This window comes from Schistocerca cancellata, chromosome 7, assembly GCF_023864275.1.
Source record: "Schistocerca cancellata isolate TAMUIC-IGC-003103 chromosome 7, iqSchCanc2.1, whole genome shotgun sequence".
NCBI lineage: Eukaryota > Metazoa > Arthropoda > Insecta > Orthoptera > Acrididae > Schistocerca > Schistocerca cancellata.
This window is the reverse complement of record NC_064632.1, coordinates 534,203,657-534,275,745: the sequence shown is the minus strand read 5'-3', so window position 1 is coordinate 534,275,745 and position 72,089 is coordinate 534,203,657.

Genomic DNA, 72,089 nt, shown 5'->3' with positions numbered 1-72,089 from the left:
GGCCCTCCTCTGTGCCTACGGCCTTCCCGGAGTGGTAACAACAGTTCCCATCAGATTTACAGGGTGACAGTTACTGAACTATTGACATAAAATCGTCACAGTTTCTGAACTGTTTGCGTTAAGACGTTCAAACTGAATGGTTGACCGCGGGGCGTGATGGCAGTCAGTATGCACTGTATGATTTGGTTTTGCGACGGAATACACTTTCATTTGGATGAGTTCGTCAATAACAAAAACTGGCAGAGTTAAGAGTGGTAAGACGTCAAACGGACCGACTTGGAGCAGGAGAGGCACCACAGAACATTTTAATTTCCACTGTCTATACTTTTAAAAATAAATTCATAAAACTTAACCAAAATGAGCAGGAAGGATTCGGGATTCAGACTAGCAGTGGAAGGTCAAGAGCATAACAAAATAATTGGTTTTACATCTGAAATTTCATATTTTTTCACTTACTGTTGGCTGCATTTGGTGCTATAGGTACACTTTTCTTCATACGTAAGAGAGACTCTTCGATGAACATTGTACAACCCACAAATCATACTTACAGGTGTATAAAATTCTTGAATTTATTTCATTTATGAAAAAAAGTGAATGAACTGTTACATTTTAAACTACATTTTTAGAAAAAAACTGAAATTTTATATTTAATTATCTCAATTTTAACCACAGTTGTTAATAGATTTGGAGAATTCCAGAGTTTCTAGACCTGTAAGTATGGCATGTATGCTGTGCAAAATTCATCGAAGAATCTCTCTTACTTATGAAGAAAAGTGTACCTACAGCAACAAATGTAGCCAATAGTAAGTGAAAAAAATGATGAAATTTCATATGTAAAAAAATGTATTTTGTTTTGTTTCTGAACTTCCACTGCTATGGGTGTGAATTCTGAATCCTTCCTGGTTATGCTGACAAAGTTTTATGATTTTATTGGTAAGAGTATAGAAAGTGGAAATTAAAACGTCCTGTGGTGCCTCTCCTGTTCCAAGTCAGCCCTTTTGACGTCCTGCCCTCCTTAAGGGAATGACAATCCGCATTTCGCGATCGAGAAGTCTCTTCACAGTCAACGGGTGACTGTGTGGCCTGCAACGTCCAGTCACGGAATAATCGGTGCGATATTCCTTGACGGAACGGTGACTACCGAACGGTGCGTGAACGTTCTGGAGCATGACTTCATCGACATTATCCAAAGTTCCCTGATTTTGACAAGATGTTGTTCGACTTCATCGAAGCAGGAGATTGTCTGATGTCCTGGAGGAGAACTTTACAGACTAAATTCTGGATCTGGGGCACCCAGAGGAAACTGCCATGGGTCTTGATTGGCTGCCATATTATTCGAATCTGAACACATGCGACTCATTTTTGTGAGTCTATGTTAAAGACGAGGTGTACAGCAATAACGCCAAATCATTTCTGAGCTGAAAACAGCTGTTCAGGGGTTCATAGATAGCATCGATGTTCCGACACTTCAGCGGGGTGATGCAGAATTTCGCTATTCGTCTACGCCGCAAAATCGCCAATGATGTCAGGTATATCGAACATGTCATGACCAGAATCCCAATATCTGTAGTGATATTTTCGCAGTGAATAAAGTGTGAGCACGCATAAAGTGTGTGCACCCCTTAGTTTGTAACTAGTCTACGTTTTTCTTCACGTAGTTCAGTAATTGTCACCCTGTAAGTCAAGCTCCCACGGGCTTGCCTAGCACTTGGGTGAGTGACCGTCTAGGTCTGTGAAGAACTGTTCGCAAAGAGCTACTTGATTCTGAAGTAGTGTCTCTAGTCACGAAAACCGATAACGGGAGAGACAGTAGTGTGCAGACCACATGCCCCTCTACTCTGCGCCAGTGACTCCCCTTGGCTGAGAATGATACGGCATTCCGATGCCTGTTCAGAAGTAGTTCTTTAATTTTTTTTTAGTTTCTTTTGGGTGGCTGACGAAAACATTTCAGAATCGACCAGAAAAGGCATTAGCATGTGGCTTAGTGCGTCACTGAAACCGATCCTTCCTTTGGGGGAGGGGGGGGGGTAGGCTCTTTCCCAGATATGAGCGGCAGTTCGCGGTATAAGAAGCAATAGCCTGATGTACTCGCCAACGTTGGACACTGCTGCTACCCCCTGGGCGTTTCATTCCTATTCCAAGGACATCGTGGGTCTGGAACCCAACTGAATGTGATGTAACCCTTTTGGACTGTAGGGCGATCGCAATTTTTGCGCTGGTATACAGAGTGGAACGAGTAGGGACCGTTTAAAGCCATTCGACGAAATCTGAACGAGATCTGAAGCGGCAAAGAGAGTTTATGCTTTTTCGGACCCCCTCTTTCGAGACTTCCTGTGGCGTGATCTCGGAGAGCGGCAACATTAACATGTGTGTGAATAAAATGGGAAAGTGTCACTCTAAAACCCTGCAGTTTGGCAATGTACCTTTAAGAAACGTCGAAACAAGTTCAGCGTAACGCCATCTCTATCGGTTGCGGGTTTCACAACCCCTTCAACACCCAATATCTGGGGTTTCCCTGGCTTCAGGTGCTAGAGAAGCCGCGAGGCTGAATGTATTTCAAAGTTCCTGGTAGCTGATTTGTAACGGGCTTAACGAAGACTCGTTGGTGGCACCGAGGGTGCTGCTGAACAGGGAGTGTCTTAGAAGGATCATTTCCGATTTTATTCACAGACTTGTTAATGTTGTAGGCTATCGTGATCACACCACAGAAGGGCTCGAAACAGGTGGCTGAAAAAGCGTTAACACCCTCTGCTCTTTCAGGTCATGTTCAAATTTTCTCGAGTGGATCTGAACGGTGCCCACTGGTTCCACTCTGTGTACCGGAGCAGAAATTGTGGTCCTACCTCAATCCGAAGGGGGTAGAACACATTCTGCGGGGATATAGACCCACAATGTTCTAGCAGTAGGGTTGAGATGGCAGCAGTTTCAGATGATGACAAGTACGTTGGCCTGTTCCTCGTCGCATTGCGAACTGTCACTTTCGACCAAGCAATGTCTGGGAATCAACTTCCCGACGCAAGCGCTGGTTTCAATGTTTTCCTTTATGCTACACGATGACGCCTTTTCGTGTCGATTCTGAGCAGTGGTGTGAATGAAATGTTTTCGGTGGCCATCCACAAGAGAATCACGTGATTGCAACGCTGGTTGTCACATTTTCGACCTCCATTCCAGAGGCGTCAAAAGGAGGGGTGAAATTTGGGAAGAGTGGATGTGACGACCTTGCCATCGTTTGACACGTTCCCGGTGGCATTGGGCAGAATTGTCGTGAGCTTTAGTGCAAAGGTTACATAATGAACCCACCTTACAGCACACATGAACTTCTGAACTGTGGGCTTTTTTTCCGCATGTGTCGACATCTTGTCCTTTGAAGCGTCGGCAGGCTGGAGGGTGATGTCGCAGGGCGTCACGCTTTTGCGGCACTACAGAAGAAGACTAGACAAATTTTAAATTTATACGTCGGCATGGGGGCCAATTACGGGGTTTCGAAAAGGTGATCCTTTACTTTTGTTGTGCAGTATATAAAAGGAAGTGAAAGAGGTACAAAGAGAAATGTTGAGACCCGGAATCGAATAATCATGTAAGGCACAAAATACAACATAGAAACAATTAAGAGAGAATAATCAACATTTGTAAGGAATGGAGGCAGAATAATTTACAAAACAAAAATAAATAAATAAATAAATACCAATGATGGAAAGATGAAAAGGAGAACAAGCAGTGACTAGAGTAAGACTTTAAAAGACTAAAAACAACAGAAAGAAATGCAGTTCGAAATACATTTACACTTCCGTAGGTGTCTTGCACTATCAGTACTGAATAATATCAGATACTTCGTAAATCGTGCGAACCATATGGAGAAATAGCTACGGCCACCTTGTTCGGTGCGTTCGTAAAAGGCGTTAGCAACATCGCTAAGACTTTGGAAGCGTGAGTTTTCTAACCCGATAGGAATGAGGTGCCGTGCAGTGGCGCTTTAAAGGAGAGGCGAGACGTAAATTTAGGAGGCTCTCTCTGACAGCCCAGCAGTCCGATCAAAGCCGATTTAGCTCTAACGCGGGAGATATACGCCCTCAAATCCTGAAATAGATCTGAAACTTGAACGGAATTATTTAGCGGTACAACAAATCTCTTAGCGGCGCAGACACTTAAGCCGCGAGATATTGCTGCGTGTCCCGCCCAGATAGCGCTAAACGCCCACAGGTCACGCAGCCATCTCGCCGCTAACATACCCCGGCACGGAAAGAGGAGACCAACAACGCTCGGGTTCCTAACTCAATAAGCGCTGAAGGACTGAGCGGTATTTCTGGCATCAAGCGACTGGTACGTATTAAATGATGCCTGGGTGGCGTCAGGGATGTTGATATATCTGACAATAACGTGTATACCTACCATTCGCGGAGTGCAGTTACGTTATAGGTCAATGAAAAAATAATCACTGGCACTGACATCCCAGTAACCCAAAGCGCCTATTACTTTCTGAATGCTAAAATCAGGTTTAAAGTCCAACGCGTAAGGATCACTCCCTATATTTGGATTAAATAATGATTCTTAACCATTGATCCTTTTTTCTCCTTTTGTTTGAAAGCCATGTGTTAGAAAACGTCTTTCACATCATTTATCATTATGCAAGTTGTAAAGCGCTGGCGATGTGTAAACATATCTAAGCTCTATTTCGTCTGTTAAGGAGTCACAATTTTTGGCTGCGCTGCGAAAGCACATCGCTACGTGACACTTTGTAGCTGAGCCTTAGGCCTATTTGGAAACAGGACAGTTGAGATTTGACTAAGTTGTTCCTTGCGGTCGGAGTGACGAGGCACAAAAAAATGGTTCAAATGGCTCTGAGCACTATGCTACTTAACTTCTGAGGTCATCAGTCGCCTAGAACTTAGAACTAATTAAACCTAACTAACCTAAGGACATCATACGCATCCAAGCCCGAGGCAGGATTCGAACCTGCGACCGTAGCGGTCGCTCGGTTCCAGACTGCAGCGCCTAGAACCGCACGGCCACTCCGGCCGGCTGACGAGGCATATCTGTGGTATCGCGACCACTGGAGCAATTTTCTTTGTTCTGTTTGTCCAAATTCGACGCTTTTGTCCAACGGTTTACGTCGATGGCCTTTTCTCAACTACGATATAGGGAATGTGTGGTGAGAACGATTTGCCGTAATATTCGACTCGCATCGTTTTAAGCTTCATAGATATGCTTTCATTGTAGCCAGGTTAAATACGAGGGGAGTTTTTGTTCCATGCTCAAGGATTAATATCGATCCTAGATTTCGTCATTCGTGAATACAGGTCCTGGTTCACTTTACACTCAGACGTATTTAACATTATTACGGGTGTTACAGATTATAGGGTGTCCCTTTATTTTCCCTTTTCGACTGTTTGTCGTCTTGTATTCCTCATGGTCCGACTTAGACACATGTGATCTCGTATAAATCTCGTAATTTTATCTTGAATAACAATCAAAAGCGATTTAGAATGTTCCTCGGTTTTTTATCGTGCTGAAACCGCTTATCATTTATCATATCTCCATGGCCAACCCCCTTTTGCTTACTGATTCCCTGTTTGCTTCGTAGTTCAGGTGAGTTCGCTTCACTGAATGCGTTGTGTCTTCAGTGGAATCATTATTGAAATAAACGGCCCTCAGCAAATAACATATTTGTTTCTCTGAATGCATATTACTGCAAATGGTAGGTCTGAGCTGCTCAGAATTTCTAGGCACGTGTTGATCCTGAATATATTGACAATGACTATTGCGATCAATGCTTCTTGTAAGTAGGTGTTGCGCTGTACTACGTGGAACCTATATCTTCCCTATACACAAATGCGCTATGCACTTTCTGGTTACGTCAAGGGCGTTAATTGTATTGGTTGTAGTCATGCATTAGTTAAAGTTTAAGATCTGCTATATTTATCGTTGTGCTACAAGAAGTCAACCCTGCTTCCGAATATTTTGAAAGCACAAGTCAGATCGCGTTCCCCTATATTGATGGGTCAAAATTTTGTTTACGAAAATAAATATAGTCAGAACTTTAACATTGTGATCATACTCTTATGTTCTCTGATTAAGTTTAAAAAGGAGGAGTCTTACAAGACTTAGTGTGACACAGGCCTATTGATTCCTCTAGAGCATTAGCGAATAAGTTGAATCAGAAGGTACATGTGTCGTAGTAATAAATTGCTTAAGCGTGTGGGTTCGTTACAAGCGTCCTATAAAACTCTTATTGTTATCTCTGCACATACGTTGTTCTGCATATCCTTAAAAATTATGAGAAGTGTTTGTTGAAGTCAAATTGTTTTAGTTAGACACTGAATTTATTCTTAGTTTAAACAAAACGTCCCTACGAAGCCTACCGTTCATCTACCCCGCAGTAGGTTCCACACATTTTCACAACTCTTCTCGAGTTAGCCATTGGTTTGAGTTCCAGTACGGTCGCCATAAAATATTGTCTGGATTGCCATACACACGTAGATCCTTGATTACCAATCCTCGCGCATATTGTCCGCACCACACCTCACCGCAGACAGGCTCTGACCAACTGCAAATATCGTATTTTGTCCTATGTCAATCGACAGTAATGTGAATACGCAAATGTCATTCTTTTCGCTCATTTTCCAAACTTCGATGCGCTACTGACAAGGGAACCTCCCCCTCGCATCCCCGTCAGATTTAGTTATAACGTGGCACAGTGGATAGGCCTTGAAAAACTAAACACAGATTAATCGAGAAAACAGGAAGAAGTTGTGTGGAACTATGAAAAAAATAAGCAAAATATACAAAAAGGGTAGTTCGTGTAGGATAGGCAACATCTGGGACTTTGTAGGGTCAGCAGCGCCGTGGTCCCGTGGTTAGCGTGAGCAGTTGCGGAACGAGAGGTCCTTGGTTCAAGTCTTCCCTGGAATAAAAATTTTAAATTTTTTATTTTCAGACCCCCCCCCCCCCCGCCCCCCCATGAACCACGGACCTTGCCGTTGGTGGGGAGGCTTGCGTGCCTCAGCGATACAGATAGCCGTACCGTAGGTACAACCACAACGGAGGGGTATCTGTTGAGAGGCCAGACAAACGTGTGGTTCCTGAAGAGGGGCAGCAGTCTTTTCAGCAGTTGCAAGGGCAACAGTCTGGATGATTGACTGATCTGGCCTTGTAACAATAACCAACACGGCCTTGCTGTGCTGGTACTGCGAACGGCTGAAAGCAAGGGGAAACTACGGCCGTAATTTTTCCCGAGGGCATGCAGCTTTACTGTATGATTAAATGATGATGGCGTCCTCTTGGGTAAAATATTCCGGAGGTAAAATAGTCCCCCATTCGGATCTCCGGGCGGGGACTACTCAAGAGGATGTCGTTATCAGGAGAAAGAAAACTGGTGTTCTACGGATCGGAGCGTGGAATGTCAGATCCCTTAATCGGGCAGGTAGGTTAGAAAATTTAAAAAGGGAAATGGATAGATTAAAGTTAGATATAGTGGGAATTAGTGAAGTTCGGTGGCAGGAGGAACAAGACTTTTGGTCAGGTGACTACAGGGTTATAAACACAAAGTCAAATAGGGGTAATGCAGGAGTAGGTTTAATAATGAATAGGAAAATAGGAATGCGGGTAAGCTACTACAAACAGCATAGTGAACGTATTATTGTGGCCAAGATAGATACGAAGCCCACACCTACTACAGTAGTACAAGTTTATATGCCAACTAGCTCTGCAGATGACGAAGAAATTGAAGAAATGTATGATGAAATAAAAGAAATTATTCAGATAGTGAAGGGAGACGAAAATTTAATAGTCGTGGGTGACTGGAACTCGAGTGTAGGAAAAGGGAGAGAAGGAAACGTAGTAGGTGAATATGGATTGGGGCTAAGAAATGAAAGAGGAAGCCGAATGGTAGAATTATGCACAGAGCACAACTTAATCATAGCTAACACTTGGTTTAAGAATCATGATAGAAGGTTGTATACATGGAAGAACCCTGGAGATACTAAAAGGTATCAGATAGATTATATAATGGTAAGACAGAGATTTAGGAACCAGGTTTTAAATTGTAAGACATTTCCAGGGGCAGATGTGGACCCTGACCACAATCTATTGGTAGATTAAAACTGAAGAAACTGCAAAAAGGTGGGAATTTCAGGAGATGGGACCTGGATAAACTGAAAGAACCAGAGGTTGTACAGAGTTTCAGGGAGAGCATAAGGGCACAATTGACAGAAATGGGGGAAAGAAATACAGTAGAAGAAGAATGGGTAGCTTTGAGGGATGAAGTGGTGAAGGCAGCAGAGGATCAAGTAGGTAAAAAGACGAGAGCTAGTAGAAATCCTTGGGTAACAGAAGAAATATTGAATTTAATTGATGAAAGGAGAAAATATAAAAATGCGGTAAATGAAGCAAGCAAAAAGGAATACAAACGTCTCAAAAATGAGATCGACAAGAAGTGTAAAATGGCTAAGCAGACATGGCTAGAGGACAAATGTAAGGATGTAGAGGCTTATCTCACTAGGGGTAAGATAGATACTGCCTACAGGAAAATTAAAGAGACCTTTGGAGATAAGAGAACCACTTGTATGAACATCAAGAGCTCAGATGGAAACCCAGTTCTAAGCAAAGAAGGGAAAGCAGAAAGGTGGAAGGAGTATATAGAGGGTCTATACAGGGGCGATGCACTTGAGGACAATATTATGGAAATGGAAGAGGATGTAGATGAAGATGAAATGGGAGATACGATACTGCGTGAAGAGTTTGACAGAGCACTGAAAGATCTGAGTCGAAACAAGGCCCCCGGAGTAGACAACATTCCATTGGAACTACTGACGGCCTTGGGAGAACCAGTCCTGACAAAACTCTACCATCTGGTGAGCAAGATGTATGAAACAGGCGAAATACCCTCAGACTTCAAGAAGAATATAATAATTCCAATCCCAAAGAAAGCAGGTGTTGACAGAAGTGAAAATTACCGAACAATCAGTTTAATAAGCCAAAGCTGCAAAATACTAACACGAATCCTTTACAGACGAATGGAAAAACTAGTAGAAGCCAACCTCGGGGAAGATCAGTTTGGATTCCGTAGAAATATTGGAACACGTGAGGCAATACTGACCTTACGACTTATCTTAGAAGAAAGATTAAGGAAATGCAAACCTAAGTTTCTAGCATTTGTAGACTTAGAGAAAGCTTTTGACAATGTTGACTGGAATACTCTCTTTCAAATTCTGAAGGTGGCAGGGATAAAATACAGGGAGCGTAAGGCTATTTACAATTTGTACAGAAACCAGATGGCAGTTATAAGAGTCAAGGGACATCAAAGGGAAGCAGTGGTTGGGAAGGGAGTAAGACAGGGTTGTAGCCTCTCCCCGATGTTATTCAATCTGTATATTGAGCAAGCAGTAAAGGAAACAAAAGAAAAATTTGGAGTAGGTATTAAAATCCATGGAGAAGAAATAAAAACATTGAGGTTCGCCGATGACATTGTAATTCTGTCACAGACAGCAAAGGACTTGGAAGAGCAGTTGAACGGAATGGATGGTGTCTTGAAGGGAGGATATAAGATGAACATCAACAAAAGCAAAACGAGGATAATGGAATGTAGTCGAATTAAGTCGGGTGATGTTGAGGGTATTAGATTAGGAAATGAGACACTTAAAGTAGTAAAGGAGTTTTGCGATTTGGGGAGCAAAATAACTGATGATGGTCGAAGTAGAGAGGATATAAAATGTAGACTGGCAATGGCAAGGAAAGCGTTTCTGAAGAAGAGAAATTTGTTTACATCGAGTATAGATATAAGCGTCAGGAAGTCATTTCTGAAAGTATTTGTATGGAGTGTAGCCATGTATGGAAGTGAAACATGGACGATAAATAGTTTGGACAAGAAGAGAATAGAAGCTTTCGAAACGTGGTGCTACAGAAGAATGCTGAAGATTAGATGAGTAGATCACATAACTAATGAGGAAGTATTGAATAGGATTGGGGAGAAGAGAAGTTTGTGGCACAACTTGACCAGAAGAAGGGATCGGTTGGTAGGACATGTTCTGAGGCATCAAGGGATCACCAATTTAGTATTGGAGGGCAACGCGGAGGGTAAAAATCGTAGGGGGAGACCAAGAGATGAATACACTAAGCAGATTCAGAAGGATGTAGGTTGCAGTAGGTACTGGGAGATGAAGAACCTTGCACAGGATAGAGTAGCATGGAGAGCTGCATCAAACCAGTCTCAGGACTGAAGACCGCAACAACAACATTTTCAGACTATTATCTGTTCGTGATCGTGTGTCAATTATCGAAGTTCAGGTCTCACACATAATCAACTTCGCTCTCCTAAATTCCAGGACATGTTCAGATCTTCTTGGACATATGCAGGATTTGACGGTCTACACACGGAAAAATTTGAAAACGTTAAAACATATGTTTTGACAGAGCACAGGGAAAACTGTGCGACTGTGAAACTGTTGCATTCATTTGTTGCAGTTTATGTGACAAACTCTTATGTTTTCATCACTTTTTTGGGACTGATTATCACATCCACAAGGAAACCTAAATCGGGCAAGGTAGAAGAATCTTTCTACCCATTCGCCAAGGTGGGTCGACAACATATTCCTGTCATGTGACGCATATGCCGTCACCAGTGTCGTATAGAATATATCAGACGTGTTTTTCTGTGGAGAAATCGGTTGACCTATGACCTTGCGATCAAATGTTTTCGGTTCCCATTGGAGAGGCACGTCCTTTCGTCTACTAATCGCACGGTTTTGCGGTGCGGTCGCAAGACACTAAACGTATTGCAGTGAACAGAGACGTCAATGAACGAACGGACGGATCATAACTTCGCGAAAATAAAGAAAGTAAAATTTTCACTCGAGGGAAAACTTGAACCAAGGACTTTCTGTTCCGCAGTTGCTCACGCTAACCACGGGACCACGGCGCTCCTGAGGTTGCTCTGTCCTCAGATGTTGCGTATATTGCTATTGGACTACTCAGTTTGTACATTTTGCTTATTGCTTTCATAGTTCCACACAACTTCTTCCCGTTTTCTCGATTGATTTGTGTTCAGTTTTTCAAGGCCTATCCACTGTGCCAACTTATAACTAAATCTGATGGGGGTGCGATGGGGAGGTTCCCTTGTGAGCACATCGCGAACGCTCGCGACCTGGTGGGCAAGATACAGACCAGAATAACTCGTCCCCGCACGCCAGATGGCCTGGCGCATGTGTGGGATGGTGGGACACCTACGCGACACCTGTGCGCTCCAGTCCGGGAGAGATGAGTGAGAGCTAGACCCAGTATGAAACAGCTGTGTAGCTATCTGAAACTTTCCAACGGCACGCTGTCAGAAACTTTTCATTACATCAAGCATTACCGTTGTAGCCAAATTTCGCCTGCGATCATTCTCAGTGAGATGTTTGTTGTTACATTGCACGGAGGCAACTGCATTTGAAAATGGCCACTGGCCACATCTGGACAGTCGTGTAAAACGTAAAGTAACGAAGTTCATATGAATGAAAAGTTTCTGACTGCCTACAGTGGATATAAAAAAACGCGTTTAGCAATAAGATGCTATGTAGCCACACATGAAGTAACTACAGACTTATTGGTTTCGTGCTTGCCAACATATTTAGATAAAGGTTTACCATCAGCTTCCGGAAAACTATGGAAATGACATTTTTTTTCTTTTTTTTGTTGAGACCACTTAAAGGACGTCTCTTGTTTTGATAAAAGAAACCTCTGGCTGAAATGTGGCGTAAGTGATGTTTACTGCGAATTGTGAAAAGAATCAGACATTGTGAAAAGAATTCAGTAAAAACCACCCTCATTAGCAGTCATGGTGAGACATGATTCCTATCTATGGATACTCTTTACATCATTGACGGGGAATCATATTCGAGCTAGGTTTAGGCAAATTCACTGTATAATTGTTATTTTAGATGAGAGCCTTACCTGTTTCACCACACTGAGTGGATTTTAATTATATTCATTTATTACAATTTGAGAATATCTCTTTATTGTCAGACTTAATTTATACAGCAAAGTCGCCCACAGTACGTGCAAGGATCTAGCTGAATATTAAATGAACGAAAAAGTTTAAGCTCTAAAATTTTAGCAGAATAAAAGATAACGCAATGAAATCGCAGTTGATCTGGCACTACAAGACAGGGTCGAATAACGTGAGTGATCTTTTGCTATTTATCTGTTTCCAAACGATTACTCATACAATGCTAGCACGTGAGTTTTGTCTTTTTTCGGAGAGAACTGAAAGGGTTAGCTAAAACCTGTGGAAACAACTGCTTATTACATCAACCTTCACTCAGCACACAAGCCTATTACTTCAGGATCTGGCATAATATTCAGAGTAACTATTGTCTGTAAAAAAAAAAAATAGCAGTGAAACAGAATCAAATGCTGAACCAATAATAGTGCTTCTCAGAAGAATAGGGGATAAAATAATCTGTCACACCGGAAAAAGGAATAGCGCAAGTCGAGCATGACATTTAAAATTTTATTATGTAGCCAAGGATTATACCGGGAAAGGAACAGTGAATCAGCCCGAAAATCGATTAGCGCAACTTGATTGCCGCTTGGGCCTCAACACAACACAATGGGAACAATGAAATTACAGTAAAGGTTAAGTTGTTAGAAAAAGGCAACTTGTCACCCACGCTAGCATTATCATTAAAATATTCACTGAAAGCAATAAAAATAAAGAATATTGAATAACAACCAAGATAACAAAGGACTCACGTGGGGCTGGCAGCTATGAAAGCTTCCAGGTTTACACCGCTGTTAAGCTTTCCTTCCAATCAAGAACTACACTCATTCATTATACTCCTCTAGATGGAACACCGCTGAGTGACTAATGCAAGTCATGCTACGGGAACTTATCACAAGTAAACGTAAAATCACCACATGGACAATTTTTGTTAACGGAAAAAGACTGAACACGAGGGCGGATAATAATCACAAGTTAATCGTGTGTGAAGTCAATTAATCTTCATAAAAAATTTTTGTCAAAAGAGCTGTAATTAACTGATAACAGAACATGAAAGTAGTGATTGTATCATGTTTAGCAATGGCATAGCTCGCTGAACGCATCCTAAGTCGATGTTCCCGAGATACAAGGATGCTCGCCCACAAGGAGCACGACTCCTTTCGCAAATTTGCCTGCCTCTTCCGCTGCTAGGAGCCGCGCTAGACATTTTTATCAGGAGAGGACGCGCCATCGGATCGACTACGCTGTTCGAAGAAAAAGAAAATCTGTGAAGGCCCATTATTTGCTACACGCTTGCTTTTTAGACATGCAAAAAGAACTCCGAAAGCCACTGGTTCGCTGCATGTTATTCTATAAATCATCTTTAAACCTCAAACTGAGAGAAGAGTAGCATGAAACTAAAAGTTGGTTACGCTACTTCAGCGAAAAAAGGAACATCTCTGGCTTCTGCGAGACACACAGACACGCTCAACCTTGCTTTCAAAGAAGGAAATGGAAGTAGCTTGTGTTCGATACAATGAAACACATGACGGCCTTTAGCAGTTACTGCATATACAAATCGTGAAATGAGGGCGAAAAATGTACCCTGTATACAATGTATAAAAAAATTAACACAGCACAAAGCAATATGCTTCTTCCATGTGCTTCCACATGAGTTAACTCTTATTGTTACAAACCGCAGTTTAATTACTCTACGAGGTGCATTCAAGTTCTAAGGCCTCCGATTTTTTTTCTAATTAACTACTCACCCGAAATCGATGAAACTGGCGTTACTTCTCGACGTAATCGCCCTGCAGACGTACACATTTTTCATAACGCTGACGCCATGATTCCATGGCAGCTGCGAAGGCTTCTTTAGGAGTCTGTTTTGACCACTGGAAAATCGCTGAGGTAATAGCAGCACGGCTGGTGTATGTGCGGCCACGGAGAGTGTCTTTCATTGTTGGAAAAAGCCAAAAGTCACTAGGAGCCAGGTCATGTGAGTAGGGAGCATGAGGAATCACTTCAAAGTTGTTATCACGAAGAAACTGTTGCGTAACGTTAGCTCGATGTGCGGGTGCGTTGTCTTGGTGAAACAGCACACGCGCAGCCATTCCCGGACGTTTTTGTTGCAGTGCAGGAAGGAATTTCTTCTTCAAAACATTTTCGTAGGATGCACCTGTTACCGTAGTGCCTTTTGGAACGCAATGGGTAAGGATTACGCCCTCGCTATCCCAGGATATGGACACCATCATTTTTTCAGCACTGGCGGTTAACCGAAATTTTTTTGGTGGCGGTGAATCTGTGTGCTTCCATTGAGGTGACTGGCGCTTTGTTTCTGGATTGAAAAATGGCATCCACGTCTCATCCATTGTCACAACTGACGAAAAGGAAGTCCCATTCATGCTGTCGTTGTACGTCAACATTGCATGGCAACATGCCACACGGGCAGCCGTGTGCTCATCCGTCAGCATTTGTGGCACCCACCTGGATGACACTTTTCGCATTTTCAGGTCGTCATGCAGGATTGTGTGCACAGAACCCACAGAAATGTCACCTCTGGAGGCGATCTGTTCAACAGTCATTCGGCGATCCCCCAAAACAATTCTCTCCACTTTCTCGATCATGTCGTCAGACCAGCTTGTACGAGCCCGAGATTGTTTCGGTTTGTTGTCACACGATGTTCTGCCTTCATTATACTGTCGCACCCATGAACGCACTTTCGACACATCCATAACTCCATCACCACATGTCTCCTTCAACTGTTAATGAATTTCAATTGGTTTCACACCACGCAAATTCAGAAAACAAATGATTGCACGCTGTTCAAGTAAGGAAAACGTCGCCATTTTAAGTATTTAAAACAGTTCTCATTCTCGCCGCTGGCGGTAAAATTCCATCTGCCGTACGGTGCTGCCATGTCTGAGACGTATTGACAATGAACGCGGCCTCATTTTAAAACAATGCGCATGTTTCTATCTCTTTCCAGTCCGGAGAAAAAAATCGGAGGCCTTACAACTTGAATGCACCTCGATATTTGAAACGTTTCTCCTGATGAAGACCGTTTTTATTAAGACAAAATAAGTAACGTGCTTACAGCAGTGGACAACATTAGTCATAAACGAGTACTGCAGATCCGCTTTATTGTTCTACGAAGGTAAGTGAAAGAAGATATCATAAGTTGAGTGGTATGAAGGGTGGAGGGGAAGGGGGGGGGGCTAAAACTTTCCCTAGCAAAGGGTCTCCACTGACGTCAAGTGTTGATATGGAACTGACGAATTAAGTTCTTAAAAGTGCACATCAGAAGGATAGCATCTTAGAAAGTGAAAATTCGCCAGTCAAAAATCCAAGAAAATGAAGCTGGTAGAATTTGAAATGCAGTGCTGTCGAATGGTGTTAAATTAAGTAGACGAAAGAATACGAAATGAATAAATATTCAAAGACGAAGTGTGAAAGGAAATTAAATACATCTGCTGAGTCATCCAGAGAATGGGATCTTAGCAGCGGAAGGAGCTGTACAGGGAACAGATGGTGTAGCACTTTGCTAAAAAGATTACAAAAGAGAGTTCAAAAGAATTATTCAATTCAGCTACACTAAAAATGTTAACGACTTTTAGATGTGACCATCTCCTTGGAGGTCTCAGGTGCCAGGTCCCATTTTATAAATGCGCAGATGTTTAAAACTCATTAAATGGAAATCAGTATACATCGTATCACAAAACGTCGAGAGATTGTACAGGGTGTCTTGATGAACGAATTGAGGATAGGAACACGTGTCTGGAAACGTCATCCAAAGACTAGCAGGGCGTCGAAACTATAGGGGCGTCACTTGCTGCTAGATCAACCCATCGGCAGCAAACATGACTTCATACGCCGATGAACATCAGGGGAAGGTCTCGCAATAGTATTATATTACTAATCAGGTTACCTTCCACTCAGAAAGTTGTTGCACTCAGCGTCTGTTATATTGACTTGTAAATTATAGATTGCAGCGAGCAGTCGTCCTTTTTAAATTTTATTGTGCATATCTAGAGTTCGGCTAGAAACTAGCCACTCTCAGTGCACTATTATTTTGCAAAAACAGACATAGTGTCTCATGGGATACCGCAATCACTGATTATACAATGTTAGTTATAATCCGTGTTGATTGCAAAAATTTTTATTCACATGACCGCTTCAGATCTGAAACGATAATGATACTAATTTACTATTTCACAAATGCAAACCTTTTCCATCCTATTTCGGTTACAGGAGTTACAGGAGTAACGAGTTTTTTTATTTCATCAGATAATACGTTTATCGGTTGCATCTATAACCAATTTTGCACCGCAGCAATGACGTCTTCATCACTTTCAAATCTTCTTCCCTGTAGTGCTTCCGTTAACGGTCGAAACTTGGGAAAATCGCTTGGAGCCAGGTCTGGACTGTATTGTGGATGTTCACCACACCGAACCTGAACTCCTTTATTGCGTCGGCTGTCCTTTTGGCAGAATGTGGGCGAGCGTTATCTTGCTGCAGGATGACACCTCTCCACAGTTTTCCACGACGTTTGGATCTGATTGCAGGTTTTAGTTTCGTACGCAACACATCACATCCACCATACAATACAGACCTGGCTCTAAAGCCTCGTTTCCGCTGGGGCGACGTCTTGCAACATTGTGGCATGCTACGGAAATGTGGCGTGCGTCGTCTTGTCATTTAGTTCTAAATGTTTGAAATGCGTAACTACTACATAACACTTTTTCAAAATTAATAAGCAAACATATTAATAGTATTAATAATAAAGTTTCAGTGTTCGGCTCCACAAATTTAAATTATATGTAAAGTTTTACTCCAGTGCGTGAGAAATAAACATCCCAGGTTAGGATGCATTAACTAAAACCAGAGGAGGGGATGGTCTGATGCAGAGGGGGTGAAATCCCCCCCATCCCCCCCTGCAAATCGCACACTGCCCCAAACGCTGTTTTGTTTTGAGTAGGTGTGCTCCCTGAATCTGGTTATAAAGTTCCAACCAGCCCTATATATTTTTTTACAGCAGACGTCACATTTGATGTTATATACACGTGAATCTTGAAATTTATTCCTACTATTACATATTTTGTGCCGGAGCATCAATTTTAGCGTGTTATTTGTTCGGAAGCCTATTTTAACGTCGAATTTACGAAAGCATCTTTCAGTCTTGTCTGTAATTCTTCCACTGTAAGTGAGGGCCACGTGTTTTTTCTTGTTGTCCCTCCTAACTGCAACTTAACTTCCTTGTATTTGTTTCATTTGCTTCTTCTTTATGTTATTATAAATTTTCATCACCTCATTACACATATATCCGTTCGCTATGGCCACTTGTTTTAAATACTTAGTTCTTTTTCTACTTCATGTTGGCTTAGTGGCAATCCTAGTAGCCAGTATACCATCGAAATGAAATATGCCCATTTGTATTGCAGTGGGTGACAAGGGCGCTCGTTAATAACTAATTCTGTACATGGATGTTTTCTGAATATGCTAAATTCATGTTTCCCATCTTTCTTCATTAGTGTTAAATCTAAGTAATATATACGGTTGTCTTCTTCAAAATCCATAGTGAATCTAGTTTTTGTGTGGAGACCCCACTTTTCTGTTAAGTTTTCGAAATCATTTTTATCTCCTTTGTATAATAAAGTAGAGTCGTCAACATTTATCCTGTTGCGAACAGTCGATGGTCGAACCCGGAACTCCAGATGGCTGAGCTGAAACCGGTACCCACCGTGCCGTATTTCGTCAGGAGGCTTATCAATTTTAATATTATCTGTACTGCAGAGAGATACAGCGGTATTCGGAAGTATTCCTTTATTCAGCCAGTTTACAGAAGCGTTATGTCGGCGCGCCTCCCCCTCACTGTTCCGCGAGTCTGGCCGTCTCAGCACTCCTGGACTGCCGACACCCCTGCTGCGGTCATCGAGGCCGCCCAACGATGGACGTCAGCCGCGCTCGCCCGGTCGCCGCCCGCCGAGGCGTCGCGTCTGGCACCTTGTAGCAGCCCGCGATACCGGAGACTTTTACAGTCCCTGGGCCCCTCTGCCCTCCACCCCATTTGGCCTGCTTTGTCCGACCATGGGACGAAGGTGGGTGTACTGGTCACCCGTGGCCCTCGGCCACTGCTTATCCCGGGCAGGACCGGACTCGAACCCGCACCCTCCTGACAGCCGTGCCGCAACTTGCCGCTAGTGGTGCTTGCCAGATGGCAACGCCCACCGGTTCGCCAGATGGGAAGCGAACGTGGCCCATCGTGGATCAACTGCAGATCGCTGGCAGACCATGCAATCTCCAAGTACCTGGCTGCCGTTCCGTCCCGACCCGGTGTTGTGTCCCCGGAGGCAGAATACAGCCTGAACAAGTACATACAAACGAAGTACAGATTTACAAAGAATATTTACAACGTCGTAGCCAGACTGTACCCTAAAAGTGTAGACCAACACAGGTCCGACCTGACCCTCGACTGACCTGGCACACCCCTCAAGCTAAAACTACCTGACTGTTTATACTGCTTTTCCCGTCACTTCTGACGTAGTGTCAGAGAGAGACAGAAAATATGGCAGGGGTAAATTCCCACACGTCAGCCACTTACACAACGATACTACCGGCTCTGGCTTACTGCCTCGCCTCGTACATCGCAATAACTTAAAGCAACGCTGCAGTTCCCTACCCCGCTGTTGCTCCACTCCAAACAAATCGCACGTGCAATACGCCACTGCAGCTCCGCGCCATGTTTACTCTGCCTGGTATACTGGCTGCCGACTATTACCACACACTGCCAGTGGCCCCAGCCTGCATCGCCCAACCTCGCCTCTACTGAATTTTTAATAAAATTCCCCAATCCTAAGACTAAGACTAATATTAGTGCAGCACTCCCGTAATATATAGTTTCTCAGGGACATCAGGATTTACATCAAAGAATTCGTTTTCCAAATGATTTACAAAAATGTCAGCACAGTCTCACCTAAACTGTTCCCCATTGCCAACCCGTCTCTCTGTTGATAAATTTTGCTATTGAAAGTAAAGTAATTGAAAGGCAAGACTTGTTCCAACATTTCCACTAGTTCCATCACTTCTCCCAATGCCAATTTACCATGAGTGAGGAGATCGTTCTTAATGATCTCAATCGTTTCTTTAACGAGAATGTTTGTGTACAGATTGGTGATATCCAATGAAGCTAGTGACGCATCTTGAGGTATAATTACGTCTTTAATTTCCTCGGCAAATTCGTAGCTGTTCCTAATGTTGAAAGTACGACGATATGTATATGCTGCCTTCAATCTCTTTTTTAGCTCTTTATTTAATTTATAACTTGGGCTACTGGTATTATCGAGGATCGGGCGAATCGATTTTTCAACCTTATGGATCTTTATATGTGACCGTAATTCGTGAATTCGCGGATTCATTACTTTCAATTTAAACCTTTCCTCTTCCGTGAAGTGACGGTTTCTTAACATTTTATAAGTTGAAATATACACCCACAAAAAGAAAGATCCAGATTTAATACTCAACGAGCAAAGCGAGTTCAATCATAACGGCTGTTTTAGTATTTATAACGACTTACTGAGAGATCATTGTTGCGTATAGAAGTGCAAGCCGAAGGATGAGAGGTTGTGCTTGGTGAAGAAGCGGGAAGACGCGTGCAGCGCCTAACGCCGTTGACGGGGCCCTCCTGCACGGCCCTCTTACCCACGGCGATGGACATCAGACGACTGAACGGCTCGCAGCACAACACCGAAATGGCGGGAACCACGGAAGCAGACCATGGAGGAAAACAAGTCTGTACTAGCGCCATGGATATAAAAATCGCCCTTTGTTTTAGATCGTACGAAAATGATAATTTTATTGGGTATTTTAATTTTGACAAGAACAGATTTTAACCTTGACATCTATAGATTTTAATTAAGTACTTTCAGAGATAAAAGTAAATTACAAAAATCTACTTAATACAGTATGTGCATATGTAATGTAACAAATGTACCAGACGCCACCTGTTGGTAATAGTTTTATAATTAATATAAATGACGTGCATTCTGCCAACGAATTTTATGTGACACTGCATGTGCAGATTGCTGTGTGTGGACTAGAGATGGGGGATCCGCTCTTGAACTAATGCATAGAGTTGCATCTTTCAAAGGAGTGAACAATCAGTGATTCAGAAAAAAAGAACGGTAGCTCCAAACGTTTCCCACGGCAGAGAGAGAGAGAGAGAGAGAGAGAGACAGAGCATATCAGCAGCACCTCTGCTGGTCAGAGCACAGTGCACGCCACACAACACAGCCAGCGCCGGCCTCTGCCCTGCTTCTACCATGGCTGACTGCATTGTGCAGTGCCCCATTGGATTTTGTGTTTCACATATGACGTGCCGTCTCTGTGCGTCGTCTGCCGCCTGCAGTGTCTGGCGCAGCGTAACTTCGCATCGCACTCTGTCGGCGATCGTTTCAGTCGCACGTTCTGCCCTCTGGGCAGTTGATGCGAGCAACAGGACAGAGAGCCACCTAGCGGATAACATAGGAACTACTTGCAACAACCTTCTCGCAAGGGAACGGACGATTTGTCTCGGAGCGGGTGAGTTCACCGCTCCCCCCCCACCCTCGGAACTCGTCCGCTCAACGCTCGCCCCACCGTCTCGACTCTAGCCAGAGCGTTGAGAAAAGCGACTCAGGTGTCACTCTGGTCTCTGCGGTCTCAGCTCACGCAGTAATACAGCTCGCGGCTTGACCTGCTCGACTCAGCACCTCTGCATCGGAGTTCGTCTCTACTGGATATTGTTCTTCGTAGTAATACCGCTATGTATATTACATTATTATATTATGTATACATCAATTGTTTTTATTTTATTTTTCTTTGTTTAAACTGATTAGATTAGGTTCCTGACGACTCCTCTTACTATAGGATTTTTATTATGGACACTCGAATTTACGCTTTAATTACGAGCGAACCGATAAACGTATCGCAAAATGTGATACACCAATATTTTCCTTGTTTTATTCTGCGTAAGGCTATATGCAGCACTTTCGGTTTACAGTCAAATTTATATTTTTTTTCTTATTCTGGTACGGATTTTGCGATTTTAGGCGTCTTCGGAAGGAAACGTTCACTTTAAAAATATATGGCTTGCGATTTATTTGTATGAGGTTAATGAAATTTTAATACATTATAGCCAAATATATTGTTAATGTAATTCTCAAGTTACAACATTTTCCGATCACCCAAAAAACCACGATAGTGCAAAATAAATCAATAATCAAAAACTTTGTCATATCGTGGAAATTTCAATAAACAATACAAAATTCTTACTCATTATCTGTGTTACTTCAAAATAGGATCAAATAAGATCAAAATATAGGTATAGTACTGGAATAAACCAAGTTTAAAGGGCAATGTGCCTTCCATTTATTTTCTATTGTAAATGAGTGGTGAGTCATGAAAAAGAGCTAATTCATTTCAGGGAGTGAACAGTTCTGATCCAATCTCTGAAAAGAACAGTTTTGCCCATCTCTAGTGTGGACGGGTTGCTCCTGTAACCAAAACTGCAGGTATGTCCTAGTACATTTGGTCCGCCCTCGTGGTCTCGCGGTAGCGTTCTCGCTTGCCGAGCACCGGGTCCCGGGTTCGATTCCCGGCGGGGTCAGGGATTTTTCCTGCCTCGAGATGACTGGGGGTTGTTGTGTCGTCTTCATCACCATCATTCGTCCCCATTACGGTCGGAGGAAGGCAACGGCAAACCACCTCCATTAGGACTTTGCCTAGTAAGGCGGTGCGGGTCTCCCGCATCGTTCCCCTACGCTCTGTAAAGAAGCATGGGACTTCATTTCCATTTCCATTTCCTAGTACATTTGATGTTGATCGGATAGTATGGAAAAGGTTTGAAGTTGTGAAATAGTAAATTAGTATCATTATCGTTTCAGATATGAAGATGGTTCCAGAGGAACCGAGACCGGTCATGTGAATAAACATTTTTGCAATCAACACCGATTATAAGTAACTTTTATAACCAGTGATTGCGCTATCCCATCACACATTATGTCTGTTTTTGCAGAATAATAGTGCTTTGAGAATGGCTAGTTTCTAGCCGAAATCTAGATCTGCACAATAAAATTTATGAAGGACGACTCATTGCTGCAATCTATAATTTTCAAGCCCACATTGTTTGTTGTAGGTGATCGCGAGTGACTGCCACGATATGTTTCTGCGTAGTCAGACTCTGTCTTGTATGAATGCGATGCTTCGTTGCCTCGGCGGATGGTGATTTAAACGACGGCTTTCATCTGCAGATTATTTTTCTCCTGGAATCCTCTAAATTCTCAAATCTTTCTCGGTATACAGGACGTAAAGGTAAGAAACCGACTGTTTGGAAACTGGAACTAAGGTCTTCCTACGCAGCATCTTCTTCCGTCTTTTCCACTTGGAAATTGCCACAATTAGCTCCGTTGAATGATAGCGGTAGAGTTTTCTAGTATTCGGCGCTTTCAATTAATTTAAAGGAAAGAATGTGAATGCATGGAAAATAGGAGGCAACATAAGAGTACTCACTGTGGCAAATAAGAAATAACTTTTAAGGAGTGAACATTATTCTTTGCGATGTTATGGCAATTCCTTCTTCTTTTTTTTTTTTTTTTTTTTTTTTTTTAAGAAGGTCCCTCAAAATGCTTGCCTCTAATGTTGCAGCATGTCTGACATCTGCGTACCACCGATTGACGTACCCTCTCAAAAAGTACCGGCCATGGTGTCAGCGCGTTCACTCGGTGCATGTGTCATTGCAGCTAAGTCTTCCGCTGACTCCATGGGGTTTCATGCTACACATTCTTCAGACGGTCTCACAAGAAAATGTCCAGCAGATTTATATCAGGCGACCTAGGCGGCCAAATATCCGAGCCACACTGATCGATCTAATAATCTCCAAATATCCGCCCTATCTTGACTCTGGCAGCTAGGTGGCAATGTTTATGTGTCCATCCTGCTGGTACTACATACATCGACGGACTGCTAGTGGCAGTAATACGGGCAGCACTTCTCGAACTAACGTTGCATGGCTACCGAGTGTGAGTCTACGAGGAAGCATGTAGGGGCCAAGCAAGTAATCGTGTACCAAGCCAGCCCATAAACTCATGGTGCCGTAGTGGTTCTCCTCCTCCCAAATATCAAAATCATAAGAGTACAAAAGCACCGAAGGCGTACAGCTTGCTACACGCTTGCTTTCTGGACATGTAAAAAGAATTGCGGTAGCTACTGATTCGCTGCAGGTTGTTCTATAAAGCATCTTTGAACCTCAAACTAAGAGAAGAGTAGCATGAATCTGGAATGCAGTTATAAGGGAAGGAGTAGAAGAAAACACTATAGGAGAATACGGGCTTGGGACAAGTAATCAGAGAGGAGGAAGACTATTTGAGTTCTGCAATAAATTTCAGCTAGTAATAGCGAATACTGTGTTCAAGAACCACAAGAGGAGGAGGTATACTTGGAAAAGGCTGGGTGGTACGGGAAGATTTCAGTTAGATTACACCATCGCCGCCCAGAGATTCCGAACTCAGATCCTGTATTATAAGACTTACCTAGGAGCAGACATAGACTTAGATCACAACGTAGCAGTGATTAAGAGCAGGTAGAAGTTTAAGAGATTAGTTAGGAAGAATCAATACGCAGAGAAGTAGGAGACGAAAGTGCTAATGAGATAAGATTGAAGTTCTCTATGGCCGTAGAAACAGCAATAAGAAATAGTCCAGTAGGCGGTACACTTCAAGATGAATGGACATCTCCAAGAAGGGCAATCACAAAAGCTGGAAAGAGAAACAGAAGAAAAACATGCAAAGAAGGTAGCCTCAAAGAAGCCATGGATAACAGAAGAGATGCTTCAGCTGATCGATGAAAGAAGGAAGTACAAAAATGTTCACGGAAATTCAGGAATACAGAAATACAAGTCGCAGAGGAATGAAATAAAAACGTAGTGCAGGGAAGCCAAGACGAAATGGTTGCATCGAAAATGTGAAGAAATCGAAATAGAAATGATAGTCGGTAGGACTGACTCAACACATAGGAAAGTCAAAACAACCGTCGGTGAAAATAAAAGCAAGGGTGGTAACATTAAGACTGCAACAGGAATTCCGCTGTTAAATGCAGAGGAGAGAGCTTATAGGTGACAAGAGTACAATGAATGCTTTTATAAGGGGGAAGATTTGTCTGATGTGACAGAAGAAGAAACAGAAGTCAATTCAGAAGAGAGAGGGAATCTAGTATTAGAATGCGAAATTAAGAGAGCTTTGGAGAACTTAAGATGAAATAAGGCAGAAGGGAGGGATAACATTTCATCAGAATTTCTAAAATCATTGGAAAGAGTGGCAACAAAACGGCTATTCACGTTGGTGTGTAGAATGTATGAGTCTTGTGACATACCATGTGCCTTTCGGAAAAATATCATCCTCAGAACTCCGAAGACTGTAAGAGCTGACAAGTACGAGAATTACCGCTCAATCAGCTTAACAGCTCATGCATCCAAGTTGCTGACACGAATAATACGCAAAAGAATTGAAAAAAATTGAGGATGTGTTAGATGTCGATTAGTTTGACTTCAGGAAAGGTAAAGAAACAAGAAACCAGAGAGGCAACTCTGATGTTTCGGTTGATAATGGAAGCAAGACCAAAGAAAAATCAAGACACGTTCATAGGACATCTCGACCTAGAAAAAGCGTTCGAAAATGTAAAATGGTGCGATTTTCGAAATTCTGAGAAAAGAAGGTGAACATGCTGGCCATTCTAGTCGAGCGATGTCGTTGTCCTGAAGGAAGTCATTCACAAAATGGGCATGATGGGGGCGCGAATTGACGTCCACGAAGACGAATGCCTCGCCAATATGCTGCCGATATGGTTGTACTATCGGTCGGAGGATGGCATTCAAGTGTCGTACAGGCACTACGGCGCCTTTCATGACCACCGCCGGCGTAAGTCGGCCCCACATAATGCCACCCCATACCAGCAGGAACCTCCACCTTGCTGCACCCACTGGACAGTGTGTCTAAGGCGTTCAGCCTGACCGAATTGCCTCCAAACACGTTTCCGACGACTGTCTTTTTTTTTTGGTCATCAGTCTACTGACTGGTTTGATGCCGCCCGCCATGAATTCCTTTCCTACAGTTTTTGCCCTCTGCAGCTCCCTCTAGTACCATGGAAGTCATTCCCTCATGTCTTAGCAGATGTCCTATCAACCTGTCCGTTCTCCTTATCAGTGTTTTCCACATATTCCTTTCCTCTCCAATTCTGCGTAGAACCTCCTCATTCCTTACCTTAGCAGTCCACCTAATTTTCAACATTCGTCTATAGCACCACATCTCAAATGCTTCGATTCTCTTCTGTTCCGGTTTTCCCACAGTCCATGTTTCACTACCATACAATGCTGTACTCCAGACGTACATCCTCAGAAATTTCTTCCTCAAATTAAGGCCGGTATTTGATATTAGTATACTTCTCTTGGCCAGAAATGCCTTTTTTGCCATAGCGAGTCTGCTTTTGATGTCCACCTTGCCCCGACCGTCATTGGTTATTTTACTGCCTAGGTAGCAGAATTCCTTAACTTCATTGACTTCTTGACCAACAATCCTGATGTTAAGTTTCTCGCTGTTCTCATTTCTACTACTTCTCATTACCTTCGTCTTTCTCCGATTTACTCTCAAACCATATTGTGTACTCATTAGACTGTTCATTCCGTTCAGCAGATCATGTAATTCTTCTTCACTTTCACTCAGGATAGCAATGTCATCAGCGAATCGTATCATTGATATCCTTTCACCTTGTATTTTAATTCCACTCCTAAACCTTTCTTTTATTTCCATCATTGCTTCCTCGATGTACACATTGAAAAGTAGGGGCGAAAGGCTACAGCCTTGTCTTACACCCTTCTTAATACGAGCACTTCGTTCTTGATCGTTCACTCTTATTATTCCCTCTTGGTTGTTGTACATATTGTATATGACCCGTCTCTCCCTATAGCTTACACCTACTTTTTTCAGAACATCGAACAGCTTGCACCATTTTATACTGTCGAACGCTTTTTCCAGGTCGACAAATCCTATGAATGTGTCTTGATTTTTCTTTAGCTTTGCTTCCATTATTAGCCGTAAGGTAAGAATTGCCTCTCTCGTCCCTTTACTTTTCCTAAAGCCAAACTGATCGTCACCTAGCGCATTCTCAATCTTCTTTTCCATTCTTCTGTATATTATTCTTGTAAGCAGTTTCGATGCATGAGCTGTTAAGATGATTGTGCGATAATTCTCGCGCTTGTCAGCTCTTTCCGTCTTCGGAATTGTGTGGATGATGCTTTTCCGAAAGTCAGATGGTATATCGCCAGACTCATATATTCTACACACCAACGAGAATAGTCGTTTTGTTGCCACTTCCCCTAATGATTTTTGAAATTCTGATGGAATGTTATCTATCCCTTCTGCCTTATTTGACCGTAAGTCCTCCAAAGCTCTTTTAAATTCCGATTCTAATACTGGATCCCCTATCTCTTCTAAATCGACTCCTGTTTCTTCTTCTGTCACATCAGACAAATCTTCACCCTCATAGAGGCTTTCAATGTATTACTTCCACCTATCTGCTCTCTCCTCTGCATTTAACAGTGGAATTCCCGTTGCACTCTTAATGTTACCACCGTTGCTTTTAATGTCACCAAAGGTTGTTTTGACTTTCCTGTATGCTGAGTCTGTCCTTCCGACAATCATATCTTTTTCGATGTCTTCACATTTTTCCTGCAGCCATTTCGTCTTAGCTTCCCTGCACTTCCTATTTATTTCATTCCTCAGCGACTTGTAATTCTGTATTCCTGATTTTCCCGGAACATGTTTGTACTTCCTCCTTTCATCAATCAACTGAAGTATTTCTTCTGTTACCCATGGTTTCTTCGCAGCTACGTTCTTTGTACCTATGTTTTCCTTCCCAACTTCTGTGATGGCCTTTTTTAGAGATGTCCATTCCTCTTCAACTGTACTGCCTACTGCGCTATTCCTTATTGCTGTATCTATAGCGTTAGAGAACTTCCAACGTATCTCGTCATTCCTTAGTACTTCCGTATCCCACTTCTTTGCGTATTGATTCTTCCTGACTAATGTCTTGAACTTCAGCCTACTCTTCATCACTACTATATTGTGATCTGAGTCTATATCTGCTCCTGGGTACGCCTTACTGTCCAGTATCTGATTTCGGAATCTCTGTCTGACCATGATGTAATCTAATTGAAATCTTCCCGTATCTGTCGTCCTTTTCCAAGTATACCTCCTCCTCTTGTGATTCTTGAAGAGGGCATTCACTATTACTAGCTGAAACTTGTTACAGAACTTAATTAGTCTTTCTCCTCTTTCATTCCTTGTCCCAAGCCCATATTCTCCTGTAACCTTTTCTTCTACTCCTTCCCCTACAACTGCATTCCAGTCGCCCATGACTATTAGATTTTCGTCCCCCTTTACATACTGCATTACCCTTTCAATATCCTCATACACTTTCTCTATCTGTTCATCTTCAGCTTGCGACGTCGGCATGTATGCCTGAACTATCGTTGTCGGTGTTGGTCTGCTGTCGATTCTGATTACAACAACCCGGTCACTGAACTGTTCACAGTAACACACCCTCTGCCCTACCTTCCTTTTCATAACGAATCCTACACCCGTTATACCATTTTCTGCTGCTGTTGATATTACCCGATACTCATCTGACCAGAAATCCTTGTCTTCCTTCCACTTCACTTCACTGACCCCTTCTATATATAGATTGAGCCTTTGCATTTCCCTTTTCAGATTTTATAGTTCCCCTACCACGTTCAAGCTTCTGACATTCCACGCCCCGACTCGTAGAACGTTATCCTTTCGTTGATTATTCAATCTTTTTCTCATGGTAACCTCCCCCTTGGCAGTCCCCTCCCATAGATCCGAATGGGGGACTATTCCGGAATCTTTTGGCAATGGAGAGATCATCATGACACTTCTTCAATTACAGGCCATATGTCCTGTGGTTACATGTTACGTGTCTATAATGCAGTGGTTTCCATTGCCTTCTGCATCCTCATGTCGTTGATCATTGCTGATTCTTCCGCCTTTAGGGGCAATTTCCCACCCCTAGGACAAGAGAGTGCCCCGAACCTCTATCCGCTCCTCCGCCCTCTTTGACAAGGCCGTTGGCAGAATGAGACTGACTTCTTATGCCGGAAGTCTTCTGCCGCTAATTTATCAAAATTTAGGCAGTGGCGGGGATCGAACCCGGGAGCGAAGACGTTTTGATTATGAATCAAAAACGCTACCCCGAGACCACGGGTGTCCACTACGATCATCTAGTTGAAAGCACATGTGACTCTCATCGGTGAAGAGAACTTGATGCCAATCCTGAGCGATCCATTCTGCGTGTTGTTGTACCCAGTTGTACTGCGCTGCACGGTGTCGTTGTTGCGAAGATGGACCTTGCCATGGACACCGGGAGTGAAGTTGTTCATCATGCAGCCTATTGCGCGCAATTTGAGTCGGAACACGACGTCCTGTGGCTGCACGGAAGCATGGTGGCGATGCTGTCAGGGTTCCTCCGAGCCATAATCCGCAGGTAGCGGTCATCTACTGCAGTAGTAGCCCTTGGGCAGCCTAAGCGAGGCATGTCATCGACAGTTCCTGTCACTCTGTATCTCCTCCATGTCCGAACAACATCCCTTTGGTTCACTTCGAGACGCCTGACACGTCCCTTGTTGAGAGCCCTTCCTGGCACAAAGTAACAATGCGGACACGATCGAACCGCGGTATTGACCTTATAGGCATGGTTGAACTACACACAATAGGAGCCATGTACCTCCTTCCTGGTGTAATGACTGGAACTCATCGGCTGTCGGACCTCCGTATAATAGGTGCTGCTCATGCATGGTTGTTTACATCTATGGGCGGGTTTAGTGACATCTGTGAACAGTCAACGCGACTGTATCTGGGCTACAGTATCCACAGTCAACGTCTGTCTTCAGGAGTTCTGGGAACTGGGTGATACAAAACATTTTTGATGTGTGTATATTGTTGCCGTTATAATTGAAGAGTGGTAGTGGAAAACGTTCTAAATGCCTAATCTCCCAGTCCTCAGTAGAATAAAAAAAACAGCCTGTCTATTTTTGTAAATAACTTAATTGTATCCGGCAAACAGAGAAGGTATTCTGTGCTGTAGAATTATGCTGCCAACCTCATTTCGGAAAAAAATAATGGAGCAAATTGGAAAATAAATTATAGTTTCATATGGTCCATATGGCTCTGAGCACTATGCGACTTAACTTCTGAGGTCATCAGTCGCCTAGAACTTAGACCCAATTAAACCTAACTGACCTAAGGACATCACGCACATCCATGCCCGAGGCAGGATTCGAACCTGCGACCGGAGCGGTCGCTCGGTTCCAGACTGTAGCGCCTAGAACCACACGGCCACTCCGGCCGGCCAAATTATAGGTGACATACCAGAAAACTAAATCGTTTTAATAAGTGCTAATAAGAAAAGTTCTGTTCCGAGTGCCATTAGTACAGAGAGCCTGCATTTTGTTTGTAATGACAGAAGTAAATGTAATATTTTAGCTTCATGGCGTGATCAAAGAGTTTTCTTTCGAAGGCCATACAGCCCAGGATAGGTATACTAGTCAGGAAAAATCGCCGTGAGCATTGAGGCAATCGTTCCACTGACGCACCGTGTTGAAGGTAGCCATTTGGTCAAACATCGCATCCTGTTGCGTTGAATAGCCTGTATCTTACTGCTGCACATCCTCATCCAACAGGACCTTCATGGATTCTTTCTCTTTAAGGGACGTACGGAGTGATAATCATATGGGGTGAACTCGGGACTGTGGGGTGGGAGTTCGAGTGTCTGCCACTTGAGTTCTGGTAACTTCTGTGTTACATTTGTGACATGGGCACCTCTTGTCGCACAGAACTTGACGCATCATTCCACAACGGTGGTTTTCGACAGAATGTTGCCCCCTACACATTCTTCATTATCCGACGGATGTCTGTAGATGTTTGTCATTTGAGAGGCAAGAAAAAAATAACGGCACCTGGTCCTGTTTGGAAGCATTCGGTAATAACGTCGCCATAGTTCACGTTTCCAAATTTACCACACGCATATCGGAAAGACGAATATCACACTAATTTAGTGCACACATGTCGTACAGGCACTACGGCGTCTTTCATGACCACCAGCGGCATAGGTCGGCCCACATAATGCCACCCCATAACAGCAGGTACCTCCACCTTGCTGCACCCACTGGACAGTGTGTCTAAGGCGTTCAGCCTAACCGAGTTGCACATCCTCATCCAACAGGACCTTCATGGATTCTTTCTCTTTAAGGGACATACGGAGTGATAATATAATACCCGCGTAGGAGTCGCCATAATTTACATATAAGTTGCAACAACCTCTTCAAACGGCAACTTTTTGATCGCCCCTTATAGATTCATGCTTTTAGTCTGAGTCCCAGAAGTCATTTTTTAAATCAGCGTGTTTCTCCCTTTGCTTTCCGTATCCCTGCATCAATTCCTCAAAATATTATGGGGATCAGTGGATACAACATTGAAGTGCCAAAGAAACTGATACACCTGCCTAATATGGTGAAGGGCCACCGCGAGCATGCAAAATTGCCACAAAATGACGTGGCATGGACTAACGTCTGAAGTAGTGGTGAGGGGAACTGACACCATGAATCCTGCAGGGCTATCCATTAATCCGTAAGAGTACGTAGGAGTGGAGATCTCATCTAAATAGGACGTTGCAAGGCATCCCAGATACGCTCAAAAATGTTAAAGTCTGTGGAGTTTGGTGGCCAGCGGAAGGGTTTAAACTCAGAACAGTGTTCCTGGAGCCACTCTGTTGCAATTCTGGACGTCTAGGGTGTCGCATTGTCCAGCTGCAACTGTTTAAGTCCGTCGGAATACACAATGGATACGAATGGATGCAGGTGATCAGACGGTATTCTTACGTACTTGTCACATGTCAGAGTCGTATCCACACCTAGCAGGGGTCCCATATCACTCCAAGTGCACACGCCCCAAACCATTACAGACCTTCCACCAGCTTGAACAGTCTCCTGCCGGCGTGCAGGGTCATGGATTCATGAGGTTTTCTCCATAGCCTTACACATACATCCGCTCGATACAATTTTAAACGAGACTCGTCTGACCAGGCAAGATGTTTCCAACCATCAACAGTCCAGTATCGGCGTTGATGGGCCCAGTCGAGGTGTGAAGCTTTGTGTCGTGCAGTCATCAAGGGTACACGAGTGGGCCTTCGGCTCCGAAAGCCTATATCTTTGATGTTTCGTTGAATGGTTCGCACGTTGACACTTGTCGATGGCCAAGTATTGAAATCTGCAGCAATTTGCGAAAGGATAGCACTTCTGTCACGTCACGTTGGTCGATTCTCTTCAGTCGTCGGTGGTCCCGTTCTTGCAGGAGGATCTTTTTCCGGCCGCAGCGATGTCGGAGATTTGATGTTTTGCCGGATTCCTGATATTCATGGTACACCCGTGAAATGGTCGTAGTGGAAAATCCCCACTTCATCGCTACCTCGGAGATGCTGTGTCCCGTCGCTCGTGCACCTACCATAACACTACGTTCCGACTCACTTAAATCTTGATAATATGCCATTGTAGCAGCAGTAACCGATCTGATAACACCTGTTGCCTTATGTAGGCGTTTCCGACCGCAGCGTCGTATTCTGCCTCTTTACATATCTCTGTATTTGAATATGCATGCCTATATTAGTTTCTGTGGCGCTTCAGTGTGTTAGATTTTAGTCGTTTTTTGGAGAAGAATCCCAATAAAATTTATGTAGCGGAACAGGTAGTGGATATATTGCCAGTCACCACAATTCGTGACGAGTGCAAGGTAGCAACGAATTCGTATCTCAGCGGTAGACTGATTCATACGAAATTTTTTCCTGAACTGGTTCCAATATATAAAATCACTGAAGTGTCGGCTATTCCCATATACCTTCGACTGGCTGCTCTGACATTAGAAAATCTTGATCTGAAAACAGAGGACGAGGGTGGCAACATTACAGTCCCAAGTTTCTGGTCATGGAAGCTGTATGAATACTCTTTCCTATGGACCTCTTTCAGATAAGCTTGGGCCATTAAATCGGCGTTGCAAATAGACACGAGTTGCTACATAATTCTGGTGCTGCAAACAGATAGGATTAAAAACGTAAAAAAGATTGGAGATGTGTTCGACGACTGTAAACTTATCAGTGTAAAGGTGCTTCTGAATGCTGAATATTTTCCATGCGATATTAATTTGGAGCTTCACTAGGGTGGGACCTGTATAGTCTACTACATTAAGGTGGTAGTTCTGATGAGGAATCCACCATTACATCTTGTAATGTCCCAACGTTGGCGATGAAGAAGATATGGGAGTATATTGAAAAGCCTTCGAAGTTTCAGTTCAAGAAGAAGTACTGCTTTGGAGCATTAAATGTAAATTCTCTTCTGAAAATTGGGGAACAAAAGGAATTATAATTATGTCTGCAGAAGAACGATGTACAGATTATAGCAGTGCAGGAAACACGATTATTAGATGAGAGTGTAGTTGATACACAACATTATAGAATTTATAAAGGGAAACCAGCAGTGAGAATATGGGAAATATGCCGGTGTTTGGAACAGCATTTTATGTAAACAAAAAATCGTAGACAGTGTAACAGAATTTAGATTGAATTCAGAAAGAATATCCAAGTTAACAATAAAGTGCAAGAATAAAAGTTACACCCTCATAAACAGTCATGCACCTATAAATACAGACAACAGAAGAAATGTGGAGAAAGTAAATCAATTCTGGGATCTTTTAAAATCTGAAACTTCTATCATACCTAAAAAGAACGTTAAAATACTTCTTGGTTACTTCACTGCGCAAATTGGGAGGGAAAAGAGATCTAAGATTATTGTAGGTCAATATTCAGCACACTCGGGAACAAACAGAAATGGTGAAAGACTGATCAATATGTGTAAAATGTTCCAATTAAAACTCATGTCCACACATTTCAGCAAACTATCAAGAAAAGCCAAAACTTGGAGACATCCAAATCCAGATCCAGGAAAAATTCAACTGGATCACGTACCTATATCTAAAAGGTATATCACGGAAATTATGAATATTAAAATAGTTCGAAATGGGGAAATCGACTCAGATCATTATCTCTCTAGACTAAAATAAAATTTCTCCCATCTAAAACAAAAATGGCGACAATCAAAGTGATCAGATACAACATCACTACAGCAAATATTAAACAAGAAAATATCGAAAAATTTAGAGATGAAATTGAGACCAGTAAAGAAAGTGATGGGCGTAAACTCCAGATGCAAATAACTCAAGCAGCAGAGAAAACTTGGGAATTAGCCAAGAATAAAGGAAGACATAGTAGAATGAGGAGTGTGAAGAAGCAGTAGTAGAAAGAGCTCAAAAATGGAGATGTTCGAAAGAAGAGGAAGACTGAACAATTCAGACAACAAAGAAAAGAAAAATCTAAAATAATCCGGAAAATCATAAGAAACTTTTAAAATTCTCAGTTTATTGAAATAGAAGAAAATTTCACCAAAAATAATACTAGAAATTCTTGGCAAACTTTTAAACACATACTTCAAGGACATCAGGCACCAAGTACTTGTTTCAAAGATGCAAATGGTAAAATGGTATTGAATAACAAAGAAATTTTAGCAAACTGTCAAGTTCCAACAGATAAATTAGAATTTCCTCTGACACCTCACAATCTAGAGGACGATTTCTCACCAACAGAGTTAGAAACTCATGAAGCCATTAAAACACACAAAAACAATAAAGTAAGTGGTGAAGACTCGATTACAGCAGAATTATTGAAGTGGTCAGAGCCAAAAATCATAAAGGATCTAGAGCGGCTTTCTGAGAAAATTTGGGAAACTGAAAAAATTCAAGTTGAATGGAAAACAGCATGAATCCACACGCTACATAAAAAGGGAGACAGACGATGTGTCAATAATTACAGAGCAGTGTCACTTCTGCCGGTGGCAAACAAACTATTATCAAAAATCCTCCTGAACACAGTGGTAGATACTTTAGACAAACAACTGTTAGAATATCAGGGTGGTTTTTGAAGTCAAGAATTCACCATAGAATGTTAACCAGCAAACCAATAATAGTGTCATTTATTAATTTAAAGAAAGCATTTGATTGTACAGACACAGAAACAATAGGTAAGGTCATTAGAGAATTTGGTGTTAAATCAAAATTAGAAAACATAATTCATGAAACACTAACACGTACAATATCTAAAGTTAAATTTATGGGAGAAGTATCTCAGCAATTTGAAATAAAAACTGGTGTTACACAAGGTGATTGTTTATCACCTTTACTGTTTAATTGTGTTCTAGAAAAAATAGTAAGGATCAGAAATTCGGAGCTAAAAAATCACAAAATTGAACCAATAACTCTGGGAAGGAAAACAAATGGAATAAAGGTAAGCTGCTTGGCTTTTGTGGATGATGTTGCAATACTTTCAGAAAACCTGACAGAAGCAGTTATTGAGATAAACCCTCTGGAAAGAAAAACCGCCATATCGATTCATAAGGGATTCAGAAGAAAATTTGGGGGCGGCTCTCCCCATGTCGGACGTTCGAGCCCTCCCTTGGGCATAGATGCGTTTGTTGTCCTTAGTGTAAGCTTAAGTTCCATTAAGTAGCGTGTACGTCTAGGGCCCAATGAGCTCAGCAGTTTGGTCTCATATGAACTTACCACAAAAATCTGTATGAGTGACCTTTATAAACTCAGAATGACCAGTTGAGCCATCGGTCTCACGTCATACCAAGAAGTCTAAAAACGGCAAGGAACCATCTTTTTCCACCTCAACAGTAAATTTTATTTTTTTCGTGACTTCAGATGCTGGAGGAACTCCGGAGACTGTCGTAACGGTGACGTCAAATTACAAAAGTGTCATCAACGTACCGCGAAAATGCTGTTGGTTTTAAATAGCTACGTCGAGTGCTTGCTCTTCAAGTACTTCCATAAAAGGTTGGCCTCCATGGGAGACAAAGGAATCTCCGTGGGAACACCGTCAGTTTGTTCAAAAAACCTCGTTTTTGAATAAAACGTACGTCAAGGACAGTGTACGCTCAAATAGTGCTGTAATGTCAGCCTCAAACCTAATGCCAGTGAAATTTAATGAGTCCACGAGAGGAACATCTCTACAAAGCAAAACAACGTCAAACTGATCTACAAATAGCTGATTTCCAGCTCGAGTGGAAAACGACGCGCACTGTGCAGGACCGCATTATAGAACTTCAAGCCGTAGTGTGTAAGCTTAGGGACCGATGACCTCAGCAGTTTAGTCCCATAAGACGTTAAAACAAATTACCAAATTTTCTAGAACATCAGCGGCATACTTGCCTTCTCCTTGGAAATAAGTCAACTGTCACTGAAAACTGTATTTGTACTGGCCATTAGCTGAAATATAATGAAACGAAAATTCTGGGCAAACATTTGGAACTCAGTTGTCACTGAATCAGTGGAAATGCGACTGTCTGAACCCCTTACGAATCGAGGCGACGGTTTCCAGGAAATTCTGCATTTGACGTGATTACAAAAAAACTTTGTGCTCTACGTAATCGGCGTCGTCATGCGATCTTACCGTTTTGATATAAAAGAGTCGAGCTTTCACCATGGAGGTCGCGCAGAGCAGCGCAGTCTTGGGCATGCGCTCAAGCAATGCGTGTGCAATGCCAACTAAGACACCGGGCATGGTGTGGCGCGATCTTAAATAGGAGAGTGTAGTGTACTGCTCTTCAGTATTCACCTGAAGATCGACAGAAGCCTTTGCACCGAAATATCGTACTATGAATTACACGCATCCGTCAGTTCTCACAAAATTTTATAGAACGATCTCTTCATACGGTTGTCCTCCTGGACATACGTTCGTTGAGTCAACTTCTCATTACTACCAGGCCCCTCTTTCCCAATGGGCACTCCAGGTACGTACCCAGGGCCCCGCGATCGGTAGGAGCCCCATAGTTACTGTCAGATCACCAAACGATAACCGATATTTGTTACCGAGAAATAAATTTATTTCGAAAGATCGAACGATAATGACTGACTACAATACCTGCTTGCTTATTACACTACTACCAATTAAAATTACTACACAATGAAGATGACGTGCTACAGACGCGAGATTTAACCGACAGGAAGAAGATCCTCTGATATGCAAATGATTAGCTTTCGAGAGCATTCACACAAGGTTGGCGCCGGTGGCGACACCTACAACTTGCTGACATGAGGAAAGTTTGCAACCGATTTCTCATACACAAACAGCAGTTGAACGGCGTTGCGTGGTAAAACATTGTTGTGACGCCTCGTGTAAGGAGGAGAAATGCGCACCATCACGTTCCGACTTTGATAAATGTCGGATTGTAGCCTATCGCGATTGCGATTCATCGTATCGCGACAACGCTGCTCGAGTTGGTCGAGATCCAATGACTGTTAGCATGATATGGAATCGGTGGGTTCAGGAGGGTAATACGGAACGCCGTGCTGGATCCCAACGGCTTCGTATCACTAGCAGTCGAGACGACAGGCATCTTAGCCGCATGGCTGTAACGGATCGTGCAGCCACGTCCCTGAGTCAGCATATGGGGACGTTTGCAAGACAACAAACATCTACACAAACAGTTCGACTTTGTTTGCGCCAGCATGGACTATCAGCTCGGAGATCATGGCTGCGGTTACCCTTGACTCTGCATCACAGACAGGAGCACCCTCGATGGTGAACTCAACGACGAACCTTGGTGCACGAATGGTAAAACGTCATTTTTTCGGCTGAATCTAGGTTCTGTTTACAGCATAATGATGGTCGCATCCGTGTTTGGCAACATCGCGATGAACGTACATTGGAAGCGAGTATTCGTCATCGCCATACCGGCGTATCACCCAGCGTGATGGTATGGGGTGCCATTGGTTACACGTCTAGGTCACCTCTTGTTCGCACTGACGGCACTTTGAACAGTGGACGTTACATTTCAGATGTGTTACGACCCGTGGCTCTACCCTTCATTCAGTCCCTGCGGAACCCTACATTACAGCAGGATAACGCACGACCGCATGTTGCAGGTCCTGTACGGGCCTTTCTGGATACAGAAAATGTTCGACTGCTGCCCTAGCCAGCACATTCTCCAGATCTCTCGCCAATTGAAAACGTCTGGTCAATGGAGGTCGAGAAACTGGCTCGTCACAATACGCCAGTCACTACTATTGATGAACTGTGGTATCGTGTTGAAGCTGCATGGGCAGCTGTATCTGTACACGCCATCCAAGCTCTGTTTGACTCAATGACCAAGCGTATCAAGGCCGTTATTACGACCAGAGGTGGTTGTTATGGGTTGTGATTTCTTAGGATCTATGCAACCAAAATGCGTGAAAATGTAATCACATGTCAATTCTAGGATAATATATTTATCCAATGAACACCCGTTTATCATCTGCATTTCTTCTTGGTATCGCAATTTTAATGGCCAATAATGTAACTTTGCGCAGTGCACAGTTCTGCACGGAGCGAATAGCGACGTAAACTTAAACGTGACCGACCGATTTAAGTAAACAGAATCTGTATTTGACTCATGTGTTGTGATTTTTGCTTCGTTTGTAGTTGTTACTAACTGTGGTCTGAAGTATTCTATGATTAAATCGTCGTTTACCAGTTTTGTTTTGTGTTAACGACTATTTTCGGTGTAGTAATAAATACTGAATTATAAAATGTTGAAAGAATCTGCAAAAAGGAAATAAGCTATACATCAGAAGAAATTAATCGAAAAGTTACCAAAATTAACGGCATATTTTACTACTACCAGTGGAGCGACTTCTGTAAGTACTACTTGAGTAAGTAGCCATCAAGTAATAAATCCTCAACATGATAAGTCATGTCTATCACCAATTGTGGCAATTTATGAATGTTCATGTTCTATAACAATTTCAGATATCTACCAATTTAGGAAAACAGACTGAATCAAAAAGCGACCGTCCATATGAGGAAAATATAACAACTTCGTTGACTTCAACCAACACCGACAATTGTGTCAGTTGAACAACACTTTTCCAACCCAGGAGAAATACCACAAGAGCCCGCTGATTATTATCATAATAAATTTTACAGAAATAAATAGAGAAATTTTGATTCGTAAGGTAGGTGTCTAAGTTGCTGGGTCTGTATCAGAGAACAACAATGTGTTTTGAAATGGTTCAGAAAATGTACAACTTTTTGTCGAGCTCTACCCACCGATGGAATATATTGATAGAACATTTAGGTAAAAAAAATCTTAAAAGTCTTTCAAACCAGATGATCAGACAGATCTGATTCAGTAAGCGCCTTGCGTGAAGGTCATAAAAAAATTATAGTAACTTTGATGTCCATCGCAGAAGAGACAGAACAGGCAAGAGAAACCAGAGACGAAGCCCCCTTAAAAATGGGAAAACTAGAATTTGTGATACTAACGTAAATTTGGAGCCTTGTATTGGAAAGAATAGGCTAAACATGTAATTATCTTCAGAAAGAAAAAAATGGTTCAAATGGCTCTGAGCACTATGGGACTTAACATCTGAGGTCATCAGTCCCCTAGAACTTAGAACTACTTAAACCTAACTAACCTAAGCATAGCACACACATCCATGCCCGAGGCAGGATTCGAACTTGCGACCGTAGCATTCGCGCGGTTCCAGACTGACGCGCCCAGAACCTCAGAAAGAAACAATAACGCTGCACGTTGCAACTAATTTCTTCGCTTCACTTGATGATTTTATCATTAACCTCAGGAATAAATTTGATGACTTCGAATCGTCCGCCAAACAAAGGAACCTGGAATTTGACTACAAGGTCCAGTCTCAAAGGACAAAACGTAGAAGATCACATCAGAGTCTTTTTCATGGCTCTGCACCGTCAGTCTAACTGAATGGAAAAGAGGAATTTGAAGTAGAAACCTTTCTTGCCATAATTTCGTAAGGTCATTCATATTGATTTTTGTAATAAGTTCCTATGGGACCAAACTGCTGATACATCTAGAACAGCGGTTAAGTTCGTATGAGAACATTAGTTAACGTTTTGGTTTATTTTTTCGCTATAAAACTCTGAATTCCGAAGAGCTGTTACAAAGTTTCACAGAATTTGCTGAAATTTATTGTGAAGACGTTAACGAGCCAGAGCTGGAAGCGGAATGTCTGCATTTAACAGAATACTTGAAAACTGTTTATAGTAAAAATGTGGATGCTAATAGTATATTGGACATATATCACCTTGTGAAAAAAAATTGGTGATACATTTCCAAATGTAGAAAATCGCATTGAGAACGTTTTTAAGCATGGTGGTAACCAACTGCAGTGCGTAACGCCCCCTCTCCAAATTGAAGAGAATGAAAAATGAATTAAGAAGTATAATGTTTCAAGAGAGAATACCCAGTTTATCGCTGAGGTCCATAGGCTGTGATAGGCTCAAAAACATAGATTCTGAAGAATTGATTAACGCCTTTCCCCATCTCAAATCTAGAACGGAACTTCTTCAATGAACATAGATTTTTAAGCACTACGCTGTGGATGCTAAAAGAGTTACTTTTGAGGATTATGTCATATTATCTATTCATTTAATGTGACTGTAAAGAAATAACAATACATCTAGAACCTCGCTTATCTACTTTCTTTGGCTATTCCTACAATGCAGTGCTCTGTCAAGGTCATAGGGCCCCATTATCCTAATGCGCTCAGGGCCTCCAAATAGGTTAAAGACGACCCTGGTTACTACTTGCTAATGTCCAGATCTATAGCCCGTAAGACATCTGTAAGTATGTCGGGGAAGAAACCACTTACCTCCCATCGTTCTTGTTCGTCACGAAAGCTGCGAGGTAAAGAAGTTCGTTAGTAAGTCTCCGCATGAGCTCGTATATCTCTTAATTCTATCATCATATTGTTTTATCGAGACGTATACAGGAAGTCGAAAGATGTTGTCTGACTTAGAAGCTTACACCGTCGGAATTTTAATAGTAAGCCGCATTGTAATGCACGATGTCTCCCTTTTAGTGTCTGCGACTGAAGTTGACCGACCACCTACGTCACACTTTCTCGTATACTAAATGGACCCGTGACATTACATACGCTTGTATTTGGATTTTTCTCTATTTCCCGATTATGAAAGTGCCTCGTGGAAAAATTAATTCCTAGGAGAAACCCAATGATTCGTCCCATCAGCGTAAAACGTCTTGTAGCACATAGATCCTTCCCAGACAGTCTGCCAGTGTGGCCGAGCGGTTCTAGGCGCTTCAGTCTGGAACCGCGTGACCGCTACGGTCGCAGGTTCGAATCCTGCCTCGGGCGTGGAAGTGTGTGATGTCCTTAGGTTAGTTAGGTTTAAGTAGTTCTAAGTTCTAGGGGACTGATGACCTCAGATGTTAAGTCCCATAATACTCAGAGCCATTTGAACCTTCCGAGGCACTGTGGCATAGAGCCATGCGTCGCCCATATAGAAACAGTAAGAAGATAGACTCTTGCAACTGTTGAGTCACGGCTTCTACATGACAGATGTTCAGGTGAGTCAACACCATCAACAGAACAGGCCGGACATCGCTTAACCATGACGTCATGGAGTTTAGTGCTAGACACCGAACAGGTGCTAGACATGTGATTACAAACTGACTGTGAAACTTAGGTATTATAAAATTGTGGAAACGCCTCCCGTTCTTTTATTTTTTAACGTAACACATTTCGCTTTTATTGACAGGTACAAAGAATAATAAAGTAAATATTTCTCGTAAAATATCAACATGCAAAAACCAGCGTAAAGAGCACAATTCGAAATGGCTAATCATGATTTTTTCATTTGAAAATGTATTTTCGCATAGTTGATTTACAAGCAATTACTTCAATAAACAAAAGAACGCTTTTTTAATTGTAAGAGAAACAATTTATTGTTTTTCAATAGAAAATAGGTAGTAGTAAGGACGTTTTAGCCCATTATGTAGCACTTGTACAAGAAGAAATGCATGTTTTCCATACTTTCTCTTAAATAAACATAGTCTTTGTGAAATGTGAAGTGCATTTCAGCTCTTGTTCAATATTTGGTTGTCTCTTTCGTGTACTTGCAAGCATGGTTTTTGACCTTACTTGGTGAGCTCGCTTTTTAACGAAATTGTTCAGCGCAATATTACTTACAACCTGAATAATTCGTTCCTGGGTCACATTTGTCGAATGAGCAGGACGAGAATGTCCAAATAAAACACCTTCCAGCCTGAAAAAAGATACTTCTCTCTTTGAAAAAGCTTCACCCTCAAATGGTTGAGTAACATGTTCATCACAATATATACAAAAGATGCACAAAGGACCTCATCATCATTTCAATAACAGAGACCATCTCTATCTGTTGGAGCAGTTAAATTATAACGCGACAGTTTTTCTTTTGTGTCACTCTGTGCAGTCACAAATTCTGTACAATCACTACACATTAACCATTTGTTACATTCATAGGAACAGTATCAAGCCGTGTTGTAACTGGGAAGCCACATTTCGCCAGAAACTTCATTCACGTAATTGCAATCTACCACAGAGGAATTAAATTCTGACACAGCAATCTACCACAGAGGAATTAAATTCTGACACAGGTGTTGCAGTAAAATCGTCATAGGTAGAAAAAAAACTGCATGGACACATATGTTCATAAGTGAACTAATTCTGATAGTCTTTCCTACCCTAAAAAATATGGCGAACTGAATTATTATAATTTGTACCAGCCAGATGTCGGTACAGCCCAAATAGAGTATTCCAACAGTCTTTTTGGACTTTCTCTGGTAGGAGGAAATAGTGTCCAAAATCAGTAAAGACATCAAGAAAACGTTCCAGGTTCGAGTTCGGGATCTTAAGAAAACGTTGTAAAAATTACAGCTATTTGCTGTGCATAGACATCTAGTCCGATGATGACGGCGAAAATATTGTAAAAGTACCCTTTTTTGGGGTTTTCCGACGAACTGAACATGACCTAATGGTGCCTCTATAACTTCCACCAAGCACACCGTAGACCATACCAACTCTAAAAAAAGAACCGACCGATTTGTTCCATCTATGTAAGCAGGAGGAAGTGTGTAATATTCATACTTTGACCCTGTACGGTAAGATAGTGATTATGTATAAAAATGGTACCTAGCTAAAATGCAATCCAAAACCCTTGACTCTGCTTTATTAACACCAATAGAACCCAAAGAATGAGCACCGGAAAATCCCGTTTCTATGCGTGGCGTTTTAGAACGAATTAGTTACGCATGCCATCGCATGCATACCGATATTTTCACTAACAAGTAACAAACAGTGCTAGCTCTTATCTCTATCTTCAAACTTCATACCTACGAATGAAACCATGATGCGTCTCGTACAACGAGAATCTCTGCAGTCGACGGAGTATTTCCAGCAAGCGGCACTGTGTGCAGGGCGCGCCCCCTCCGCTAGCCTCGTACTTGCGAGCCGCTGAGCTGCAAACGAAACGCGAAAACAGGAACGGGGCAGAGGGAGCAGGAGAAAGGAGACACCAAGTTTGTTATAATGCATTATCCTCTCGGGTGGGTCGTCACTCCGCTCGGGAACACAACAAACTTAACGCAATTTACGGTGGCGTTATTATGCACATCTTTTAGCGGGGAAAACAGCAACCGTAGCGTTTTCCTGCGCCGAGTAGCCGCAGCGGAACATGCAACTCGAGAATTATGGCGACCTGCGACCACAGACGTCGTTCTTTCTCACGTTTCCTCATCTTCCCAAGCCGTCGCCTCAGCAAGTAGGCCTGTACACGAGTCTCCTCTCTTCAAAGCGTAACAATGTCCGCAGACTTCTTTCAGAAAATTAGGAACTAGAACGTATGAAACAATGCGAAAAAACCGTTAAATCTCTTCGAAATATGGCGCGTATTTTAATGCGAGATGCTTTTAATAATTCCCACAACGAAATTCTGTCTCGAAATCTGGCGGAAAACCCAATTTGATTCTGGTCATACATAAAGCACACCAGTGGCAAGACACAATACCTTCACTGCGCGATAACAACGGTTAAGTCACTGATGACAGTGCCACTAAAGCAGAGTTATTAAACACGGTTTTCCGAAACTCCTTCACCAAAGAAGACGAAGTAAATATTCCTGAATTCCAATCAAGAACAACTGCCAAGATGAGAAACATAGAAGTAGATATCCTCGGTGTAACAAAGCAGCTTAAATCACTGAATAAAGGCAAGGCCTCCGGTCCAGATTTTATAGCAGTCAGGTTCCTCTCAGAGTATGCTGATAAAATAGCTCCATATTTGGCAATTATATACAACCACTCGCTCACAGGAAGATACGGACCTAAAGACTGGAAAATTGCTCAAGTCACAGCAATACCAAAAAAGGGAAGTAGGAGTAATCCGCTGAATTACAGGTCTATATCACTAACGTCGATTTGCAGTAGGGTTTTAGAACCTGTACTGTATTCGAACATTATGAAGTACCTCGAAGAAAACGATTTCTTGACATATAGTCAGCACGGATTCAGAAAATATCGTTTTTGTGAAATACAACTAGCTCTTTATACTCATGAAGTAATAAGAGCTACCGACAGGGGATGTCAAATTGATTGCATATTTTTAGATTTCCAGGAGGCTTTCGACACCGTTCCTCACAAGCGTCTTCTAACCAAACTGCGTGCCTACGGAGTGTCGCCTCAGTTGTGCGACAGGATTCGTGATTTCCTGTGAGAAAGTTCAAAAATGGCGCTGAGCACTATGGCACTTAACATCTATGGCCATCAGTGCCATAGAACTTAGAACTACTTAAACATAACCAACCTAAGGACATCACACAACACCCAGTCATCACGAGGCAGAGAAAATCCCTGACTCCGCCGGGAATCGAACCCGGGAACCCGGGCGCGGGAAGCGAGAACGCTACCATACGACCACGAGCTGCGGACCCTGTCAGAAAGGTCACAGTTCGTAGTAATAGATGGAAAGTCATCGAGTAAAACAGAAGTAATGTCCGACGTTCCGCAAGGAAGTGTTATAGGCCCTCTATTGTTCCTGATCTATATTAGCGACATAGGAGACAATCTGAGTAGCCGTCTTAGATTGTTTGCAGATGATGCTGTCATTTACCGTCTTGTAAAGTCATCAGATGATCAAAACGACTTGCAAAATGATTTAAATAAGATATCTGTGTGGTACGAAAAGTGGCAATTGACCCTGAATGAAGAAAAGTGCGACGTTATTCACATGAGTACTAAAAGAAATCAGCTAAATTTCGATTAAGCGATAAGTCACACAAATCTGAGGGCTGTAAATTCAACTAAATACTTAGGGATTACAATTACAAATAACCTAAATAGGAACGGTCACATAGTTAATGTTGTGGGTAGAGCAAATCAAAGACTACGATTCATTGGCAGAACACTTAGAAGGTGCAACAGGTCAACTAAAGAGATTGCTTACACCATTCTTGTCCACCCTATTCTCGAGTATTGCTGTGCGGTGTGGGATCCGCATCAGGTGGAACTGACGGATGACATCGGAAAAGTACAAAGAAGGGCATCTCGTTCATTATTATCTCGTAATAACGGAGATAGTGCGACAGACATGATACGTGAATTGGAGTGGTAATCATTAAAACAAAGCCGTTTTTCGTTGCGAGTGGATCTTCTCATGAAATTTCAGGCACCAGCTTTCTCAAATGGTTGAAATGGCTCTGAGCACTATGGGACTTAACATCTATGGTCATCAGTCCCCTAGAACTTAGAACTACTTAAACCTAACTAACCTAAGGACAGCACACAATACCCAGCCATCACGAGGCAGAGAAAATCCCTGACCCCGCCGGGAATCGAACCCGGGAACCCGGGCGTGGGAAGCGAGAACGCTACCGCACGACCACGAGATGCGGGCCCAGCTTTCTCCTCCGATAGCGAAAACATTCTGTTGGCACCCACCTACATAGGGAGAAATGCATCACGATATAATAAGAGAAATCAAGGCTCGCACTGAAAAATTTAAGTGCTCGTTTTTCCCGCGTGCCATTCGAGAGTGGAACGTCAAAGAGACAGCATGAAGGTGGTTCATTGAACCCTTTGCCAGGCACTTTAATGTGAATAGCAGAGTAATCACGTAGTTGTCGATGTGTAGATGTATAAATCAGTAACTTTCTGTAGCTTGGTCGAAGCCAACATATCTCTTGATTATTTATTTAGCGTATGGCCGTAGAAATTGTACAAATTAAATTGAAACTATCGTACAAAATTACATAATTTTGCAAAATAAATAGAACGGAAAAGATAAATTTGCAAATTAATATCCAAATTTTCAATCCATTTAAGGGCTGCGTCTCTCACTATAAATAAATCTAAAGTTCCAGGCTAAGTTCGTCTGTTACTGCCTGTTGCGATGTGTTCCACGGTCTGATGTTTGTTATCGCCCTCAAATTGAGAGGAAATAGCATTATCCCATTGGTAGAGACCTTCTGCAAAAATGCCATGGCCTGTGCGAACTGAATTTTCTCATGAAGAAGCGATCTGTTTTACTTGGTAAGAACATTATAAGGCCGAGATCCCATAAATATTTCTTTATTTACAAACAACCGCTTTCGACAACTTTGCTGTCATATTCAGGGCTTTCAAAATTTTTGTTATAAATTGTTTTCATTTTGAGTTGGAACCTCAAGCCAATTTGTCGTGTAAATAAAATGTAGTACTTTACATAAATGTGTCATAAATAAAACATTTATAATCAGCAAACACCTTGTGCACCTGGTCATGTCCGTATACGTAGCGCTTACAAATGATTGTTATCTCACAGAAAACACAGTACATAATAAAATACCCAGTAGCACATCTGTTTACGTTTGCTGGACGTTTTCTAATCATCAAAGGTCCGCCTTACATGGCGTATAAAGTACAGGGTATGAGATGCACCTGTGCTGTGAAGAAGAGTAGACCAGATGCAGTCTTTTATTGTCCTCACTGCTGCTTTTAGGTAAACACCGATTTTCCTCACATAACAATTATTACTTTAGCAAAGAAGACGAGTCCTAGGGAAAAATATCGTAGTGTTGCAGCTCTTGCACTGTTTTCAGCTTCGTATGATGTTATTGCGCGATCTCACGTTTGCTACAGTGTTTTCAATGTGTTTTTTGTAGGTAGCTGTTATATCAAGAACTACACCTAAATATTTGGGAAAGGCTTAGCGATGGAGGACCTGTCCGCTAAAGATGACAGTTTACCATTGGCCATTCTACTGTTAGATGAAATCAACTATATTCGATCTTTATTCGATTTGGTGTTAGCCTCCTCTGTTTTACGTATTCTCGCGGTCTACATATACCTGTAGAGAGTATGACTTCCACAGCGTCAAGGCATCTCTGTTGAATGGCCAAACCAAGATCGTCGCATAAGTTAAGTTCCAATGGATCTCAGGGAGATCAGATGTACATAAGTCGAACAGAACTAGTGCCGTAAACGAACTCTTGGGGGAGGCCGTTATTAACATATTCTGTCTGATTAATTGATTGCCGAGGGAAAATATCTCTCAGACTACATGTTGTTTGTAAGCCTAATTATCATTTATCTGTGTACAACACTTGCGAGTTTTGTAAAAGAGTCTTTCTTTCCACTCCGTATTATAACTGTAAGATCAACAAATGTTTTAAAGCGCGGTTCTATGTGCGTGGCTAAGCTAAGTACCTGATCTGTAGTGCTTTATTAGGCCTGAATGCTGCTAGAACGGTGAAAGTAATTTCATGGATCTTGGGACCATTCCTGTTAAGGATGAGACTTTCTGGAAGCTTGTAACAGCAGCTCAGGAAGCTGACTGGACGGTACCTAACATCTTCATTCGCTGGTTTACCGCGCTTCATTACTCCTACGTGTTTTATTCTTTGGAGGTTTTTGGAAGATTACCTGACAGCATTGTATCTGATGAGCAACCCTGGGCGTATGAGATCAAATCAAGAAGCTTTGCCTTTTCTTAATTTGTCTGAGTGCTGCATGGTTCTTAGAGAGGACAATGTCTTGAAATACTCTGATCTGTTGGGTGCCTTCAGCTTAAGGTTGCTAAAGTCTTTCTTAACCTTTCCTGAATGTGTCTTTTAGGACAGTGGTCAAGAGAAGGAAGCTATTCTATCTGCAGTTTTGTGTTGCTTTAGGATTTTCGCGAGTAAGGGGTCGACTTTCTTAACAGAATCCAGGCCTCCATGGCTGACCTCTCAGAATCGGGACCCTCTGTTTTTTGTTCCCAGCATCCTTTGCGAGCTTTATCAGGATATTTTTAATAGCTTCTTGTCCGTTTCACACTATTTGGAGCTTAAACAGTACTAATACTGTACTTCACAATCGTTACTCAAGCGTGGAATATACTCTTGCCGGAATCCTCTTTTCTGCTGTTGATAAACCTGCTGCAAGAGAATCCTTCACAATTTTCACTTAAAGTACTAATCCCTTCTACCGCTTTATCAAGTTCTTTGGAGAATTCAGTCTATGCAGTGATGCCTTAAAAACTTCCTGTTTTTTACGGACTGACACTTATTCAGTAAGGAATATTCACTGAGTTTACTTATACCTCAAGCTGGCGCGTTACTCGTTAAAAACACTCTCAATTCTCTCGATACATTACTTTGCTAATATAGTAATAGTACACAAAAAAAATCGACAGAACATTTTCACTACTTTGCCAGAAAACAAGAAACTGATGAATGTTTAGTTTTAATACAAACTTCAGAAACTTACAATATTGATTTTTAAATTTCTGTACAAAATAACCAAAGGATAGAAATACCTACATCTACTTCCACAGCCCGCAGGCCACCTTACGGCGCCAGCCGGTGTGGCCGAGCGGTTGTAGGCGCTTCAGTATGGAACCGCGGGACCGCTACGGTCGCAGGTTCGAATCATGCCTCGGGCATGGATGGGTGTGATGTCCTTTGGTTAATTGGGTTTAAGTAGTTCTAAGTTCTAGGGAACTGATGACCTCAGATGTTAAGTCCCACAGTGCTCAGAGCCATTTGAACCATTTTGAACCACCTTGTAAGTAGGCTGTTTATGTTTTCTTATTGGCAACGTTACGTAGCGCTCTGTATGAAAATCACTTGCTGTGCTGTGTTTGGTGTTGTTCCATTGTGTCTAACTTTTGAAGCTTTTGCTGTGTTTGTCTCTGATTTTGTTCTATTGTGTCTAACTTTTGCAGATTTTGTTCCATTGTATCTAACTGTTGCTGTGTTTGTCTCTGGTGTTGTTCCATTGTGTCTAACTTTTGAAGCTTATGTCCCATTTGTTGCATTAATTGTAATAACAATGCACTGGTGTCTGAAACATGTTCCTCAGTGCTTTTCGGCAGTGAATTTGCACCGGCAACATTCACATTTTGACAAGCGGAAAATGTGTCTTGACTCATTTGAGAAAACGGTGAGGACGCAAAACCTGAATCTACAGTATTTGCAAGATTGTGTCCTGTCATTTCGGAATCCTGAGGCGAGCTGTTGCCGACCGATCGATCGATAATGCTTCCCTGTTCACTACCTGTTTCACTGTCTACGCCATTATTTGACGCCCGCTCCATTTCCCTATGCACAGTTACCAAATTACTACTTTGAATATTTGTTAATTCATTACATGGTGGCGTTAACAAACTGCTTTCGTCTTCACTGTTATTTCTCAGTTTACTTTGGAGCCTAGTATTACGTTTTTCACACGCCGTTATTGTCACAATATTTCACACGACAACACAGAAAAGCACAATTTGAAGAGCAAAAATAAGAGAACACATTAACATAGCACTGAAAATAATATCTAGGTAATTGCAAGCGCAGCTGCGAAATACTTGGTGCAAATCTACATGCATGCCACAACAGTTTTACTGTACAACAATGAAAGACTGCAACTACGAAGGAGATTCTCTCTACAATTACGCGCTAGCAATAAACAAAAGCTACACTAATTACACAAACTACAAGAAAAAATCAGAAGATTTCAGTGAGGTATCCTCGGCTAAGGGTCGACATATGAAACGTCCCCTTAGAACAATTTATATAAGACTATGCTTAAACTAACACAAAACACTGAAATTTTACTGTGATGAACAATCTGGACTGTCTTTATGGACTGTGAGAAAATTTTAGCTTTTAACCAACATTGTATCAATAAGTGTGTGTGCATTTGATATCTTTGTTATTGTAATTATGAAAAAAATTTTCAAATCATTATTGGCCACTGCCCAAAACAATTTGCAAAATTTTTTGTGGGGAGCATGGGGGCTATGTAAGTAGGCTGTTTATGTTTTCTTATTGGCAACGTTACGTAGCGCTCTGTATGAAAATTACTGGCTGTGCTGTGTGCAGTCTGTGGCTAGTTTGCATCGTTGTCTGCCATTGTAGTGTTGGGCAGCGGAAGCTGGATGTGAACAGCGTGTAGCGTTGCGTAGTTGGAGGTGAGCCGCCAGCAGTGCTGGATGAGGGGATAGAGATGGCGGAGTTTTGAAATTGGTTATACTGGATATTATGAACTGCTATATATATTATGACTATTACGGTAAATACATTGTTTGTTCTCTATTAAAATCTTTCATTTGCTAACTATCCCTATCAGTAGTTAGTGCCTTCCGTAGTTTGAATCTGTTATTTAGCTGGCAGTAGTGGCGCTCGCTGTATTGCAGTAGTTCGAGTAACGGAGATTTTTGGTGAGGTAAGTGATTTGTGAAAGGTATAGATTAATGTTAGTCAGGGCCATTCTTTTGTAGGGATTTTTGAAAGTCAGATTGCGTTGCGCTAAAAAAATATTGTGTGTTTGTTTAAGCACAGTCTTATATAAACTGTTCAAAGGGGACGTTTCATAACCTTACGGTGTGCAGCGCAGGATACTTGTGGTACTTGTATTTAATCCCCCATTCCCTTTCCCAGTCGCGAATAGTGAGTGGGATAAACGACCGTCGATAAATCTATGATTTCTTTCATTTTGACTTCATGATGTGTTTACTGGAGGAATTAACTGTCGCCCCACCCTTCTCGGAACGTACGCCCTCCGAATTTAAGCAGCAAACTTCTCCGTGATACGCAAGGTCTCTCCAGCAGCGATTGCAACTGGAGTTTATTAAGCATCTTCATAACGCTATCGCGCTTACTGAATGATTCCATGACGGAAATGCCGCTCGTCGTTTTAACTGATCCATCTCTTCTATAAATCGAATCTGGTAAGAGTCTCACACGATAAATACTGAAGAATTCACCTTGTATCACACTGTTCGCTTCCAGTAAATGTTCACTTATACCGTACGTTGTAAACAGTTATTGCTTACTCCGTGTACTCAAATTCAACCATAAGGTGGTAGTATTGACCAAAACAAGAAAAAAAATGTCACGTAAATACAGGCCTTAAGAGCGATGAACACTTCGCTACTGTGAGAAACATCTCTTGTACTCGAACGTGGACTTAGCTTCAAAATAAGCATTTCAGAGCACGTGTTTACTGGACATTATTTTCTTGGCTTGCTCCATACTGCCACTTCCGATAGTTGGTCGGTGCACCTCTGGTTCACCCTATACATACCAGGTGGCCATCCTAAATGTCCTCGGGCGCATTGCTTCCGGTGTTCCCTCAGATACTTGCAATTTCGTTTTTGCAGTGTATGGCTGGAATCACGCCAAACAAGTCATGCTCATCGCGCCTTTCATGCGACGAACACTGCCGATAATGAGGGTCACTTTGTTTCCTGTAACGAATAAAACGATTTTCAAAGGTTAATTTTGTGTGCCATTACCGTAGAGTGGACTCAAATTAGTCTAGTACGGTATCCGTCTTATCGATGTGTATTAAGAGGGGCAGCAAACCACGAGGAATAAGCACTCCTCCAGCAGTGATAGCACAGTCTCGGACCGCGCTGAATTATACCGCCATGCAGCAACATTTCTCAGTCGCCGATGGGGTACTGGCTACTCTCTGTAATTTGCTGTCCCTGATAAAACATATAACTAAAACGAATATCGCACTAGACTAATCTGACACCACTCTATCGAATGCGCTTTTAAAATCATATTATTTGGTACGGGAAACAAACATTGCGTCTCATGAGAGATGTGAAGATTATCATTATTTACTTGTGTTATTAATCTACGCTAACTTCAAACATGAGGTGTATTCATATTTTGCGCCAGTTGCATAAGGATGGAGACAGTAGCGCCACTATGAAGGTTCGAATCAGGCCTGCTTTAAACACACACTGTAACGTTCGTCAACGTTACTCACCTTTGAGACTGGACGTGGTGAGTTCATGTTAGTCAAGAATTCCTTTACGGTGACAAAGAGCCATTATTAGCACGTCACTGAGTTTGATAGAGGTCGTGTAATAGGGCTACGAGAAGCTGGGTGTCTCTGGTGCGATACTGCACAAAGACTTGGTAGGAATTTAGCCACTGTATATGATTGCCGGCAGCCCTGGTCATGTGGCACAGCCGAGAGAAAATGTTGAAACGTACCCTTTAGAACAATTTATACATGACTGTGCTTGAACTGACAGACTGTGCTTAACCTGACACACAATATTTTTAGCGCAACGCAATCTGACTATCAAAGATCCCTGCAAAAGAATGGCCCTGAGTAACTTTAACCTATACCTTTCACAAATCACTTACCTCACAAAACTCTTCGTTACTCGAACTACTGCAATACAGCAAGCGCCACTATTGCCAGCTAAATAAAAGACTCAAACTACAGAAGGCACTAACAACTCATAGGGATAGTTAGCAAATGAAAGATATTAATAGAGAACAAACAATGTATTTACCTTAATAGTCATAATATATATAGCAGTTCATGACAAATTACAAAACTCCGCCATCTCTCTCCCCACATCCACCACTGCTGGCGGCTCACCTCCAACTGCGCAACGCTACGCACTGTTCACATCCAGCTGCCGCTGCCCAACACTACAATGGCAGACAACAATGCAAACTAGCCACATACTGCACACAGCACAGCCAGTGATTTTCATACAGAGCGCTACGTGGCATTACCAATATAGAAATCTAAACAGCTTACTTACAATGTCATCGTATGGCCCTGGCGCATCGTACTGCATATGCAGCGGCAATTTCAGCAGCAGTTGGCACAACCGTGGCACAACGAACAGCTACAAATCGGTTATTTCGAGGACAGCTCCAAGCCAGATGCCCTGTAGCGTGCATTCCACTGACCCCAAACCACCGCCATTTGCAACTTCAGTGGTGTCAAGCTGCAGCTCATTGGAGAGCAGGGTGGAAGTCAGTTATGTTTTCTGATGAATGTTGGTTCCGCCACGGTGCCAGTGATGGTCGTGTGTGTTTTGGAAGGAGGCTGAAGGCCTGCGTCCAACCTGTCTGGGTGTTCGACACACTGAACCTGGACCTGGACTTATGGTACGGGGTTCGATTTCGTATGACACCCGGAGTACTCTCGAGGTTATCCCACGCACACTGACTGCAAATTTGTTCGTCGATCTTGTAAATCGACCTGTTGTGCTGCCATTCATAAACATCATCCCACAGGGTGTTTTTTAACACGATATCGCTCGCCCACATGCCGGTATTGGAACCCAATATGTTCTACACAGTGTCCTTGTCTTGCCCTATTTGATCTCCAGATCCGTCTCCAGTCGAGCATACGTTGTACATTATCGGACGACCACTCCAGCGTCATCCGCAACCAGAATTAATCGTTCCTGTACTGACTAACCAAATGCAACAAGCATGGAACTTCATCGCACAAACTGTCGTCTGGTACATTTGTAACACAACGTACGTACTTGAGCACGCTTGCATCCAGAGTTTTGGAGTTTGGTTCAAATAGCTCTGAGCACTATGGGACTTAACATCTGAGGTCATTAGTCTCCTAGAACTTAGAACTGCATAAACCTAATTAACCTAAGGACATCAAACACATCCATGCCCGAGGCAGGATTCGAACCTGCGACCGTAGCGGTTGCGCGGTTCCAGACTGAAGCGCCTAGAACCGCTCGGCCACACCGGCCGGCTTTTGGAGTTTACACAGATTATTAATGTACTAGAATTTCTCATTTTCAATGGCTTACCTCCCGTTTACATTGTCCTGCGATGTTTCAGTGTTAATTATTTAAATATGTTACCTAGACAAATGTGTTCCCGAAACATCGTTAGTCTCCCTTCATTACTTTTTTGAGGTGTGAACTTTCTTTCCGTCAGTAAAAATACACTGTGTGAAACAGAATTTTACCTATAAACTTTCAGAGCTTGTTCAGGGATACCTACAGAGTAATTTGGTATGCTAAACGCACGGCCTCTGTCGGCTCCTTACAGAGGTATTGCATTATTTTTCGTTTCTTGCCCCAGTCAGCTGAAGGTTCCTGATGAAGAGTCGATGAAAGGAACGGCGTCGCACCGCAAGACTGGCCCCAAGATCCTCTCATCATAGGATACATTTTTTTGGTCAGTTAAGAAAATAAAAATTTGATGACAGCACCTTTCGCATCGAAAACTCGTGGAACCGCTATCGTCGTCATTTTGAAAGAGCAGTCTTCTCCGCTGAGTTCATCTTGTTTTCCCAGAGTCAAATACTTTTTCACGTCTGGACACAAACATTTCCCCGACCATCTAATTAATCTCACTATTTCCCAAATCATATTTGCAGTTTTCACTATGAATTACAGCTTCGTATTTCTATATCTACATCTACATCTGCATGGTTACTCTGCAGTTCACACTTAAGTGCCTGGCAGAGGGTTCATCGAACTTCTCTACCATTCCACTCTCGAATGGCGCTTGGGAAAAAGGAACACCTAAATCTCGCCGCAAAGAAAACCGCCTTTGTTTCAGTGACTGCCACACCAACTCGCGTTCCATATCATTGACACTCTCACCCCTATTTCGCGATAACACGAAACGATCTGCCTTTCTTTGCATTTTTCCCATGTCCTCCGTCAATCTTACCTGGTAAGGATCCCATACCGCGCAGCAATAATCCAGCGGAGGACGGACAATTGTAATGTAGGCTGTCTCTTCAGTGGGTTTGTTGCATCTTCTAAGTGTTCTGCCAACAAAGCGCAGTCTTTGTTTCGCCTTCCCCACAATATTATCTATGTCACCTTTACAATTTAAGTTGCTCGTAATTGTAATTCCTAGGTATTTAGCGGAATTGACAGCTCTTAGATATGTGCGATTTATCGTATACCCAAAATTTATCGGATTTATTTTAGTACCATGTGGACGACTTCGCACTTTTCTTTGTTTAGTGCTAATTGCCACTTTTCGCACACAGAAAAATTTGAGTACAGTAACTGTTATACATATCTAGAAACAGCCACCGCACGGGATTAGCCGAGCGGTCTAGGGCGCTGCAGTCATGAACTGTGAGTGAGCCTTGAGCAGCCGCTGGTGAAGTATCAGTGTAGCAGCAATGCAGTAGCGAGTCGCATATTTAGATTTCATATTTGTTTTGTAGTTTGATTCTTAATTTCTTTCCGAGTGTTTGTGCGCTTGCATATTTAATTACATAAAATCCTTGCGTATTCTCTTATTTGAGAGGAGTAATATTGCTTATTGATAGCCGTAGAGTATAAATTCGCGGAGTCGTTAGATATTAGGAGTAGGATGGATAGGGTGTGTGCGTGCTGTGTGCGTGCTGTGTGCGGGCGCAGGAGGAACTGGCCGCGGTTCGCGAGCAGCTGAGCGTGCTGCTGGCCACGGTCAGCAGCCTTCAGGCTGCTGCCTCGAGGTGCAGCGACGGCGGAGGACCTGGCGCGTCGCTTGAGACACCCCAGGTGTCGCTTGCTGCGTCCGCTGACTCAGTCGCCGAGGCACCTTCTAGTGTACCCGGCGCGTTGGGGCCGCCCTCACCTCAGGGTGAGTGGCGGACGGCAACGCGTTCGTGGCGCTCGAGGCGGAGGGCCAAAGTGGAGGCTGGCCCGCTGGCCTCGCCCGTTCATCCTGTCAGTGGGCAGGTGGCCGCTCCTTCAGCAGGTCCCGAGCAGGCACACGGGGGCAAAGGCTTGGTGGTTATTGGGAGCTCCAACGTTAGGCGGGTGATGGAGCCCCTTAGGGAAATAGCGTACAGGGCTGAAAAGAAATCCAACGTGCACTTGGTTTGTCTGCCGTGGGACCTCATCCAAGATGTGGAGGCGGCATACGAGTGTACGGGGTTCAATCGTCTCCAAGTAGTTGCTCACGTCGGCAGAAATGATGCCTGTCACTTAGATTCGGAGGCGATCCTCAGTTCGTACAGGCGGCTGGCGGATTTGGTGAAGACCGCTGGCCTCGCACGCGGGATGCAAGCAGAGCTCTCTATTTGCAGCATCGTTCCCAGAGTGGATTGGGGTCATTTGGTTTGGAGCCGAGTGGAGGGTCTCAACGAGAGGTTTCGTCGACCCTGTGACGGCTGCAGATTTCTAGACTTTCGCTATTGGGTGGGGAAATGTAGGACGCCCCTAGATAGGTCAGGGGTTCACTACACAAAGGAAGCGGCTATTCGGGTAGCAGAGTACTTGTGGCGTGCACATGAGTTTTTTTTAGGCTAGGCAGTAGTGCGAGGTGTCCTGATGAACACTCACCAGTCGACGTGCAGGCAGGGAAATTAGGACGAGCTCAGTGTAAAGACACTTCAGCTATCAAGATATTAGCAGTAAATTTTCAGAATGTTCGGAATAAAGTTACTGAATTTACTGCCCTCCAGGAAGCGTGTGGCGCGCAGATTATTCTCGGGACTGAGACCTGGCTGAACCCTGAGATAGGAAGTTCTGAAATATTTAGTGAGGGTTGGAACGTGTATCGGAAAGACAGATTAGACACCGTAGGAGGTGGTGTCTTCATTGCAGTTGACAAAAATATTGTGTCTACTGAGGTCGAAGTAGAGTGTGACTGTGAAGTTATCTGGACACGTTTAACAGGGCTAGGGGGAAAAAAGTTAATTGTGGGGAGTTATTACCGGCCACCAGGTTCCACCGCGACAGTTCTAGAATCATTCAAAGGGAGTCTACACTCAGTATCTCAGAAGTACCCGGATCATGCTATATTAGTCGGAGGCGACTTCAACCTACGTAGTATAGAATGGGATGTCTATGGATTTATTACAGGTTGTACAGACAAGCCGTCGTGTAAATTACTTTTGAACACATTATCCGAAAACTGTCTTGAGCAGCTAAATCGACGCGTAATGGAAATATTTTAGATCTGGTAGCCACGAACAGACCAGACCTCATCGACGGTGTCAGTGTTGACACAGGGATTAGTGATCATGATGTTGTCATTACGACTATGGTTACGAAAGTTAAAAAGTCGGTCAAGAAGGCTAGGAGAGTATTCTTACTAGAAAGAGCAGATAAGCAGTTGTTAGCACCCCACTTAGTAAATGAATCGACTTCATTTACATCCGGTACGATGGACGTGGAAGAATTATGGGAAAATTTTAAACACATTGTAAATCACACATTGGACAAGTATGTGCCGAAAAAGTGGGTTACGGACGGGAAAGGCCCACCGTGATTTAACAGCGCAATTCGGAGAATGCTCAGGAAGCAAAGGCAGTTGCACTCGCGGTACAAGAAAGATCGCGAGAATGAGGACAGGTAAAAGTTAGTAGAAATTCGTGCTGCTCTAAAAAAGAGCGATGGGCGAAGCATTTAACCACTACCACTGTTACACCTTAGCAAAAGATCTTGCTGAAAATCCAAGGAAATTCCGGTCTTACGTAAAATCTGTAAGCGGGTCGAAGGCTTCCATCCAGTCACACACTAAACAGTCTGGCCTGGCAACGGAAGACAGCTAAACGAAAGCTGAAATTTTAAATTTAGCATTTTAGAAATCTTTCACGCAGAAGGATCGTACAAACATACCGCCGTTTGAGTCTCGTACAGATTCCCGTATGGAGGACATAGTGATAGACATCCCTGCGGTTGTGAAGCAGCTGAATGGGTTGAAAATAAATAAATCGCCAGGTCCTGATGGGATTCCAATTCGGTGTTATAGAGAGTACTCTACTGCATTGGCTCCTTACTCTTGCCCAACGTAAAGTCCCGAGCGACTGGAAAAAAGCGCAGGTAACGCCTGTATATAAGAAGGGAAGAAGGACGGATCCTCAAAATTACAGACCAATATCCTTAACATCTGTTTGTTGCAGGATTCTCGAACATATTCTCAGTTCGAATGTAATGAATTACCTTGAGACAGAGAAGTTGCTGTCCATGCATCAGCACGGCCTTAGAAAGCATAGCTCCTGCGAAACGCAACTCGCCCTTTTTTCACATGATATCTTGCGAGCCATGGATGAAGGGTATCAGACGGATGCCATATTCCTTAACTTCCGCAAAGAGTTTGACTCGGTGCCCCACTGCAGACTCCTAACTAAGGTACGAGATATGGCATTGGTTCCCAAGTATTTGAGTGGCTCGAAGACTTCTTAAGTAATAGAACCCAGTACGTTGTCCTCGATGGTGAGTGTTCATCGGAGGTGAGGGTATCATCTGGAGTGCTCCAGGGAGGTGTGGTAGGTCCGCTGTTGTTTTATATCTACATAAATGGTCGTTTGGATAGGATGGATAGCAATGTGCGGCTGTTTGCTGATGATGCTGTGGTGTACGGGAAGGTGTCGTCGTTGAGTGACTGTAGGAGGATACAAGATGACTTAGACAGGACTTGTGATTGGTGTAAAGAATGACAGCTAACTCAAAATATAGATAAATGTAAATTAATGCAGATTAATAGGAAAAAGAATCCTGTAATGTTTGATTACTCCATTAGTAGTGTAGCGCTTGACACAGTCACGTCGATTAAATAGTTGGGCGTAACATTGCGGAGCGATATGAGTTGGGACAAGCAAGTAATGGCAGTTGTGGGGAAGGCGGATAGTCGTCTTCGGTTCATTGGTAGAATTTTGGGAAGATGTGGTTCACCTGTAAAGGAGACCGGCTATAAAACACTAATACGACCTATTCTTGAGTACTGCTCGAGCGTTTGGGATCCCTATTAGTTCGGAATGGAAGAAAGAACACATTGACACCGGTGTGTCAGACCCACCATACTTGCTCCGGACACTGCGAGAGGGCTGTACAAGCAATGATCACACGCACGGCACAGCGGACACACCAGGAACCGCGGTGTTGGCCGTCGAATGGCGCTAGCTGCGCAGCATTTGTGCACCGCCGCCGTCAGTGTCAGCCAGTTTGCCGTGGCATACGGAGCTCCATCGCAGTCTTTAACACTGGTAGCATGCCGTGATAGCGTGGACGTGAACCGTATGTGCAGTTGACGGACTTTGAGCGAGGGCGTATAGTGGGCATGCGGGAGGCCGGGTGGACGTACCGCCGAATTGCTCAACACGTGGGGCGTGAGGTCTCCACAGTACATCGATGTTGTCGCCAGTGGTCGGCGGAAGGTGCACGTGCCCGTCGACCTGGGACCGGACCGCAGCGACGCACGGATGCACGCCAAGACCGTAGGATCCTACGCAGTGCCGTAGGGGACCGCACCGCCAGTTCCCAGCAAATTAGGGACACTGTTGCTCCTGGGGTATCGGCGAGGACCATTCGCAACCGTCTCCATGAAGCTGGGCTACGGTCCCGCACACCGTTAGGCCGTCTTCCGCTCACGCCCCAACATCGTGCAACCCGCCTCCAGTGGTGTCGCGACAGGCGTGAATGGAGGGACGAATGGAGACGTGTCGTCTTCAGCGATGAGAGTCGCTTCTGCCTTGGTGCCAATGATGGTCGTATGCGTGTTTGGCGCCGTGCAGGTGAGCGCCACAATCAGGACTGCATACGACCGAGGCACACAGGGCCAACACCCGGCATCATGGTGTGGGGAGCGATCTCCTACACTGGCCGTACACCACTGGTGATCGTTGAGGGGACACTGAATAGTGCACGGTACATCCAAACCGTCATCGAACCCATCGTTCTACCATTCCTAGACCGGTAAGGGAACTTGCTGTTCCAACAGGACAATGCACGTCCGCATGTATCCCGTGCCACCCAACGTGCTCTAGAAGGTGTAAGTCAACTACCCTGGCCAGCAAGATCTCCGGATCTGTCCCCCATTGAGCATGTTTGGGACTGGATGAAGCGTCGTCTCACGCGGTCTGCACGTCCAGCACGAACGCTGGTCCAACTGAGGCGCCAGGTGGAAATGGCATGGCAAGCCGTTCCACAGGACTACATCCAGCATCTCTACGATCGTCTCCATGGGAGAATAGCAGCCTGCATTGCTGCGAAAGGTGTATATACACTGTACTAGTGCCGACAATGTGCATGCTCTGTTGCCTGTGTCTATGTGCCTATGGTTCTGTCAGTGTGATCATGTGATGTATCTGACCCCAGGAATGTGTCAATAAAGTTTCCCCTTCCTGGGACAATGAATTCACGGTGTTCTCATTTCAATTTCCAGGAGTGTAGAAGCAATTCAGAGGCGGGCTGCTAGATTTGTTACTGCTAGGTTTGATCATCACGCGAGTGTTACGGAAGTGCTTCAGGAACTCGGGTGGGAGTCTCTAGAGGAAAGGAGGCGTTCGTTTCGTGAATCGGTACTGAGGAAATTTAGAGAACCAGCATTTGAGGCTGACTGCAGTACAATTTTACTGCCGCCAACATACATTTCACGGAAAGACCACAAATATAAGAGGGATTAGGGCTCGTACAGAAGCATATAGGCAGTCATTTTTCCGTCGTTCTGTTTGGAAGTGGAACATGGAGAGAAGATGCTAGTTGTGGTACGAGGTACCCTCCGAAACGCACCATATGCTGTATTGCGGAGTATGTATGTAGATGCAGATGTAGGTGTGCGGCTGGTTTCGGCGGAGGTTCGAGTCCTCCCTCGTGCATGGGTGTGTGTGTTTTTCCTTTGGATAATTTAGGTCAAGTAGTGTGTAAGCTTAGGGACTTACGACCTTAGCAATTAAGTCCCAAAAGATTTCACACACATTTGAACTTTTTTTTAGAAATAGCCATTTTGGATCTGTTGACTTTCCAAACACACGAGCATCGGAAAGAGAAGAGCTTTAGTGATATAGCGACAGCAGCGACATCCTCAATTCGATTCATTGGTAAATTGGCTGTTGTGCTTCTCTGCCGCTGGTTGCATCTGTAGAAAAAAAAGTCTTGCTAACCTGTCGTATAATACAGTCTTGTGTTCAAAGAAATGAAAGCATAGTATAAGAAATCTAAGTTCTTTCGCTGTCGTTGGCTATGGGAATTAAAATCCTGCATCATAAAGAAATAAGTTATTAACGGAGCAAATGAGTAAAAAAATACTGCCAAAGATTGGTTCTATATTCATGAAAGGGCTACTTCGGTTGATGAAATTTATTCCGTAGTTCAGTACGTCAAAGAATTAAATTTATATGATTCGAATATTGTTCTGTGTTAATTATTACTTAGAGTAATAATTTTTGAATGTAAACGTATCGTTTCATAATTTACACTTCTATTCTAAAGAGACACGATTATGAAAATGCAATAATATATAGACACTGAAACATCGTGTAGCAAGAGTAAGACGCAGTCAGTTAGTAGCTCATACATCGTTAGCTGAGTTACCTGTCAACGTGCAGTGTCATCGGAAGCGATCTCTGCTGTTGCCTTTGAACATTGCGAGCTCGTATAGTTCTCATTCGCTCAACTATTCTTTCCAAGTTCTCTCAAGAAACTGTAACTTAATATGTAATTTAAACAGCACAGTTGTGGAAGCTTCACATTATCACCTGTGAAGAACCCTCGACGTCCATTTCTTTCCAGAATGACACTAGTTCTTCGGAACAGGTATGTGTTGTGTCTAGACAAGACAGCCTAGACACAATGAGAGGAAGCCGAAAGGCACGCGCTTAAACTCACGCAGGCTGGCGTGAGGTCTGAAACAGGATACGTAATGAATGCTATAAAGAGAAGTACGTAACTTCTGGAATACTTAACTTAATCCACATTTGTAGAACATCGCTCCTGATGATACATTAATAGAATCTCCATATCTATACTGGTAATGGCGCCTTGCTAGGTCGTAGCAAATGTAGCTGAAGGCTATGCTAACTATCGTCTCGGCAAATGAGAGCGTAATTCTCAGTGAACCATGGCTAGCAACGTCGGCTATACAACTGGGACGAGTGCTAGTCAGTGTCTCTAGACCTGCTCGGTCTGCCATCACTGACAGTGGCGACACGCGGGTCCGTCGTATACTAGCGGACCGCGGCCGATTCAAAAGCTACCACCTAGCAAGTGTGGTGTCTGGCGGTGACACCACATTCCTCCCCCGCAAATCGGCGAACGGTTGTATTATAAGGCTTCCGCCCGCCGTGGGGAGGACCCCATGTTGACGTATGCGACGAGGTGGGGAGCCTAACAACAGGCGAGGCTGTGCCACCCGCACCCGGCCATTCGGTCCGAGGGGAGCCAGGAAACGCCTGAAAACCTAGTCCAGGGTGCACGCCAACATGCGCCCGTAGATAGTCAGGAGGGGCCGAAGCGTCGACCTCCATCTAGTCGGAGCACCCGACTGGCGAAGACGACAGATGGTCCGGAGCGGGCAAGAGTTCCTTGGCGGAGGACAGCTGGTCACGGGAAGGTATCGGCGGCGCGTGACCTAGGGAGGCGCCCGGCGGTTGCAGCGACGCGTCCACTGCGGGCGTCGCCGGCGGGAGAAAAGGCGGCGGCGGCGGCGGTCGCGGCGCGTCGCCATGGGGCAAAATGGAAGGCAGCGTCGGTAACACCTGGGGATGAGGCGAGCCAGTAGATGGGCCCCCAGGGCGCTGACGGGACGGCACCGTCGCTGAAAGCAGACGGGGAGCGGCAGAACCCAGGCGACGACAGAGGCCCCCAAAACCAGATACATCGCGCGGCCGACGCAGCGAAGAAAGCGCCCTGCGAGCCAACGCCGTGAACCGCGATAGTTGCGCTAATATACATCGTCGCCAGGAGCAAAAGCAGGCGTCTGCCGCTGCACAGGAACCTGATGCGGCGGATGCAGCAAAGACATCAAGGTTCGATGAGGACGACCATGGAGCAACTCAGCCGACGAGCGACATCTCGAGGCTGAGAGCGATACGAGGACAAAAAGAGCAATAACTCGTCCTCCCGTGAATGCGACCCTTTTAACTTCAACATCTGTGACTTGAAAGTCCGGGCCAAACGTTCAGTGGCACCGTTGGACCGAGGCGAAATCGGCGCGGATGTCAGATGTTGAATACCATTGGCCTTGCAGAATGACTGAAATTCTGCAGACATGAATTGTGGGCCATTGTCGGAAACAATAGTCTGTGGAAGACCTTCAATGCAAAAGATATCGGACAACGCTTGGATGGTGGCAGAAGACGTCGTGGAAGGCATCCTGACAACAAAAGGAAAATTACCGAAGGAATCGACCACAACCAACCATCGAGCATTCCAGAATGGACCAGCAAAATCGATGTGTAATCTTTGCCAAGGGGAAGTGGCTTTTGGCCATGCAAAGAATTTCCGCGGTGGCGCGGATTGTTGTTCGGCACACGCCATGCAAGAAGAGCACGTATTCGTAATCGCAGCATCGATTCAGAACCAAGTACAGTGCCGACGAGCAAGTTGTTTCGTTCGCACTATACCCCAATGTCCTTGGTGGAGAAGCCGAAAGACAGAGGACTGTAACGAACGTGGGACCACGACCCTGGACTGATCATTATTAGAACGCAACAACAAAACACCACGTCGAACAAAAAGTCTCTCCTTGTAAGCAAAAAATCGGCGAACCAACGGATCCTCGATCCGTGACTTTGACAAAGGCCATTGCGTAGCAACAAAACGCAAAACGGTAGCAAGGACAGGATCTGCAGCTGTGGCTGCAGCTACACGACGAAAATCAATTGGAAACGATTCTACCACGTCATCGATTTCCGCATCAATGAACATGCAAGCAAGTTCGGAGGAATCGAATGCACTATCCTCGGCAACAGGCAAACGGGACAACACATCGGCGTTTCCGTGCTTAGCAGTGGACCGATACTAGATATCGTAGCGGTACTGCGAGAGGAAAATAGACCAGCGAATGAATTTCTGCGCTCTACGTGGAGGTACAGGCTTGTTCGGATGAAAAAGCGATGTCAAAGGTTTGTGTTCTGTGATGATGGTAAAGTGACGACCATACAAGAAATCATGAAACTTGGTAACACCAAATACGAGAGCCAATGCTTCTTTCTCGATCTGTGAATAATTTCTTTGCGCAGACGACAGCAATTTGGACGCAAATGCAATAGGGCGATCGTGCGAACCATCTTTGTGCGCAAGCACAGCACCGATCCCGAAATCTGATGTATCTACCATCAACAAAAGGGGTTTCTGGGGATCGAATGGCGTAAGGCAAGTATTAGAAAGCAACGCCGATTTTAGCTGGCGAAAGGCGCGTTCGCATTCCGTCGACCAGACGAACGGAACACCTTTACGGCGTAAGCGAGGAAGCGGAGCTGAAATGGAAGAGGCATGGGGGATATAGCGATGGTAATAATTTATTTTACCCAGCACACTTTGTAGCTGCTTCAAATTCTGCGGCGAAGGCAAGTCTTGGATGGCACTAAGGTGCTCTGGACGGGGATGTATGCCTTGGGCATTGAGTACATGTCCCAGATATGGCAAATCACGAGCAAAAAACACACATTTGTCCTTCCGCAAGCGAAGACAATTTTGTCGCAAGACCTGAAATAATGTTCGGAGGTTGGCTAAAGTTTCTTGCGACCTCATCACGCAATACGTGGGGAACATTGCGCGCTCTGAAAAATTTCGGTTGCGCGATTACTTTCAGTTCCAAATGTGCTTCATAGTTCTTAGCGCAACCAAGGCCCGGTGCAAAAATGTCTACAAATTCTTCACATAGACGAGAAACACTGGCTGAAGGCACAGTCTGGTTCACGGATAGGACCTGATTTACGATAGACAAGTTAAACAACTGAAATAAATCTAAACCAAACAAGTTCACCGCAGAAGAAGAACGAAGAACGTAAAATGACACAAGTTTTGTTTGTCCCTTGTATGTCACAAGAAGGCTGCACTGTCCTAACACAGGGATATGCTGTCCAGAATAACTATGTAACTTAACATTTGCAGCATGCAACGGAGGTTTGCCCAGTTGTTTGTACATGTCTTTATTGAGCAATGAAACTGCAGCTCCAGTATCGAGCTGGAATGGTATCACGTTGCCATTAATTTCCAAGTCTACAAAAAGTTTATTGTCCTGCTGACGACAAGAGGGACTGTCTCGTGCAACGTGAACTGACACTGGTACAGAATCACTTGCGACTTGACGTGATTTCCGTCGATGTCGACGCACACGTTTTGTGGGACAAACACAGTCACCGTTAGAGAGAGTGGCACTGGGCGGAGTGGAATTAACTACATGAATTACCATGGGCGAAGGTTCACGAGCCCGAGAATTCTTGGTTCGATTCCGGCGCGAGGCAAAGGGCCTGGAATGGTTGTGAGTGTCCGATCTAAGCTTTTTCTGGCAAACACTTTGAACATGACCTTTCTTATTACAGAAAAAGAAAATAGCTTGGCGTGACGGGCAATTCTCACGCGAATGTCTAGTAGCAGACCGCGGGCATGATTTCACTGCATTTGCGTGCTTGCGCGGCACACGTGGCTGCACGGATGTGCGCGAGGGCTGTTGACCGTTCCGTGCAGCTCGCCCGGCGGGCTGGTTAATGTGACACACAGCTGGCGAAGTTTCAAATGATTTCTGAGCAAAGTCAAGTGTGTCTTGCCGATCCAATATGTCTATCACTTGTTGAAGGGAGGGATTGACGAGTTTCAAAATCTGTTCCCTTATACGAACATCAGAAACGTTCGGTGCAAATGCATCACGCACCATAGTATCTGAATAAGGGAGTCCACATTCACACTCAAAAGCACAATCCCTAGTAAGGCCTTGCAAAGTTGCAACCCACTCCCGATTAGTTTGACCGGCCGTACGTTTTGTACGAAAGAACATATACCTTTTCGCAACTACATTGACGGATTCCTTGAAATAGGCACTTAATGCAGACAAAATTTCTTTGTAGGACAGAGTTGCTATGTCGCGTCGGGGAAACAATTTCACTACACACGGTAGGTGGACCCACCGACACAAGAAAGGAGATGAGGCTGCCGCTCGTTACCTTGAATTCTGTAGGCGGCGAGATGGAATCCAAATTGGCGTGACCACTCCGTCCAACTTTCCAATTCCGCCCTTGAACGGACGAAACGGTGGTGCAACTGCGTGTTGTGGCTGCGGTAGCGATGAAGCGGCGGCGGCCGCATCGTTTTGCAGTGCACGTTGACCCTGGACGAGCTGTCCAAGGGCATCCAATAAGGCCTGCGTCTGCTGATTCATTAAGCGATAAAATTCGGACAGTACATCTGGAGATTGTGGCGAAGCCATTACACAAGGAAATTAAGCAAGTAGAAAGAAGAAGAAGACCCTTTATAGACTCGTCGCCAAATATGTTGTGTCTAGACAAGACAGCCTAGACACAATGAGAGGAAGCCGAAAGGCATGCGCTTAAACTCACACAGGCTGGCGTGAGGTCTGAAACAGGATACGTAATGAATGCTATAAAGAAAAGTACGTAACTTCTGGAATACTTAACTTTAATCCACATTTGTTGAATATCGCTCTTGATGATACATTAATAGAATCTCCATATCTATACTGGTAATGGCGCCTTGCTAGGTCGTAGCAAATGTAGCTGAAGGCTATGCTAACTATCGTCTCGGCAAATGAGAGCGTAATTCTCAGTGAACCATGGCTAGCAACGTCGGCTGTACAACTGGGTCGAGTGCTAGTCAGTGTCTCTAGACCTGCTCGGTCTGCCATCACTGACAGTGGCGACACGCGGGTCCGTCGTATACTAGCGGACCGCGGCCGATTTAAAAGCTACCACCTAGCAAGTGTGGTGTCTGGCAGTGACACCACACTATGTAATAAGCGATCCTATCTGTCCTTTTACACCATTACCCAGACTTCGTCCTCGTACACTGCCAACCATTACTGTTGTGCGCGTCAGCTTAAAACCTGAACAGGATCAAATAAGTAATTTTTCCCGTTTACAAATGGACAATTTTCGCTATCCCAAGGATAGAAACAGATTTTTGTAATGTGTGTGTGTGTGTGTGTGTGTGTGTGTGTGTGTGTGCGTGTGTGTGTGTGTGTGTGTGTGTTCCCTTCACGTCTGATGCACTTTAAAATATATTTCAATATATTTCACCACGCTGCACGTTAGAAGAAGTCTGATGCTATCCCTGGGATGGCGTAAATTGTGCATTTATAGTTTCTTACGTCTTTAGTAAAGGAATCATTTTGATATTTCTTTTCCTTAACTGCGACGTATTTTTCGACTGATGTGTCGCAGTACATCCCTGTATGTTTTTCGAAAGAATATAACGTACAGGCCTATAATACCGCTCGTTTTGTAGGAAAGCATAATATGTGTATTTATTTTGTATAGTTATTCCAGTTTCATATGTAATTTTTAATGTCCTTACGGGCTGTATAATTACAACCAGCATTACGCGTATGTTTTACATGAGTATAACTGCAATGTGCTTAGTTCAGATAACGTTGCAAAAATGAGCGTTTCTTCTACATAGAGTTATCGCCTTTCTGCAAATCCTTAAAAGTTAAGACTAAGTGCTTGGCCAGGGGTTATAGTCTTTCACGAGCAACATTCTCACCTTCCGAGCAGTAACGGACAGTTACCGCGTTCGAACTGAACGCATCAATATGAGTAAGCATCTGTGCTGATTTCCACCGTATTCTGATAGATCCACTCAGGAAACTGGTTCAAATGGCTCTGAGCACTATGGGACTCAACATCTTTGGTCATAAGTCCCCTAGAACTTAGAACTACTTAAACCGAACTAACCTAAGGACATCACACACACCCATGCCCGAGGCAGGATTCGAACCTGCGACCGTAGCAGCCTCGCGGTTCCGGACTGCAGCGCCAGAACCGCACGCTCAGGAAACTAACAAGCTGTGTATCTTTCTCCTCTGTGACCATACTCCGAGGCATACTATGTGAGAACGCCGTGCTGGGGAGCTGAGTTGGAGGTCTGGAAATCTGTAAAAGAAGAGGTAGATGATTATGTTTTAATGTTTCGTCTACAACGCCATTGGAGGCGGGCCACATGGTCAGATAGGGTAAAGATAGTCAAATATATGAGACATGTCGTTTCGAAGAGAAGCGTCCCATTATTCGCATTAAAAGAGTGAGGGAAACAAAGGGAAACTTAAAGCAGGTTGGTCAGATAATTATTTGAGTCTGAGACATCTTGAATGAAGCCCACGCTACTATAAACTGCGAGTGACGTATGTCTCGTAACTACCACAACTTTTGTAAAAATGGTAACATCGACATCCCTCCGAAAGTAATGTCGTAACAAAGTTTACCATCATGATACTATTCAGTTAACTACGGTTACAGAATTGAATTTTTTGTCACCTCTGGAATTTTCTACGGCATGATACCTCCACCTACCACACTCACAGTCAAGAAACGAGGAGGAAACTTACATGGGGGAGACTGGATGTGTTCATGGGGGAACTCATCGCATCGTCGGCTTGCCTCTTCTCAGAATGTAAAACACAAAACGTTAAAACACCTACAAAAAAAGAAGCTGCCTACATTACGCTTGTACGTCATCATCGGGAGTACTGCAGCGCTATGTGGGATCCTTACCAGAAAGGATTGACGGAGTGCATAGGAAAAAGTACAGAGAAGAGCATATCGTTTTGTGTAATCGCGATTTACGACAAACAGTGTCATGGATATTACTCGCGAGCTGCGCTGAAAATCATTAAAGCAAAGCCGTATCTCGGTGCGGCGAGTTCCTTTCACGAAATTTCGGTTATCAACTGTCACCTTCGGATCTGAAACTGTTTTCGCCCACCTAAGCTACATGGCGTGAAATGGTTATCGTAAAAGAATATTAGGTATCAGAGCTCGGATGGATAAATTTAAGCGTTCCATTTTACCTTGTCCCATTCTAATCAGTACCTGTCGAGAAATAGTCTGAAGGTGGTTCCATCAGCCCAATGCTAAGCACTTAAATGTGAATTGCAGACTATTCATGTAGATGTAGATCTAGATATGATGCAATGTGAGTGTTACTCCACATACGAGGGTTGCCCAGAAAGTAATGCACCACATTTTTTTTGCAACGATTCTTTATTGAACATAATGAGAATTACACACACGAAAGGTGTTTTATCCACACACCCTATTTTTCCACGTAATCTCCATCCCGTTCTATAGCCGTCCTCCAACGCGAAACAAGGATGTGTATGCACTGTCGGTAATAATGCTTGTCCTGGTGGCGGAGTCAATGCTTCCTTTACTGGTTGACAGATGCAGTGCCACCTACCGAATCGTAATGCGTCTGTCGTCGCGAATGACATCAGCTCGCTTCAACATGTCAGGTGTAGCTGCCGTGGATGTTCTCCCCGGCAATGCAACTCGTGGAGCTCCGCGAACCGCCTTCTGATGACCTCACCCTCCGTGCCCAGCGACTAACTGTACTTCCGTCGTCAGCAGGTGCTCCATGACTTTGCACAAGCGTTTGTGAATATTCCCCACAGTTTCTTTCTCTGCAGTGAGAGATTCAATGATGGCACGTTGCTTGTAACGTACATCACCTACAGACGCCATTTTGAAACTGTCCTGCAGCTACGCTATCTGTCGGAAGTGACGGAAACTTGGCGCGCTCACCCAGGAGACTTCAAACAAGACATACGTAACGTTTCCCATTCGTAGCATTGTTTTCGGCTGAGAAAATAAATGTGCATTACTTTCTGGGACAACATCGTACACTCCGGGCGATTAGAATTGCTACACCACGAGGATGACGTCCTACAGATGCGAAATGTAACCGACAGGAAGAAGATGCTGTGATATGCAAATGATTAGCTTTTCAGAGCATTCACACAAGGTTGGCGCCGGTGACGACTCCTACAACGTGCTGACATGAGGAAAGTTTCCAACCGATTTCTCATACACAAACAGCAGTTGAGAGGCGTTGCATGGTGAAACGATGTTGTGATGCCTCATGTAAGGATGAGAAATGCCTACCGTCACGTTTCCGACTTTGAAAAAGGTCGGATTGTAGCCTATCGCGATTGCGGTTTATCGTATCGCGACGTAGCTGCTCGCGTTGGTCGCGATCCAATGACTGTTAGCAGAATGTGGAATCGGTGGGTTCAGGAAGGTAATACGGAACGCCGTGCTGGATCCCAACGGCCTCGTATCACTAGCAGTCGAGATGACAGGCACTTTATCCCCATGGCTGTAACGGATTGTGTAGCCACGCCTCCATCCCTGAGTCAACAGATGGCGACGTTAGCAAGACAACAACCATCTTCACGAACAGTTCGACGACGTTTGCAGCAGCATGGACTATCAGCTCGGATACCATGGCTGGAGTTACAGACAGGAGCGCCTGCGATGGTGTACTCAACGACGAACCTGGGTGCACGAATGGCAAAACGTCATTTTTTCGGATGAATCAAGGTTCTGTTTACAGCATCATGATGGTCGCATCCGTGTTTGGCGACATCGCGGTGAACGCACATTGGAAGCGTATATTCGTCATCCCCATACTGGCGTATCGCCCGGCGTGACGGTATGGGGTACCTCTAGTTACACCTCTTGTTCGCATTCACGGCACTTTGAACAGTGGACGTTACATTTCAGATGTGCTACGACCTGTGGCTCTACCCTTCATTCGATCCCTGCGAAACCCTGCATGTCAGCAGGATAATGCACGACCGCATGTTGCAGGTCTTGTACGGGCCTTTCTGGATACAGAAAATATTCGACTGCTGCCGTGTTCTACTGAATAATTGCTCAACGGATCTCTCACTAATTGAAAACGTCTGGTCAATGGTGGCCGAGCAACTGGCTCGTCACAATACGCCAGTCACTACTCCTGATGAACTGTGGTATCGTGTGGAAGCTGTACCTGTACACGCCATCCAAGCTCTGTTTGACTCAATGCCCAGGTGTATCAAAGCCGTTATTACGGCCAGAGTTGGTTGTTCTGGATACTGATTTCTCAGGATCTATGCACCCAAATTGCGTGAAAATATGATTACATGTCAGTTCTGGTATAATATATTTGTCCATTGAATACCCATTTACCATCTGCATTTCTTCTTGGTGTAGCGATTTTAGTGGCCAGTAGCGTATATAGCAGTAGCATTCTGTTGGATCTTCTTGTGGAAACAGATAAGCTAGTGACCTTGGGTAGTCTCTGATGAGAAGATGAGTGAAATTTTCTGTGACCTCTCATCTGCTGCCAGCCGGAATGGGTGAAGATTTTAATGTGCTCCGTGATGGGTGCTTCATCCTATTGACCGCGTGATCACCATGTAGAAATTTTGTGCTTCACCGATCTCAGTACTTTCACTAGATGTCATCAGCAGGACTAGAAGTTCTGGTGAATCTCTGTGCAACACTGTATTAACTGGGGTTGTAATTGTGTAACTTTTACTTATAGTTTTAAAAATAGTGATTGCTGGTACGAGTATTTTCGGAACGGGTGCTCATGACGTGACTGTTCACTGCCCAAAATGAAACCCATCTATACATCCATAATTCGATTTCCAGTCGAAAATGAATTAACAGTGTTTTGTAGAGGACCTTAAAGAATTAAATGTCGACTATGCGTAAACGAGACACGTGGTACAAGTTATATTTCAATGGCTCGTGGAAGTGGTGTTCGTTATTCTGAAAAAAAAGCCTTGCAAATTTTTTCTTGCCGTATGTGCTGCTGAGGTCAGCTCCATTTCTTATGAGTAAGAAACTCATGTCGGACCTCATGAGAATGTACACGACTACATTATGTCCTATTTAACTAATTTTTAAGATAGTCTTTCTCCCTGCTAGGATACGTAGTGCGATGCAAACACGTTAACTTTAGGTATTTTGTTTTGTGATCCCCTGAACACGCTCTTAGACATTTTGACTCATACTGGAAAGTAGAGGATCCGTAAAGAAGGCCCAAGTAGGAAATCAGTGGCCCCCTGAGAGCGCCTTTCTTGTGATCACGTTAGGTTTGAGCTATTCTACAGTGCGTACATAGATCACTATTTGTCTTTGCATTCAAGAGGCCAGTGTGAGTAATAGTGGTAATGGAGAGGTTGTAAGGTGCCGGGACATGGGCACTTGCACGTTAGCTTACCAACATTAGTATTAATAATAAAGGGACTGGCAAGGGCATCAGATCATGACTTAATTGAATTATGATAAATATGAGGAACTCTGGAGCAGTACTCCCTGCATGTCTGCATGATTAAGTCACTAACTTAAAGCGTTGGTGAAAAGCGTCGGAAGTTGAGAATTATGGAATGTAAAGTCTGAAAATGGCCGTAGCTCGCCGGGCCGCCGTGGGCGGCAGGTAGCGGTCATCGGAAACACGGGACAATACGGAGCTTTTGGGGGTAGCCCGGCATCCAGAGCCACCTGTGCTGGGCAACACGTGCTGAAGGCGGGAATTTCGTTTGCCTAGGGGCGTTATGACCTACTCGATCATTGGGTAGATCTCAGTGGAGCGATTTCGACGATGATAGAGCGTTCGATATTGGCCGACACTGAGTGTTCTTCCGCCGCGTTTTCGTACGCGTGGGAGACGAGATAATTGTGGAGGGACTTCGCCGTCAGCCATCGAGCGGTACGCACTTGGAGAGGGCGTTTTGGCTATCGTCTTCGAAGGGAGATATACGGTCTGTACCGCAGCATTGCACCATCGCGTGTTCCGTGCAGAGTTCTGCTGTTAGAGCTCTTCGTGTGCTCAGAAGCGAGATTTTCACCAACGCCTAACCACCTCCAACAACTTACGTAATATTCTTGATCTAGAAGTTATCCTTGCGAGGTGCCGAGTATTTATCAACGCAGCTGCCGGTAATAGGGGCGCGCAATTGCAAATTGTTAATGTGCCATTCTCAGGAGTGTGTGGGTGGACAGAGAGATTCACATTTTTTTTTGTAAATTTTGTCAGTTGTGTGGAATATCGAATTAAAATGCCAATATTACGATCGAATTATCGACTTCATTGTAGCTAGCATTTACCCTGTCCCAGTAAGCTTTACATGTACTCTAGTAACTGCACAGCTTGCTCATACG